Genomic DNA, 67,572 nt, shown 5'->3' on the forward strand with positions numbered 1-67,572 from the left:
CCTACAAAAATGCAAGCCCTTTCTAAAGTGAAGAACAGAGAGAGTGACTATAATGGAGGTACAATAGCGAACAGCCCCTGCAGCTGGGTATCCACATGAATAGCTGGCCCCGTGCCTCATGCCTAGAAGACAGTGCTTTGAAGCAATGCAGGGGGATGGGCATGAGTTTGACAGTACCCTGAGCTATGTAGTGATTGTTCAGATTGGAAACCCTGAAAGAGTTAGGGTGGTTCCATGGACTGGGTACAGAACCTGCCTAGCATGGTCAAGTCTCTGGGTTCAGTTCTGGAACCCTTAAAAACGGGAACAGCAGTGCTGTGCTGATAGCTCAGCAGTTGAGAACTGTTGTTACTAGCCTGGTAGGGGTGGCACACTCAGGAGGCAGAGGCAGGCAGATCTCTGTGAGTTTGAGGCCAGCCTGGTCTATACAGTGAGTTCCAGGATAGACAAGACTATACAGTGAAACCCTGTATATGGTAATTATGCTACTCTTGCAGAGGGATCCGGGTTTTCTTCTTCAGAACCACTAATAACTCTAGCTCCACGGGATTCAATGTCTTTGATCTTTGCCAACAACTGCACTCAGGTGCACACACCCAATGCACATACCCAGACACACACACACACACATAATTTTCTGTGTAGCTCTTCAGGAGGAAGAAAAATCTTACAGGTCTGGAAAGATGGCTCCAACGATAGGACCACCTGTTGCTCTTGCAGAGGACCATGGTTTATTCCCTGTTCTCACGGGCACTACACGGCTGTCAACAGTTCCAGGGGATCTGACATGAGGCACACAAGTGGTCCAAAGACATAAATGCGAACACACACACACACACACACAGAGAGAGAGAGAGAGAGAGAGAGAGAGAGAGAGAGAGAGAGAGAGAGAGAGAGAGAGAGGATAAAAACAAGTCTTTTAAAAAAAAAGGGCTTCAAAAACTAGCCTATGTAAACGACCTTGGTGTCCTCTTGTGTACTGTGTAAGGCTGTGGTCGGAGGCCATGGGTCGGAGGCCATACCCTATCTACCTGCCACCAATTTCAGTGTCATGCAGGTAAAGAGGAGGAATGCCTTCCTCTCCCTGTAGAACAAGGATGGGTCAGTTGCTTCCAATCGTTGGAATCCACTGGGTCAGGACGCTGAAATGGGTTACAAAGCCTGAGTCCTCCTCCTATCTGGAATCCACTGGGGCAGGACGCTGAAATGTGTTACAAAGCCTGAGTCCTCCTCCTATCTGGAAATCTGCACCTTTTCTCATCAACCTCTTTCAAATTGCGTGAAGTCTGATCTCAATGGATCCGCCTCCTCCGCGCCTGTCATTTCACTTTGGCGCCATCTGGCGCCCATCAAGCAAACAACGTCGCCTTAGGCTTTCCGCTCCAGTCTCTTTCCCAGATTGAATTTGTACCTTTCCCTTTAAGAAGTTTCGCCTGGGCGGAAAAACTCGAGGGCACAGAAAATACACTTGAAACTCCCTTCGGATTGGTCCAGGCCGGAGAAAGGGTGGGTCGTAGCAAAAATTCCTGTATATGATTGGGTCCTCCTCCGGCTCCGCCCGGGAAGGCACCGGAAAACTGTGATTGGTCGGAACCTTAGAGGCGGCTCCGAGCGTGGCGCGGGGTTTGCTCCCGCGCACCTGAGACTGGTGGGCGGAATGTCCCAAGCTGGTGACGGTGCCTGCGGCCCTGCGGAGCAAGAAGACTCTGCTACTGCCAGCCCGTTCAGCTTCAGCCCAGAGCCCACGCTTGAGGACATGTAAGCAGTCCTTGTCCAGCCTCGGGTGGAGAAATTGATTTTTTTTTTTTTGTATTGGGGAGGGTCCCTCCACGTGGTCCGCAGGAAGAACAACATACCCATGTCCAACCAGGCCCTCCTGGCGGACCTCTGGAGAGTCTAGCTAAACCTTATGTGTACAGTGCACACTAGAAGCCGGGGAAATTGGGTGACGCCCCCGGGCATGTTAGTACCAACCTTTAATACAACCTTGGAGAGATAACAGAGGTCTGATAGTACCTCTGCATCCCAGGAGTGATGGGTAGTTGGACAACGGAAGTTGAAGTGTAGAAAGATTTTATTTTTTTCTTGCAGAATGTTAAGGAAGGCTCCAGTGAGCAGTGTCTCAAAATTGCGTCCTGTGATTTAGTTAAATCTAGCTAGACCTAAGTGCGGAGAGAGGAGCGTTAAGGTTGAGTACCAGAAGAAGTTGCAGTGGGAAAATGGAATAATAAAGGGTGTTGCTAAATTTTACTTAAGGTTAAAATCTGTATAGGGGCACGTTCATTTCCTGACGATAAGAAAGATAGTAACTTAAGGACATCCAAGAAATTGACCGTAAGATGCCTAGGTACATGTCCCTTCTAGATGTATGCTGGGTACCGGCATCTTGTGCTCCGACCCTGAGACTTGAACCTCCATCCCTTCACTTTTTTCCAGCCGACGCCTCCATGCAGAGTTCGCTGCTGAGCGGGACTGGGAGCAGTTCCACCAGCCTCGGAACCTGCTCCTAGCCTTGGTGGGAGAAGTGGGAGAGCTGGCAGAACTCTTGTGAGTAAATGGGAGGCTTCCTGGAAGAGGCTGTTTGGGGGTGGGGAACTGTAGCTTGTTTTGTTCTCCTTACTGCTGTATTCCGTGCTGCTTCTGGGGATTCAGAGATGACAGATGAGTCCCGGCCCTGCAGGGTGCTGGGTAGTTTCCAGGGAGAGAGTGGAAAGCTGTGCAAACTGAGGCAGACCTGGGTCTAAGAAGAACCGTTGTCAGCAGGGCAGTGGTGGTGCACACGGGAGGCAGGCCGGTGATTATGCAAGTTCAAGGCCAGCCTGCTCTACAGTATTGAGTTTCAGGACAGCCAGGGCTACACAGAGAAACCCTGTCTCAAAGGAAAATAGAAGGTATGTTGGGAGTGGGGCGAATCAGTTGTCACCAGCAGTTTACCTCTGTGTAGAGCTGAAATAAGGAATTTTAAAAGGTGGCCTGCCAGACAGGGAGCTTTCTTTACAGAGGCAGTGAGGGGGCTGCTGAGATGGCTCAGGAATTAAGAGCACTCCCTGTTCTTGCAGAAGAACTGAGTTCCCAGTACCCCTGCACCAGGTTACAACCTCCCATAACTCCAGTTTCAGGGGATCTGACACTCTCTTCTGTCCTTGGGGGGCTTCTGCATATACAGTGTACACGAAAACAGGCACTTACATATGTCTGTAGAATAAATAAATATGTCTTTAAAAAGCAGTATCAAGGCAAGAAAGAGCAAGTTAAATTCTGGGAGAATCCAATTCAAACTTAGCTTTCCCCAGAAAGAGGGGGGATTTTGTATCTGTTTTCTCTGTGTGCCCCAAGTATCCAGCCCCTCATAGGCATTACATAGAAGGTGGAACTGTGGAGTATAGGGTGGGAGGCAAACCCAGGCAGATAAGGTTGGGGCTAGAAGGTAATGGAGTCCAGGCAGAAGGCCTGGTCTAACCTGAGTAGCAAAAAGATCTCTGTGCCTGCAGGGCAGATTGGATGTCTGAAAATTGGACCAGAACAGACTAGTGAGCAGGCTGGTGTGAACCTAAATCTGAGCAGCCATTGTGGAATGAAGAATTAGAGGGCATATAAGATTCATCTGAGGGTAAAGATGCTAATTCATCTTTCTTACAGATGAATTAGCATCAGTTGCCAGCTAGGTCATGGGGAACTAAAGGATGGAGCCTTGGACCAGCCTCCATTCCTGGTGGAAGGAGACTGACAACACAATTTTAAGTGACAAAGATTAAGGACAAATCAAGTCAAATGTGGTGGTGTGTGATGTAACCCCAGGGCTTGAGAGGTAGAGGGGTGGGGTTGGGTGTTCATCCTTGGCAAGTGGAGACTCTGAAACCTGAGCTGCATAAGAGCCTTGGGAGTGGAAGAGGAGAATAACACAAGGGGATGAGAAAGTAGGAGTTTCTGAGATGGTAGCCTCTGAATTGAGACCTAAGTATCAAGAACGGGAAACCTATGAGGATGAGGGGGTGATGCTCATAATAGAAGGAACAGTGGCCACAGCAGAAGAGGTGACGGTGGCTTTGGATGGGAGAGCAATGGATAGAAAGGAGTTAACAGGAAGGTAAATTCCTGCACTGACTCAGGTCTGGGGTTTGGTTTGGAGTGACGGCAGCTAGGGCTAGTGAAAAGCAGAATTGGACCTCAGAGCATCTCAGCAAGTGTTCTCTTGGTCACTCCGTGGATTAGGTAGTCTTGGAGGTCTGGCTATTATCTGTTAAAGTCTCTTTCCTACCTGGCTCTACCCAGCACCCCGGCAAGTAGATTATCTTTGGAGAGATTTTCTGGGCTGTGGTAGTGTGAAACTTTATAGACAGGCACATGAAACTGACAAGCTTGTGTCTATCCTGTTCTTTCTAGTCAGTGGAAGTCTGATGCAGGGCCTGGTCCTCAAGCATGGCTGCCGAAGGAGCGAGCAGCCCTTCAAGAGGAGCTTAGTGATGTCCTCATCTACCTGGTGGCATTAGCAGCCCGTTGTCATGTGGATTTACCTCAAGCAGTAATCTCCAAAATGGACACCAACCGCCAGCGATACCCAGTCCACCTCTCCCGAGGGTCTGCCTGCAAGTACACAGACTTGCCCCGAGGGACCATCTCTGAAAACCAGGCTGTGGGGGCTGGAGACCCCACCTCCGAGTTGAGAGACCAGGCTTCCACCTAGAAACACAGTGCTAGTCTGGTCTTATTAAATCATAGGCCTGGGCCTGAGTGTTTTCTCTCTCAATAAAATGACTAAAGGCAACAATGTCTGGACATTCCTTGAGTAGCTAGGTAGACTATCTCAAATCCTGCATAGAACTGGGGCTCTGTCCAGTGTAACTAACCATTGCTGTTCTGCCTTTTCAACTTAAAACTTGGCAGAAGCAGAGAGCAGGAAGTAAATATGAGCCACAAGTCTTTGATGAGTACAGAATACAGCTTCCTTTCCTTGATCCCTTTGTACAAGTAAAGATCACCCACCTCTCTCACCTGGCCAGTTTCTGTTCTTCCTTTCCAGCTAAATGGTGTTGAATGAATAGTTTATATGCTGTGTGAGCCCAGTATATCCCTTGAGACGCCCAAGACTACCTCCCAGAAAGTGAGTAATGCAGAGAAACCAGTGGTAGCAATGTGGTGATTGTCTGCCTCCTCCAGTGACCCTTCGTGCCTTCCTAGGTAGAAGAATTCATCTGATTAAAAATGGCTGTTTTACATTCCCGCCCACTGAATATTGTAACATTTAATTTTATTCCCTCCTTTGTCCCTGTATTTAGTCAAACCTGCAGCTCCCTAATTTGTTTCTGGAGCTCCAGCTCTTTTCCTTCACCTAAACAAATCTTAGAGCATGCCTTCTGGGGGCTGGAGTTCAGCAGTTAAGTGCACTTGCTGGTCTTTTTTTTTTTTTTTTTTTTTTCCGTTTTGAGACATGGTCTCTACACATTGTTGGCTAACCTGGAACTTGCTACTTGCTATGTAGACCAGGCCAGCCTTGGACTCAGAGATCCATCTGCCTCTACCTCCCAAGTGCCAAATTAAAGGCATGCACCATCACACTTAGCACTGAATGCTCTTGCAGAGTAGCTAACAAATGCCTTAACACTAGCTCCAAATCTTCCTGATTTGACTGGCCCCTGCATTCAAGTATGCACAATCTTGTATCCCCCTGCATTCATGTAGCAAATATTCCTTCGTGGCTTATGAGATGGCTCATCAAGTACTTGCTGTCAAGCCCAGTGACCAGTGACCCAAACTCTATCCCAGAGACCCACATGGTAGAGGGAGAAAACCTACAAGTTGCCTTCTGACCTCCACATATAAGCATGGCTCACTGCCCCCCATCCCATCTTCCAATAATTTTTAAAATTACTTTGGTGCATAGTATTGCATACCTGTAACTTCTGCATTAAAGAGGCTGAAACACAAGCACTTCAAGTTTGAGGACAGCTTGGGTTACAAACCAAAACTTTTTTATGTGTATGTTTTGCCAATATGTTTGCATTCCATGTCAGAAAGACAAGGCTTTGGGTCCCTAGAACTGGAGTTATGGATGGCTGTGTTTTTAAGATTTATTTTATATATTTGAGTACATTGTATCTGTCTTCAGACACACCAGAAGGCATCAGATCCTGTTACAGATGGTTGTGACCCACCATGTGTTTGCTGGGATTTGAACTCAGGACCTCTGGAAGAGCAGTCAATGCTCTTAACCTCTGAGTCATCTCTCCAGCCCATGGATGGCTGTTAAGCCACGTGGGTGCGTAGGATGAAACCCAGATCCTCTGTAAGTATTTTGTTCTAAATCCTGTGGTCACCAGTTTCCTTGACAAACGGTACAACTCCTGCTGTACCATTCTATAGCTGTCTGCAAAAGTGGAGATAAAATGAGGTTTGGAGCTAGCTGTGGTGGTGCGTGCTTGTAACCTCAGGATTCAGAAAAAGGATCCCCGAAAGTTCAAGCCTGGTGTATATAGGGAGTACTGGGTCCGCTTAGAGTTAATGGTCCTGAGGCAGGACACTACTGTATTTTCATAAAGAAGTACTTAAATCTATTTACATAGCCTATCTCTCTCCTTTACCATACCAACCCTCTGCAAAACACAATAATCTAGTCAAGAAATTGTTTCAGAACTGAGATTGAGGCATAGCCAGCCAGGAGTGTGTCCTCCAATCCTGGGCTATTTTATAGGTCCGTTTGATTCCATACCTAGTATTCCCCTTCCCGCCCACCTCACTTACAGGCATCCTGAGGTGAGGATATAATACTTTATTCACTCAGAAGGGCCAAGGGAATGTAGTTGGGGACCAGGCGTGGTTTTAGGGACCCCGGTAGGACATTCCCTATCGCCCAGTCCCAGAGCACCCCGACCCAGGTGCAGGCATGGAAGGAACAATTCAGGTGCAAGTCCCAAGTGCCCCTCGCTGCCCCGCCGTGGCTCAGCTGCCCTCGCACTCCGGGCAGCGCTCGGTGGGCGTGGCGGCTGTGGCACTGGCGGGTAGCTTGAAGTCTCGGCCGCAGCCCGCGCAGATGTACAGCCGGCGCCGCATGTGCGCGCGACGATGGCGGATGAAGTGTGAGCTGAGGCGGAAGCGCCGGCCGCACTCCGTGCACGGGTAGGGCCGCTCGCCCGTATGCGTGCGCGCATGCTCCGCCAGGTTGGAACGGTGGCCGAAGCGCCGGCCGCACACGGCGCAGCGGTGCGGCTTCTCGCCCGTGTGCACGCGCCGGTGCTTGGCCAGCGCCGAGCTCTGAGCGAAGCGCGTGCCGCAGTCGGCGCATGCGTACGGGCGCTCGCCCGTGTGCGTGCGTCGGTGGCGCGCCAGGCACGAACTTCCGCCGAAGGCTCGTCCGCAGTCCGGGCACGCGTAAGGCTTCTCGCCCGTGTGCACGCGCAGATGCTGCGCGTAATTGGAGCTCTGCGCAAATCGCCGCCCGCAGTGTGCGCATGCGTACGGCTTTTCTCCCGTGTGACGCCGCCGGTGCTGCCGCAGGTTCGAGGCGGCGGAGAAGCGCTTGTCGCATTCCGGGCACTGGTAGGGTCGCTCGCCCGTATGCGTGCGGCCGTGCTTGGTCAGCGCCGACTTCTGCGAGAAGCACCGGCCGCACTCCGTGCACGCAAAGGGGCGCTCGCCCGTGTGCGTGCGCGCATGTTTGGCTAGTGTGGAGCGGCGCGCGAAGGCGCGGCCGCAGTCTGGGCACGCGTGGGGGCGCGCCGGGTCGGCCGACGGCGCTGGCATCTGGCTGGCAACCTGTAGGTAAATGGAGGATAGGTCAGCCTTAAGAGGCCCCAGCGGAAACCTCGGTCTCCTGCACACTGCAAACTCTCTGAGCCTCAGTTCCTCCATCTGTGAAACATGGAACTGTGCCTGCCTCCGTCCGTGATGGTGTGCCTTACAAGACTTAATAAATACATCACAATGCCAGGCGACATTATAGTTACCTGTATTAATTCACAAAATATACTGGGCACGTTCTAGGTTATAGAGTTAGAGACACTGAGGATTTGACATTAGGTAAAAAAAAAAAGTGCCGGGTGTCTGTGATACTGGCACTGTAGAGGTGAGACAAGAATATCAAGAGATCCAGGCCAGCTTGGGCTACATACAGAGACCCTGTCTCAGAGCCCGAGTGCTGGTGATGTAGTAGTGACAAGAGAGCTTGTCTACTAATCTCAGCCCTGTGAGAACTGAGCCCCGGAGTTATCCTACCTCCGAGAATAATGGGTTACTGCTGGTATTGCTGGAATGCCGCAGGTATGCATGGGCCTGGGAAGACACTGTAGTGATGGAGTTAGTTATTAGGAGGAAGGAAACAGTAGGATCTGATCTAAGGACCTGGGAAAGAGGACTTCGGCTTTCAGTATTAATGAGATGGAGAATCACTATGAGATTTCTGAGAATTTTGATCAGGAAAGTGACGGTCACACATTTGAAAGTGCTCTTTGGGAACCCAAATGAAGAAAAGACAGATCCAGGAGCCTAGTGAGGAAGCTACTGTCCTCATCTGACAGAAGCCCAGGAAGCAAGTAGAAAGTGGAGCCAGTGAGATGTTGGTTTCTCTCTCCACTCTGTAGGTTGAGATAAGAGATGGCAACAGTCTTTGAGGTATGAAGACTCAAAATGACTGGGTTACCTCTGCCTTTCCTTCTCAGATTAAAGGTGTGGGCTACCATGCCTGGCCCCAGGTAAGAAGTAAGATATGGGGCTGGGGAGATGGCTCAGAGGTTAAGAGCACTGTCTGCTCTTCCAGAGGCCCTGAATTCAATTCCCAGCAACCACATGGTGGCTCACAACCATCTGTAATGGCATCTGGTGCCTTCTTCTGACATGCAGGCATACATGCAGGTAGACCTGTATTCATACATGATAAGTCTTTAGAAAAAGAAGAAGATATGCTTGGGTCTGGATGGAGCTCAGGAAGGAGCCAGGGCTGAAGATGAGAGATGTTCAGCTTATAAATGGTCATTATACCTAGAGATGGAAGAGCTCTCCCAGGGAACTGCAGAAGGAAACTGGAGCAGCCAATTGGAGAGCATGGGCAGAAGCCAGGACGGGCAGCTCAGCCAGGCCCGGCAGCTCGGCCAGGCCCAGGCTCTTCAAGTTTTCAAGCAAGCACTTTAAGCTGTGAGGAAAAAGCCAAATGTTGCTCTGAGACTTGAAGTTCTGAAGCTTGAAATGAGCCAGTCTGGAGTTGTAGAGACAAACTCAGGAAAAGGAGAGAGCTCTATGTAAGGAGCAGACAAAGGGAAGCATTTTGAAGTAAAGAGTGAAGAGTATTAAAGGCACATCACCCTCTTCTGATAACAGGAAAAACACCATGTCCAGAGAGAGAGCATGGCACACCTTCCTGTCCATGAGGGAAGTTCGTGAGTGAGGTGTAGTTTCCATCTTGATGGGGAGGAGGACTAAGGGAGACCGGTGGGGATGGGCTGGGGTGGGCAGTGGAGTGATCCCCTAGTAAAACTGATCAGTACTGTGAACAGGCAGTTAAGAACATTAATTCATTCTGGGTTTGGTGGTGCAGACCTTTAATCCTAGTACTCAGGAGGCAGAGACAGAAAGAAGGATCTCTGTAAATTCAAGGCCAGCCTGGTTTTCATAGAAAGTTTCAGGACAGTCAGGATTACAAAGACCTTTAAAAATAAGCACATACAAACACACACAAAACAAACAAACAGAAAACATTAATTCATGACCAAAGAATCACCTGACACACTGGACAAGACACAGGGTGCCTCTCCCTTTACAGAGGAGGAAAGGCCATAGGATAGCGACAAAGAGCAGGACCTCCCTTCCCGGGTCTGTGGTAGAGGACCTTGAAAGTCATCAGTCCTCATCATTAGAAACTGGCTCTGGGGCCAGGTAGGACGGACATTAATCTCTGCACTCAGTAGGCAGAGGCAGGTGCATCTCTTGTGTATTTAAGGACAACCTTGTCCACATAGAGTTCGAGGCCAGCCAGGGTTGCATAGTGAGATAAATAAATAAAGTGGCTTTGAACTAGAAGATATTACAATCTGGGAAATTAGCAATCAGCCAAGGAAACTGGTTCTAATAAAAACAATAGTCTTCCCTTAACTGTGGCTTGATCTCAGCAGCCAGCCATCACTGTCTGAAAATAGTAAGTGGAAAATTCCAGAAATAAACAATTTGTAAGTTTAAAACAACTTTTATTACAGCATATTATTATAGTTCTATTTTATTATTGTCAATCTCTTACTGTGCCTAATTTAGAAATTAAATTATAAGTGTATACGTAAGGGAAAACACAGTCTAGGTATGACAGCACACCTATAATCCCAGCACTCAGACTGAAGCAGGAGGATCACAGCTTGGAGAATATAGTGTCTCAACAACAGCCTAATTAAAATTATGCATGTATGTATGTGTGTATGAATACATATACATATAAATGAAGAAATAAAGACACATCTGCTGATTACCTGAGCCCAGACAGCTAATAAATGGCAGAACCAAGGCCTGAACTCACATCTATCATTCTTAGTCACGATGCAGCACTAGCTATGGGTGTGAAGTCACATGGACAGCTTGTCTCCTCTCAAAACTCTTCGTTAAATCCTCATCTTTTCCTACAGAGTATAAAACACAACATCCAAGAGCAAGCTTCTCACTACAGGACTAGCCACATCAGAATTACGGTCACTTGTGGAGAAAAATACAGTCTCAGGTTGGGAATGCAGCTTAGTTGGTAGAGGAGTCCCTGGGCCTAATCTCCAGCCCTGCACATACCAGTCATGGAGGCATGCAACTGTAATCCCAGCACTCAGGAGGCAGATGCAGAAGGCCAGACTCCACTACACAGTTGAGTTCCAGCCAGCTCCAATTGCAGCTTGTGAGGTAGAGGAAGGAGAATCAGGAATTCCAGTTCTTCAGTTATAAAGGGCCCAAGGACAGTGTGAATATCATGCCTCACTCGAGACTTACTGTGTAATAATCCCCCTTCTATAATTAGGGGTTAAAGACATTGCTCTATGGTTAAGAGTGCTGGCCACTGCAGCACAGGAACTAGATTGAGTTCCTGGAACCCACGTGGTAGTTCACAATTATCTAAAACTTCGATTTCAGGAGTCCCACTGCCCTCTTCTGGCTGGTGCGTGCGTGCGTGCGTACGTGCGTGTGTGTGTGTGTGTGTGTGTGTGTGTGTGTGTGTGTGTGTGTGACACTTGTCCACATTAAAAATAAATCTCCTTTTGGTTTTGTTGTTGTTTTCAAGAAAGGGTTTCTCTGTGTAACCCTGACTGGAATTTCCTATGTAGACGATGGCCTCAAACTCAAAGATCCACCTGCCTCTGCCTCCCAAATGCTGGGATTAAAGGCATGCACCACCTGGCAATGAAAGTTACTCTTAAGATTTTTTTTAATCTTTATCTTATGCTGGTGATATAGCTCAGTGGTACCCAATATGCACAAGACCCTAAGTTCAATCTCCAGCACTGCAGAAAACAAAAGCCCTCACTTCATCAAGTCCCCAATGATCTGCCTGCATGTTTGACATTAAACACCTGTGGTGGATAGTGACGGCAAGCCTAGCAATCTGGACGCTGAGGCAGGAGGATCACAGTTCAGTCTGTCTAAGCACCATACATAAGTAAGAAGTGTAAAGTGAAGCCGTCTAGACTGCAGGTAAGAAGAGCTGCTACACCAGAGAGAACAGGTGCACAGCAGACAAAAGTATGTGGGCTGAACCACAGTTTGGTTCGGGGTCAGGTTATCTGAAGCTGAGCATGAGGTGGGTGCCAGGCTGTTGCTAAGCTTGATGGCTTGAGTCTAATCCCTAAGACCCACCCTGGTAGAAGGAAAGAACCACTTTTTATAAAGTTGTCCACTGACTGCCATGGTAACCTCATACCATGGTACCCACTGTACCCCACACTCAAACTCACACAAATACACAGAACTGAAAATTCAGACAGATCAGTTTGACAGGCAAACAAAGACTACTCCACACTCTGAGTGTAGCATCATAGAAACCTATTTTCCTCCAGTCCTGGAAACTGAACCACACAGTAAGGCCAACTTTACCCCTGAGCTACATGCCATAGCCCCTTGTTAACAAAGAACAGCCACTGTAGACAGGCAACAATCACAGTCACTGGTACTGGATGCCACATCCCAGACGGGCACTTGCTATGTAGACCATGCTGGCCTGGGACTTGCAACCCTGCCTTGGCCTTAGAACTGGGATGGATTACAGGTATGTACCACAATGCTGGCTAGAAGGCACTTTTGAGATAATTAATGTACACATGGACAAAAGAGGCTAAGGGAAGCCTCACAGAAAACCACTGTGCTATTTTGTTGGCCTAGGACCAACTGTGCCTGCTATAACCTCCAGCTGGTTTGCCCTCCTAATCAGATCCCAGATTGACGTTTTCTTCTGTCTGTTTGAGACAGGGACTCTCTATGTAGTCTTGGATGTTCTAGAACTCGATATGTAGACCAGGCTGGCCTTGGGCTCACAGACACTGTCCTGTCTCTCTGCCTTCTGAATGCTGGCATTAAAGGTATGTATCCCCATACCAGCACACTCAGTGAGTGATCTTACTACTGAAGAAGCTGAGGCAAAGTTGGTAAACGAGAGATAGGATTTGCTCGCTACCTGATACTACAGTCTAGCCCAGCAGAGCTCTGTCGACTTTCATGATGAACCTTCTCAGTTCAGTCACTCAGTCCCCTCAGTTCCCTCAGTTTCAGCTGTTTCTGTGGAGGTGCCCACACACCCCTTTCTCTTGCTGCTGCTACTTCAAAGCAGGTCACTAACCTCAGCAGCCGATGGTGGTGGTGGTGGTTAGGGGTTTTGTTGTTATTTTTGAGATAGGGTTTCATGTGGCCTGAGCTGGCCTCAAACCCACTACATAACTGAGGACAACTTAAACAAACCATTCATGATGTGTGTGAATGTTTTGCCTACATGCCTGGTGTCGCTGAAGGCCAGAAGAGGGCACTGGATCTCTCAGAACTGGAATTACATGTGAGCCATCATGTGGGTGCTAGGAATTGAACCTGGGTCCAATGTAAGAGCAGCAAGTACTTTTAACTCCAGAGCCATCTCTCTGGTCCTGGCCCTGAACTTTATTTTTTAAGAACTTCTATTTTTTCTTTAAAGATTTATTTATTTTCTTATGTATATGACTTCAGACACAGAAGAGGGCATCGGATCCCATTACAAATGGTTGTGAGCCACCATGTGGTTGCTTAGAATTGAACTCAGGACCTCTGGAAGAGAATTCAGTGCTCTTAACCTCTCCCGCTTCCAACCCTTAGCTTCTAATCTTCCTTCCTCTACCTCCCTAGTACTGGGACCACTGATTATGTAGTGCTGAGGATCAGAACTTTCTGCGTGCTAGGCAACAACTCTGTGGACTGACATATCCCCGGGCCCCTGCCAGGGGTTCTTTTAAATAGAAAATCTAATCATTTTTATCAGTTGGCTTAAGACTTCCTATGTCACAAGACGGAACACAGTATGCCCAAATTGCTACCCTGTCCAGCTTAACAGCCTTTCACACTCTGGCCCCAATGAAACCTTCTAGAATTACCTTCTGCGAGCCGTTGCTTCTCCCCTCCCCACACAAGCCTTCAGAGTCCACACTGAATACCCTCTCCTGAACTGTTTTCCCACTGCCTAGGTGGTTGGCCTTCACTCTGTCCAATGCCTGAGATCAGCCTAAAAAAGCCTTTGATAAGAATGAGTGGGAAGCAAGTTGGGTGAGCAGACGGCAGGGCTTGTCAGGTAGCCTGAACAACAAAGTTCTGTCCCTGGAACCCACAGTGGAAGGAGAGAGGTGATTCTCAGAAGTTGTCTTCCAAAAAATAAGACAAAAGCGGGGGGTGGGGGATTGGGGGATTTAGCTCAGTGGTAGAGTGCTTGCCTAGCAAGCCCTGGGTTCAGTCCTCAGCTCTGAAGAAAAAAAAAAAGACAAAAAAAGTTGTCTTTTAACCTCCACCTGAGTGCCTTATCTCTCTCTCTCTCTCTCTCTCTCTCTCTCTCTCTCTCTCTCTCTCACACACACACACACACACACACACACACACAACCATAATATCATAATGGCTGGAGCTGCACACACCTTTAATCCCACCAGGACTATACTGTATTGAAAAACAAACAAGGACAAAACCATCTTCCTTGTACCCCTCAGTGCTGTGCAGGACATGGGAAGATCGGTTAGGACTTGCAGGCCACCAGCCTAGCTCGTGGTTCAGCGAGAGACCCAGCAAGGAAATTAGGTGGACAGTAGGGGAGCAGGTGCCTGCTGTCCCAGTCCAGCTGCGGCACACGCTGTGCACACATTCACATATACCAGTCACCCACACGTACAAAGAAAAACTGCAACTATTTACACACTACTATTTACACTGCAAGATAGATCTAACTCACATATTCACTCAATCCTTACATCTCCAGGAGGCAAGTGCTGCTACGCACTCCTTTTACAAGTGAGGAAACTGAGGCACGGAGAAGGTAAAAAGCCAAGTAGCTTTGCTCAAGTCTGAAATCCCACTCAATTAATTGGAAAGCCAAGGTCAAAGGATTACCTGTCTAAACTATAGAATAGGTTCTAGACCCACCTGGGCAATTTGGTTGAGACTCTGTCTCAACAGAAAAGGGCTATATTACAGAGACATGGAAAACCTTGGTTCAATCCTTAGTACTGCAAGAAAAATCAACAAGGCTAGTAGGGAGGTGAAGGGAATGGAAGTTCATCTTAAGCTCTAGCACTCTAAGTCCTTAATGTTCAAACCAAAGTCAGGCTGGTGAAGATAATAAGCCAAAAAGGCTGGAAAGAAAAGGCTTCATAGTTAAGAGTGGAAGAGGCCTAGCGGGCAGGTCTCCTTTCCCAACAACTCCTCATGACCGCTAGGGGGAATTAGTATTTATCCCTTGGGGGGTGGGCCCTAAAACCCAAGCCAGAGAGCCCTCCAGCTGAACTTGTCTACTGAGACAGGGGCAGCCCAGGGTCCTGGCAGCTCTGGGAAGTAAAATAGCTGGTGATAGTTAAGGTCTCAAATGGCAGGCTCTAACTCATTCTGCTGTTCTGAAAACCTCCAGAAGAAAACCCAGATTCCCAGCATGGTCTGCCAGCCAACCATGAGGGAACTACTGTCCCATAGCTCCCCACTGACAGAGCCATTCTTTCTGTCTGGGGCAGTCACTTAGACTCAGTTCCTCACCTATAAAATGGAGCCAATACTACAACAAACCGGATTGGAGGTGCTTAGAATAGCATCGGGCGCACCATAAACTATGCAAGAAAGAGCTGTTGTTACTGCTGCCTGACCTCATTTCCCTGACCTCTGGCCTTTGCTACTCTTATGTCTAGACTCAGGATACAGGATTGTGAGTTTACAGACATCAAGCTGCATGGAGACTGAAACCACTCAGCACTGTGCCTCAAGTAAAACTCAGTATGGCGTCTGGCTCTCACAGTGGGCCAAACGTCTATCCAATCAGGTCGGGGGGCAGCGGACACAAGGATGGGCCAATTCTGAGTTTCTAGATCTGAGATCCAGGAGAAGACGGGGCAGGATTTCTGACTTCTGAGGGACGTTGAACCTGGCACAGGTTCGAGGGTGGGGATGAGATCAGGGTGTAACACGTACCTCCTTGTTGTCCACAGGGATCTTGAGTTTCACCACCTCATACTTCTCCTCACCCTCCTCCTCCTCACCCTTCACCAGCAGCACCATCTCCTCCTGCATCTCTTCCTCCTCCTCCTCCTCTGCCTGCTGTTCGCCAGGCATCTTGGTGTCCTGAGGCGGGGCGCTGGATCAGAGGCTCAGGACCCGCCCCCCACCCCCACCCCCACCGTGGCCCCGGCCCAGACAAGGCGGTGCAGCCGAGGCTTCCCCCGCCCTGCCCAGGCTCAGAGTCTAGTCCTCTCCCATCCACCCTAACCCAGCCCCGCGCTCCGGCACTGCCCAGGGCCCAGCTCGGAAGACACCCGTTCACCCCGCTCATCCCGACATTCAGGGCCCTGAACAGTTCGAATCTCCAGCTCCCGCGAGTTGCCACCCTCCTCGCGCTGAGTCACTCCCCGGAGCCTGGGTCGGCGACCCGAGCGCTAAGGGAAGGGCTGAAGGCCTGCTGGCCCTGGGGTGGAGTGCGCACTCACCAGCCCGAGGTTCGGTGCTCGTGCGGCCCCGGGCCTGGGCGAGGGGCAGTTGGGTGCTCTGCGAAGGCCGCGGCTCCGGAGGCGGGGGCGGGGCGGGGCCCCAGGGGCGGCCATTCATTGGCCAGAACGCATGGCCCCGCCCCTAGGGGAGAGGCCAGAGGCCTGGGCTTCGGTCCCTGAGCGCCCCGGGAGGGGGAGCCTGGACTCTTAGGTGTCGGCTGCCCGGAAACTCCTAAGGAACAGAAGATTCCTAGCCCGGCCTTCAAGGCCCTGCAACCGAGTTCCAACCACCCTCAGCCGGGCTCCGCCGGTGCTGGGTCTCGACGCCCCACCGAGATTGCTGTGCCTGCGTAGGCCACGTGCGCTACCGCCGGTCTGGGCCTCTCGCTGACTCCCGGCCTGGAGAGCGGGCCCTGCTGCCTCCTCTCTTCTTTCCCCTCCTTTTTCCTTCTTCGTTCTTTCTCGCGTCGCCTTCCGGTCCACTGGCCTGCCACAGCTTGCTGTTTGCCCGCATACGGCCCAGATCCACCACCGCCCAATCTGTTTACCGCGTGTTGTTTCTGACTTGAGTCAGAGGCTCACTATATGTAAACCTGGTTAATTTAGAACCAGTGGCGAGCCTAGTTCTAGTTCTGCACCCCAATCCGAAGGTATAGGCAGGAGTTGACACGCCTGGCTTGGGTACCTGTTCTTGTAAGTTTACTGTTTTACACACTTGGTCGCACTTGCTCAGCACAAAAGATCACGGCCTCATTTTGCACATGTACTTCAGGATAGTTCAGAGAGGACTGATTTGCCTAACTTAATACAGTAAGCATTTCTGACTACTGGTAGTGTGGGTGGAAATAGCCCAAGGTCAAATCCACTCTACAATACTACTGTACTATCTTGCCCATCTCTCTGGATAATTTTAACTGGGCATGGTGCCACTCAGCATTGGGGAGACAGAAGCAAGTGGATTTCTGTAGATTGAAGGCCAGGCAGGCCTGCATAGTGAGATTCTATATTTTTTTAAATAAAAATAATAATAAAGGAGCTGAAGAGATGGCTCAGCAGTTAAGATCACCGACTGCTCTTCCAGGGGTCATGAGTTCAATTTCCAGCAACCACATGGTGACTCACAATCATTTGTAATGGGATCTGATAACCCTCTCCAGATGTGTCAGAAGACAGCATCAGTGTACACACATACATGAAATAAATAAAAAATAAATAAATAAATAAAGAAAGAAAGAAAGAAATTTTTTAAAAAGGGCAGGAAGATAAAAGCAGAGAGGAAAGTTTGTATTCATTAGACACATTTCTGGGTGGCAGAGATGGCTCAGCGGTTAAGAACACTGACTGCTCTTCCATAGGTCCTGAGTTCTGAAGACAGCTATGGTGTACTTATATATAATAAATAAGTACATTTTTAAAAAGACACATTTTCTGATACTACTGATAGCATCTAATGACTCCCATGGGTATCAGCTCCAGACAGCTCTCTGGAGGATCCTGAGTTCAAAGCCAGCTGGGCAACAAGATAGAAGCCTCCATTTCAAAAGGAAAGAGTTGAGGACTAAGCAGACTGGGTAGGGAAGCCGGGCATGTGGTAGTGGAAGAGGCTTGGAAGCTGTCTTCTGATGGCCAGAATGCTCCTATCCGGGTAAATACTTTTTTAAAAAAAGATTATTGTTTAAAAGGATAATGTCTGTGCATGCATGCTTGCAGATGCCCAAATAGGCCAAAAGAAGGTGTCTGATCTCCTGAGATGGACCCTAGAGCAGTTGTGAGGGACACACATGGGTGCTGGGAACCTACCCCGGAAGAGCAGCCAGCTCTCCAGCTTCTTAAAGGTTTTTTTTTTTTTTTTAATGTGTCTTGTCTCTGTGTACACCTGAGTGCATGTCTGTGTGCTGCATTCCTGCAGGAGCTGGAGTAACAGCCAGGTGCTGGGAACCAAACCAAGTCTTCTGCAAGAGCAGTAAATGCTCTGAGCCACTGAGCCCTCTCTCTCTCTCTCTCTCACTCTAGTTAATATTCTTAAAGTGGTAGGTTTTGGTTGTCTAAGAAACCATAGTCCTACAGCCCTTTGCCATCCATGTGCACCAAGGAAGGTCGGCCTTCTCAAAGACTTCGTCATTACTGTGATTTTGATTCCTCCCCTCCCTGTTTGTGGGCTTCTCAAGAGTATGTAGAAATAACCTAAAGGGTCTGATTTGTTGAGGCTTGCCCCTCCCCAGCATAGCTGCAGCCATTTTGTCCCACGCCTGCCAGCTATTTCATGGTGTTGCTGTAATAGACCTGCCAGTCACTGACAACAGAAAAATGAAGGTCATGCTGATCACATATCCTCTTATGTTCAGTATGAGGTTGTTAATTTTAAGAAATTTTACAAAGCTTTATGTAGGACCCATAAAATTAAAAGTCAGTATGAACTGCTATGTCTAAAATGGCTTGAGTCAGAGCTGACCACTGGGCAGCCCTTCCTGCACCTGAATATTGTGGGGTTTTTTTTGCAGTTTTAGCCTTTATAAGCTGACAAAGAAAAATCAGCTTTAGGGTGTGAGTTCAATAAACCATTCCCATCTGACTGTGTCTGTGTGGTTTGTGGGCATCAGCTCCTGAAAGGACTGGGAACAGAAATTTGAAGTTGGGTCTGGTGGCTCATCTCTGGAACCCGAGCTGCTCTGTGTTGTGGATTGCCTGGGAGCTGTTTGTATTTTGATGCCAATTCTGCATCCTCAAGAAAGGCTGCCTGGTCACATACTCGGGCGACTTCATCAAAACCTTCTCCACATTTTAACTGAGAAAATAAAGGCAAGAGGAGAGCTGTTGATTGGACAGAGGAAGAAAGGTGGAGCTGAGGTGGGGGGCAGGGGTTGATGGAGGAAGAGAAGGAAGATGGAGCTGAAGCACGTGGCCTGGAGAAACCGTGGTTCTAAGGGATCTCATAGCTGGGGAACAGAGTAGTGTAGTGATAGATCTGCCCAATCTAGGCATGCTGCTTGTGTTCATATTAACTGAGTTGTGTTTTCATTGCACAGATTTATTAGGGATGGAGAGGTTACCGCAACAACTCTGGCGGGACTTCTGGATCCCAGCATGATCCATGAGGGAAAGGAGAATGGGAGGCATCTTATAACCATGAATATGCCTTCCACCTCAGAATCTTCCTTAAAACTTAAAAATCTACAAGATGGGACACAGTAGGCTGTTTATCTCTGTTTGGATCAGTTTTCTTCAAACGTTTGAATGTGAGTTTTAACTGTCTCAGCTGAATTCTCGGTGAAGGAAAGGAACTCTGTTAAACGCCTAAGGCTAACAGCCGTTGAAGAGCCAGCTACCTCCAGCCTAGGCCTGAACGCCACTGTAAAGATAAAACTAGGCTCATTCCCGTTTACGATTAAACTGTTTCTCAAGGATTGGCTGTACCTCACCTGTAACCTTGACTACAAATAGCTCTGTACTGCCTGTTCCAGGAATGGCAACCATGCCTTTGTTTCAAAAAATTGTTTATCACCATCTTTGCAACCCTATCTTTGTTTCAAAAGGTTGTTGTGACTACTTGGAGTTATTACTACTAGCCTGCCTCTATTTTAGGCTTAAAAGCCATTTTATAGTAAAGACAAACTAGGTCCATTCCTGCTTTTGATTAAACCTGTTTTTCAAGGACTCAGCTGTGCTTCACCCACAACTTTAGCTACAAATGGCTATGCACTGCCTGTTCCAGGAATGGCAATCATGCCTTCGTTTCAAAAAGTTGCTCATAACTACCTTTCTCTTCTAATCTTTGGGATTAGCAGAGGTTCCCATCTTTTAAAAATTATTTTAAAATTTTATGTGTATGTTTGTTATCTACGTGCACCATGTACATACACATCTGGTGCAACAGAATTCAGAAGAGGGTACCAGATTCCGACTGGAGCTAGGGCTGGTGTGTAAGCCACAATATGGGTGCTGGGGACAGAGGCAGGTCCTCTTCAGTACGGAGCCGTGCATCCAACCTGGAGTCACTCATCCTGCCCAGGGGCTGTGCTTTATAGAGTATGAAGCAGTAAGTTTTCAATGGAGCAGTCAAGTGGCATAGTCTAACAAAATTCCAAAGTTCACTGGGGTCAGCTTAGAGAAAGGAGACAAAACAGGGAGAACCTTCCTAAAGTCCCTCAAAGGGCCAATGAGATGCCTTTGCACTAAAATACACAAGTCTCTAAGGACCCTGGGACAGGCTGTAATGTTCCAGGCTTTCAGGTGTGCATCCAACTTCACAAGGGCCTGACTTCTGAGGAAGCCAGTCAGATGGCAAAGATCTTGGGAGAGCTCCTGTGATATTCCTCAATAATAGCTGAGTTACCAGGTCTGGCAGGAACTTGCCAAGATGAATGGAGCTAATGATTTCTGCCATTGGCCATTTAGGTCCTTTCCCTGCCCATTGGCTCTTAGAACAAGACAGGGACCTGCTTCCTGCTCCCGAGGAAAGCTCTACTGCTGGGAAAATAGCACAATTTTTAAAGGTCTGGGGTCTTCAAGCATCCCTTGTTGAATTAGCATCCAGACTTTCTGAACCCATACCAGGCAGGTTGGCAACACTTTCCCAGGCTCACTGATCACCAGCCTCCTGCTTCCCACTCACTGGTCCTCCCTCCTTGGTACCTCACATTATTTCCAAGGGTGCATGCTGTAGCTAGGTTCTTGTGGGCAACCACACCTTGGCCTAGGGCATCAATTGACAGACCTGAAGACTACCCAGCCTCCTAAATTTTGGGACTATAGGTATGACCCCTGATACTTCCAATGAGAGCAGCTTAGTTGTCTAAGACCATCTTTCTTATTTTATGGACTTAAAAAGCATGGAACCCATTCAAATATCACATGGCTGAGGGCTTTGCCTGTGGCAGAGCCTCTATACCCTCTTCAGCCTTGCTGGGCTTTGTATTTACCCATGAACACCCACACACACACATATATATAAAACCACACACAGAAACCTCAGACAAGGGACGATTTATTAATAAGGAGAAAGACAGACACTTAGCTGTGGAGACGTGAAGTTTCTCTGGCCTGCACTGCCTTTGCTCAGCAGGCTGGTCTCTGCAGATGTCCGCGATGATCTAGGCTTTGCATCCAGACTGGAAGCTCTGAGTGTTCCTGCTGGCTCTTCTATTTCACCAGTGTGTGAGTGGGAAGGACCCTCAAAAGCATACAGATGTACACTCTTTCCCAAAGTGCCCTTCTTGGATAAAACCATATCCTGTGACCCACAGGTAGAAGTGAAAACTGCCTTCTTTCTCCACAGCAATACTTCACCCTCTGGGGAGGGCATCAAGATGCCCCTGCCTTATCTTGACACCTAAGATTCCAACAATCTGTTCTCCCAGACTAGGGTAGAAAGGATCAAGGTCTTTTTTTGTTGTTGTTTATTTGTTTCACTGAGGAGTTCAGGCTGACCTCGAACTATCTATCTATGTAGATCAGTCTGGCCATTAATTCAAGAGATCTGCCTGCCTTTGTCTCCTGAGTGCTGGAATTAAAGATTGGACTAAACTTCCAGCTGAGGGGTGTGTTAACAGGAGGCAGTAGGATTTTAGAATTAAGTCAACCTATCAGTTTACAGCCATTAAAGGCCAAATCTGTGCTAGGCCTGTTCTAGAAGCTGTGAAACAGCTCATACTGGCCAGGTCCCAACACCTGACCAAGAATTTCCTGAGCATGAAGGTTATGTAGTCTCTAATCTGTTTCTAGCTATTCTCTTTCTCCCTCCCACCGTTTCCCAGGCTCTTCTCTGCCTTCAGCAGCAGATACCCTCCCTCTGGTACCCTCCCTAGCCTCCCATCACTCCGTTTCAGCTGGGGACTCCTCCTGAAGGGACCTTGGCAGACCATCCCCTACCCCAGAGGGCCTTAAGGCCAGATGGCCACGCTGGTGCTTTATGCGAGCAGAGCTGTCACCGAAGCCCTTGCCACACTCCGCACATTTGTATGGCTTCTCCCCAGTATGTGTACGCCTGTGTTTGACTAAATCTGAGCTCCGGGGGAACTCTTTCCCACAGAAGCCACACACATGAAGCTGGCTGGGTCCGGAGGACTGGCCTCGCACTCGGGACTGAGGGACTATGGGTACAGAACCAGGTGGATTGTGGGGTCGCAGGAGAGAAGATGGTGGGGGTGGTCTAGTGCGCTCGCCCTGGTGGGTGCGGAGGTGCTTGACTCGGGCAGAACTGTCAGCAAAACCCTTGCCACACTCAGGACAGAGGTAGGGTTTCTCCCCTGTGTGAACACGATGGTGCTTCACCAGATCAGAGCTTCGGCGGAAACCTTTGCCGCACTCAGGACACTTGTGGGGCTTGTCACCTGCCAGTGGTGGGGGTGGCTCCCCAGCCTGTGGGCCCCCAGGCTCTGCTTCCAAGCCAGGTAGGCCAAAAGGCCCATCACCGGAATGTGAAGGACTTCGAGGCGTCAGTGAGGGGCTAGTGCCAAGAGGAGGTGGAGGTGGGCTAGGGATGAGTGGCGCCACTGGGTAGGCTGAGAAGCTGAAGTCCTGGGGCTCCTCCACATGCGTGAGGAGGTGGCGGATAAGAGTGGAGCTGAGGCTAAAGCTACGGTTACATTCCGGGCAGGCATGAGGCCTCTGGCCACTGTGGGTACGGAGGTGCTTCACCCGAGCAGAGCTGTCCGCAAAGCCCTTGCCACACTCAGGGCACAGGTAGGGCTTCTCGCCTGTGTGTACCCGCAGATGCTTCACCAGGTCAGAGCCCCGTGCAAACTCCTTTCCACATACATCACAACCGAAGGGTTTGGGTCCTAAGTGACTGCGTTGGTGGCTCAGCAGACTGCAACTTAGCACAAACCTCTTGCCACAGTCAGTGCAGATATATGGCTTGTCCTGGGCCTTAGGTCTCTGTGGAGCTGCCTGAGATGGCTGCCGTCGGGGAACCACTGGCCGGGGGAGCTGATCCCCTCTGTGTGTCCGCTGGTGCTTTATTCGGGCAGAACTGTCCCCAAAGCCCTTGCCGCAGATGCCACACTTGTAGGGCTTTTCCCCTGTGTGTGTCCGCTGGTGTTTCACCAGGTCAGAGCTCTGCCGGAAGCTCTTGCCACATTCACCACAGATAGTGGGCCGTTCACCAGCAGGAATCCGAGATCGAGGCATCTTGGGAGGGCCTGGGGCTGGTGGCCGTACTCTATAGGGCTTCTCACCAGTGTGCGTTCGCTGATGTTTGATTCGGGCAGAACTGTCCCCAAAGCCCTTGCCACAGACACCACACTTGTAGGGCTTCTCCCCTGTGTGAGTCCTCTGGTGTTTCACCAAATCGGACATCTGCCTGAAGCTCTTGCCACACTCACCACACACTGCAGCTCGGTCATTACTGCCCTGTCCCCATCGGGGTTCTCCAAGGAGCCGGGGAACCGAATCTCTAGGCTGGCGCTTTCCAAGCCCCTCTCTGCGGACCCATAGGTCATCCCAGCTCTGAATGCCTTCAGGTTTGAGAGAAGCGCTTCCCACTTCATGACCTGGGGCTAACTGCTCCTCTTCCTTTAACTCTGGGCCATCCCTCTCCTGTGGTGTGTGTTCAAACTCATCCACTGGAGAAGCCTCCATAGTTTCAGTTCCTAGAACTAGAGAAAGAAAAAAAGATTATAAACCTCACCCTTGGTTCAACCTCATCTTTCCTTTTCTTGCTCCTGGAGGGGAACCGGGGTGGCCTCTACCTCCAATGGCATCCTCTGGTAACTTCCCCAGGAGGACTTCTTTAATGATTCAGAAAACCTCCTGAATTTTCTCCCTCTCTACTAAACTTAGGGAACACTAATATAAGCACTACTGTGCTCCAGCCGCAATCCTCAGCGGAGACAGGTTTTGATAACTTACCCAGGCTGGCCTTGAACTTTCAGTCCTGCCGGGCATGGTGGCACATGCTTTTAATCACAACACTGGGGAGGCAGAGGCAAGAGGCTCTGACTCCAAGGTCAGCTACATAGTAACAACTTGTCTCAAAACAAAATTTTCTCAGCCTGCCAAGACCTGGAATAATAGGTGTGCACCATCATCCTGGCTTACTAAGTTTTTAATCAATAATCACAAAGCTAAACAATACGGAGCCTTCAAAATTCCTATTAGTAATCTTAGTTTCTTTGTTTAGCACTCATGGAAACAAAGATAATTAAAGCAAATTTCTTTCTTTTCTTTCTTTCTTTCTTTTTTCAAAAACAGGGGTTTTCTGTGTAAAGAGGCTGTCCTCTGCCTCCTCCGGAGTCCTAAGATTGAAGGCATGTGCCACCACCACATGAAAGTTAGAAAATGGCCAAGTTTCTAATTCCTGTCTATCCAAGCCTGTGTTATATCACAGTACCTCTATTTAGAAAGCCTTGTATGTGGTCTTTGAATTGAATTTCTGTGTTGTTTCCCCCCCTCCAGTTTTTTGAGACTGTCTCACTATACTACCCAGACGGGCTCTGAATTCTCCACCCTCCACCCCACTGGCTCTATTCTGTCCCGGTAACTCCAACGAACTTGAAAGTACTCACTTCCCTACAGACACACAGACATGGGATATAGGAGAACAGACAAAGTAGCAATGATTCTAACTGTGGGTTCCGAGCAACCCAGTTGTCACAAGAGGCAAGAGATAAGAAGTCAAGGACCGGCATTACTCTGCAGCAAAAACAAAACTATAGAAAAGAACGCGGATATTTGGGAAAGGATACTGAGACTAGTCTGAGCACGCAAGGTCTGTACTTAACACTAGGTTCACGAAAGCTTTTAATTAATAAAAATAGGAAAGCTAAGAAAGGTTTTTAAGAAGGGAGCCAGTATTCGAGCTGGATTTACACCAGACTGGCTGCAAAACTCATGCTGAGGAGGAAAGAGCACCAGAGGTTACCACAATTGAGCCTGGAGGCCCGCAGTAGGGCTGAGTGAAGGGGGAGGGGAGAGCGTTAGGGAGGATGCCCCTCACGGCCTGGCACTCAGTGGGTGCTCAAACGCGTTGGCTTCTTCCCCTCGGATTTGGCTCCCCGGCCCCATCGCCCACGTCCGACTTTCCGGGGTCCCCAAGCATCCATTACCTGTCAGCGCGGCGCCGCCCGCCGCCCTCACCTGTGCCGACGGCTCTCAGTCACTCCAAGTCCGCGGCGTCGCGAAGCCCGGCGCCCCAGGGTAGTGTCGCGCGCTGCACGGTCCGCCCACGGCCGGGACGCGGCCCCGGTGACTCCGAGGACACCCGCCGCCCTGTTCCCCGCGGTACAACAGGGGACCCAGCAGTCGGTGGCTCGGGAACGGGCTCCACGCCACGCCGGGAGGGGGCTCGGCCCACGTCCCGGGCGCCGCGGGGCGGGACGGGAAGCGGAAGCTCGGGCCGCGGCGAGCCGCTCTAGGACCCGGAGGAGCCGGGGGCTCGGCGGCGGCGAGGACCCGCTCTAGCCGTGCCCTGCGGCGTTAGCGGCCAGTCTCCTCGGCTGGTCAACCGGCGCGGCGGAGTTCGACTGCTCGCGCGAGACAACGGGGAAAGAGCCTAGGGATGGAATGGGAGAGACCGAGGCAGACAAAAGGAAGCGGAGAGCCGGAGGGCGGGGCGGGGCGCGGAGGCCGGGGAAACAAAGCCCAGCTCCGAGTGGGGGCTGGGCTGGGGGCTCGCAGGTCGAGCTGGAGCCGGCCAAGCTCTAGCCCGAGAGCCACGAGTCAGGGCACTGTCGGCCAGAGACGAGGCGCAGGGACAGGACCAAGAGACTGAGTACCTGAGACAAAGAGATGTAGAAATAGATAAGAAACGTCAAGCCACCCAAGCGGAGTCTGGGGCCCTAAGAGGCGGAGAGGCTGGAGAGAAACAGGCGGGAGAAAGAACAAAGGACGACAGGCGGAGACAAAGGTAGAGAAACAAAGAAAGGCTGCCAGCTTTGCAAAGGCCAAGCCCATGGAGGGAATGAAGAATAAAACCCTGCCTCCATCTTGGTGGGGTCATATTCCAAGGGACCCAGGCCCTAGAAGCATAATCTAGGGATTTTATGTTGTAGGCAGGTTTTCCTTTAGAGAGGTGGGTAGCCAGAGTCTTCGGTCCACTAAAGAGAGTGCTAACGGGGTTTTTATTAATTATGTATTAACGTCTCACATTAAAGCAGAAGTTATAAACATGCATCGTCTGTCTCTTGAGTGCTGTCAGTTTTTTTAAAAAAAACATATACAAATCATTAGACATAGAGAATCAGGGTAGTGATATGCCTCAGTGGGAAAAGGTGATTGTCACTAGGCTTCATAACCTGAGTTCTATCCAAGGAACCCATGTGATGGAAGGAGAGTGCACGTTGTCCTCTGACCTCCCTGGTGCAGTGCGCCCCTGCCCTGTTGCTCCAAATTTTAAAAACTCTAACTAAAAAAGTAAAGGTTGCTGGGTCCTGTTAATCCCAGAGCTGCCCAAATTAATTAAAGCAAAGTTTTTTGATTCGTGCACACGGGATTCCTCCCCCTAAAATGGATTCAGGACCAGGGAAGATAAGGTTTTTATAGCTCAGGGGTGGGGATGGAGGCTTTGGTGAGCAAATAGGTGGGGTTACTGAAGCAGAACATAACAGGTGGTTGCAGTAAGCTTTGAAACAAATGCAGGCTTGCAAGATGGTCATAACTTTTTGGAACAAAGAGATGGTTGCTATTTTCTGGAACAGGCAGTATAGTACCATGCGTGGTTGAGGACACATGTGGGACTTGTGTTAGGAACTGCCCACGTTCCAGAACCAGATGTGCCCTCAGCCTGTCTCCAGCAGTCCAGCACCAGCAGCCACACCATCACCAGCTGCCAAACCCTGATAAAGCCCATGCCATCAATGGTTCGTTCTCTCCCATTCCTGCTCAGAATCGGCCCTTCGTGCTCCTCCAATCAATCTCTTGCATTTATTGCATTACTACAGGTTGATCGTGTGATGTGTTCTCTGCGCATTCCTTGGCCCCATCCACCAGGTAAACTTGACACAAAACACCCTAACATTGGTACCCTGGTACCTGATTCCCCTTTCAGGGAAGCCACTCTGGGACCCTACCCACCAGTTCTTGCAACCTTCTGGCCCACTGATGTTTGGCCTTCTGTCACCAGTGATTGGTAAATGATCTCTCTTGGTTGGCATAAATGCTCTGGTATTTTTGGAGGCAGAAGTATCTACCCTTTGGGTTAGGCTTTATTTCTGAACTGTTTTCTGCCTTTTGGGTTCCCTCAAAAGCCCTGGTACCAGTCTCAGAATTTTAACCCTTGCCCCATTCAGTGAGGCGATGAGCCACTGTACAACTGTGTCTTCCAGTTCAGTCTTCCCTGCATCCTGAGGACACTTTGAACTTCAAGCCTAGGACCTTCCCCTCTTCCTCACCTAACCTTCTTCTGGGTTGCATGCCTGTGGCACCGTTTTGGGATGCCTCTTGCAGAACATCCGACTCCTCTTTACCTGGCACCTGACCTGAAGGACTCCAAATGTACTGGCTTTTGCAATCAAATTTGGCCTTAATATTCCTTAGTCAATCCAAATGTAGCCAGCTAGTGGAATCCTAGATCTCAGTATTATTCGGGGTCTATCCAAACACTGAGAGCAAGAGCAGTCCAGGGAAGTAGAAAAGAGGTTCATTCCCTTTTTCTCTGTTCTCTGCTTGACCAAGCCAGCTCAGTCAACAGGAGTGAGAATTAAAAAGAAAAAGAGTTAGCATTAAAGAAATGACTCCAAGCCTGGAGAGATGGCTCCATGGTTAAGAGCACTGACTACTCTTCCAGAGGTCCTGAGTTCAAATCCCAGCAACCACATGGTGGCTCACAACCATCTGTAATGAGATCCCATGCCCTCTTCCAGTGTGTCTGAAGACAGCTACAATGTACTCATATATAATAAAAGTAAATAAATCTTAAAAAAGACCCCAGCTGGGGTGGGTTTATTATTTTCCAATCTGCTTTTATACTACTTTAATTACATGCAGAATAATAAGATCAGTTGTGAGTCAAGGTACAAGCGAGGCAGTAAACAAAATCCTGTAAACAGCCTTCTAGGAACTAATCCGGAGGAGCAAGACAAAAGGACTGCCAGAGGTGCCTCACCTGTGCCAGCTCAGAGCTTCCAATTAACTCAAATGTAAATGTTCTTAATCTGAGCCTATCTCCCGGCCCAAAGTCAGATTCCTGCTTTAAACTTACTTCTTTTGTCCTGGCATGTCAAATTCCCTCCAAGTGTCTAGAAGCAAGTGGCCCCAAAAGGCTCTCCACATCTGCTCCAAACGCAGTTTGTTTTTGTCTAGTCCCCCCCTACACACTGTGTAAATGCTCAGTCTGTAAATTACGTTGATGGGTCTGTAGATCTTCAGCTGCTTCTCCCTTCTACCCGCTGCGCTCTCCTCTTGGGCACCTTTCTCTGGCTCTCACAACCTGCTGTGACTCTAGCCAGCTACACCCACCAGGACATCTCCCTTTTCCCTTCCGCTCAGAACTATCAGCTTTGTCTTTGTTTGTTTTTTATGCCTTCCTGGGCCTATTCTTTTCGAATTTCCTTGCCTTCCCTATGAGAGCTGCCTGCTAAGTCTTGCAGCTTCTCCACACCCCTCTGGCTTCTGTGATATTGGAATCCTCCTCTGCTGGAATTCCTGCTTGTTTCTCCCTTATCCTTAACTGATCTCTTCTGATCTCTACCATAAGTGTCTCTCTGGACACGCGTGCTATGTCCTTGGGGCGCTCACCACTGGGCAACAACTTTCTTTTGGCTCTGGCCTGCTGCATCCCTCTGGATCTTTCTACTGAAGCTCCCTTTCCCCCTGCACTCTAGGCTGTCTCTCCTTCCAGCCTGTAGTTGGCAGCTTCAGCTCTGTGATTCCTCTTGGAGCTTATAAGAACACCACACCCGCATCACCACTCGGGGAAGCCAGATCTCACCGTAACAAACAAAAGGATTTCAGGCAGAATGACTTTCAGACTTCGTCCTTAACACTGCTAGACCACAGGTCTTTAGGCAGTTAGCTTGGTTCCGAGGACAGGCTGTTGGCCTTGGACTGAGCTCTGATACTGGAATCCAGAGTCTCTAAACACATGTCTTGGGACTCTTTAACCATGGCAAAAACCTAAGCCAATCCCATTGAATCCCCAAGCTATAATGACAGATTTGGAGTTGGGTGTGATCAAAGTTTGGAAATTTTCAAAATGTTATCCTAGACTGTGGAGCTGGTTCCCTAGGTAAAGTGCCTGCAGCTTAAACATTCATTAAAACCCGATTAGCTCCCCAGCCAGTTAAAGCCAGTAGTGGTAGAACATCTACAACCCAAGTGTTGGTAGAGACAGCCAGATGTTGGGGGCTCATGGGCCAGCCAGCCTAATTAAAACAGCATTCTCCTGGTTTAGCGAGACCCTGTCTCAAAAAGTAAGGTAAGAATGATTGAGGAAGGGGTTGGAGAGATGGCTCAGCATTCATCCAAAGAACCTGGGGTTCAATTCCCAGCATCCACTTGGCAGCTCACAACTGTAACTCCAGTTCTAGAGTACAGCCTCACACAGACGTACATGCAGGCAAAATACTAACACAGGGTTAAGAAACAAATGATTGAGGAAGACAAGCATGGTTCTTTGTGGCTTCCTCATGTACCTGCACAGGTGAGTGCATACAATCAACACATACATAGGAAAATCTCCTTCAGGCCAAAGCATTTGGTAGGAGGTGCAGATAATACAGCGAAAAGGAACACTTTCACCTTAAAAAGGCATCACTGTGGGCAACAAGATGAGTCATCAGGTAAAGATCAGCCACCAAGTTAGACAACCTGAATTTGATCCCTGGGACTCCCGCATGGTGGCAGCAGGGAGCTGACTCTGACAAGTTGTCCCCCATCTTCCATACTTTCACTGTGGGTTGCATACACTCCCATGATCAATCAATCAATCGATCGATCAATAAAGCTGGGCAGTAGTGGTTCATGCCTTTAATCTCAGCACACAGGAGGCAGAAGCAGGTGAATCTTTTAGATCGAGGCCAACCTGGTTTACAAGAGGGAGTTCCAGGCCAGCCAGCTCTACAAAGAGAAACCCTGTCTTGAACAAAACCAAATAAGTAAATAAATATTTTAAAAGCAACAATGCAGTGATGTGAGTTCCCTCCTTGAATCGTGAAAAGCAGAGGCAGGGAGAGCTCTGTGAGTTCTAGGCCAGCCTGGTCTATAGAGAATGCACTCTGGGCCAGCCAGGCATACATGGTGGGACACAGTCTCAAAAAGCAAAACAAAAGCTAAGCAGTGGAGCACACCTTTAATCCCAGCATTTGGGAGTCAGAGACAGGTAGACCTCTAAGTTCGAGTTTAGCCTGGTCTACACAGAGAAGCGCTATCTCACATTCTCCCCAGAACTTGTCATGTTTTCTGATGATAACCATTCTGACTACTGGGGTGAGATGAAATACGTTACTTTAATTTATTGGTGTGTGTGTGTGTGTGTGTGTGTGTGTGTGTCAAGATGGAAAGGACATGCCAAGGCATGGTGGGGACTCAGAGGATATTATGGAGTTGTCTTTCTCCGCTCCTATTTCTGTGGATCCCAGAAGCTGAACTCCGGCGGCACAGCAAGTACCTTTACCCTCTATACTCGCCAGCATCCTCAAAGCAGCTTTCATTTGCATTTCCCTGGTGGCTAGGATGCTGAACACTTTTAAGAGTATTTATTGGCTATTTGTATTTCTTCTTTTGAGAACAACTGCTTACTGCACTTTTCTGTGTGTTGAATGGCAGTTTGGTTTTGGTGCTTAATTTTTAGAGTTCTCTGTCGTGCCAGCTCTCGAATAATGACACGGAGATCTTTTATTAATTATGAAGACTTGACCTTGGTTTAGGCTGTTCCTAACTAGCTCTTATAATCCAGTAACCTACTAGATTACTCTTAAGATCTGCCGCGTGGCTGGTTACCTCTCCTCTAGGACCACAGTTTGCTTTTCCCTCTGTGTCTTACAGGCAGATCTCCCTCCTTAGACTCTCAAGAGTTCCTAAGGCTACCCGGAAGTCCCGCCCATTCTGCCCTGCTTTCGTATAGGCCATTCAGCTCCTGATTAAACCAATCAGAAGGCGATGGAGAAAGTGTTCACAAAACACTGAGACTGGTGATGCTTCCTAATACTACAAAGAAAATTTTTACACAGCTTATAAAGAGATCACCCCAACATCCTCCCTCCCTCTGTCTCCCTCCCTTTTTTAGTCCCTCCTCTGTCCCTCAGTCCCTCCGTCGTCCCCCCATGCACACTGAGTAGATGTGCACTGAGTACGTGCACATGCATGCCTTCCTCTGTATTCTTTTGGGACATGCTCTCTGATTGAACCTAGAACTTGCTGTTTGTCAGCTAGCAAACCTCCTGCCTCTGTCCGCCTGCTTCCCATCATTGGAGTTATATGTGTGTGTGCTTTCCACCCACTATTGGGATGCAGGCTTTTACCTACTGAGCCATTTTGGCCGTCCAAAAATCACATGAGTGCCACAGATCTGAACTCAGGTCCTATGTTTGCACAGCAAATGTTTTAACCACGGAGCCATCGCTCTGAACTTACTCCCAGGCTTTTTGTTTGTTTGTTTTGAATACTATTTGATGTATATAAGTACACTGTAGCTGTCTTCAGACACACCAGAGGAGGGCGTCAGATCCCATTACAGATGGTTGTGAGCCACCGTGTGGTTACTGGGAATTGAACTCAGGACCTCTGGAAGAGCAGTCAGTACTCCTAACCGCTGAGCTATCTCTCCAGCCCCTGTTCCGAATTTTTATGATTCTTCCTTTCTTCTTTTTCTTCTTCCTTTTCTCTTTCTTCTCCTCCTCCCTTTTCTCCTCTTTCTTTCTTCTTTTCTCTTTCTTTCATTCTCCCTTTTTTGAGACAGGGGTTCTCTATATAGCTCTGGCTGTCCTAGAACTCTCACTGTAGAACAAGCTGGCCTCAAATTCAGAGATCTGCCTGCTTCTGGCTCCAGAGTGCTGGGATCATAAGTGTGAGCCAGCAGCATCTGGCATGGAATGAAACATCACCATTTCCTATTGTTTGTCTTGTTTTATTTTCACTATATAGCTGTCCCGGAGCTCCTGTACACCAGTCTGACCACAAACTCCCAGAGATCTGCCTGGGTCCTCTCGGAAAGCATCTGCTGTTCTTAACCTTTGACCCACCTCCCCAGTCTCATGGGTTTTTTGTTTGTTTGTTTGTTTTTGAGACAGTGTTGCAATGTAGCTTCAGCTAGTCTGGTATTCAGTATGTATCCCAGGCTGGCTTCAAATTTTGGACAATCCCCCTGCCTCAGCCTGCGAGGTTACAGGTGCAAGACACTGCAACCAGCTGCATTTACTTTTTGAAACTATTGAGTCCCTCACTGGGGAAAGGAGACCTATTTATATAAAGGATAGACAGGATTTGGAAGTCAGCTGGATGTATTCATGGAGGATGAGAGTAAGAAGAGTTTAGATCACTTTCTTTACTTCTCTCATTCTGTATATTTTCATTTCATTTCATTTAAAGACAGTTCTCAACATGTAGCTCAGATTGGTCTGAAACTTGAAATCTCTGGCCTCAGCATCCCAAGTGTTAGGATTACATACAAGTACAGAAATCCATAGCCTGTTCTTTTTATTTTCTGTCTCTCCCTTCATCCATTCCTCCCTTCCCTCTCAGAGCCAGGAATAGAATCCAGAGTGTCACGATTCACACTCCAACTCCCCACAAGTCTGCTCTGTCTGATAAGAAATAAAGGGGAGGGAATAGTGGTGTTGTGTGAAAGATATAATTACCTCTTCCTTTTACTTGTATCTAAACATGGTTTCTCTGCTGACCCTGTCATCATGGGTGCTGTGAGTAGTGCTCATGGCTGTCTCTCTCTTCAATGGCTGTGATGCTAACTTAATTCACGCTTTGTTGTCTGGGTTGTCAGAGGTTCATGCAGGATAGCAGGTCCCCGCTTTAGCTGACACCCCACTGTACTGCTAGGCTTGTGAGAGAGAGAGAGCGACTTCTGTAAACTAGTATCATCCATGCCCAGGCACTGTTCTGAGTACTTTATGTGTGCACTCATAAAGCTGCCAACTTCATTAAGTGTGGTCTTGGTTTGTTTTGTTTTTTCTAAGACAGGGTTTCTCTGTGTAGCCCTAGATGCCCTAAACCTCATTCTATAAGCCAGGTTGACCTTGAACTTGGAAATCACTTGCCTTTGCCTCCCGAGTGCTGGGATTGAAGACACGTGACACCGCCACCCAGTTTTTATTATGTCTTTGTGAGGGGCAATTATTTTTTTTTAAAGATTTATTTATTTTATGTATATGAGTACACTGTAGAATAGGGCATCAGATCCGATTACAGATGGTTGTGAGCCACCATGTGGTTGCTGGGATTTGAACTCAGGACCTCTGGAAGAGCAGTCAGTGCTCTTAACCGCTGAGCCATCACTCCAGCACCCAGTGAGGGGCAATTATTAATGAGGCCACTAAAAGGATACAGAAATGGAGTCAGTGAGGTGTTACAGAAAGATGCCCAAGGTCACACAACCTTGAATGACCATATGTCTCTCTAATCATAGGGAAGTGGTATCCTTAGTTTCAGATTTGCCTGCATCATACTGGCTTGTAGGCAAATCTGTTGGAGTATTTTCTTGATTAATGATGGATGTGGAAGGATTTTGCTCCTGGACAGGTGGTCCTGAGGAATTGCCTTACTGATCTATTGCAGCGAAGAGGTACCTTGACCAAGGTAACTTATAAAGGAAAGAACTTAGCTCCGTGAGTTCTAAGGGGGTTGCCTGTGACCATTATGATGGTGTGTAGTATGTGTGGTGTGTTACCAGGCAGACAGGCAGGCACTGGAGCAATAGCTTAGAGCTTACATCTGATCTACAAGCAGCAAATTGGCCCTGTGAGACCTTTTTTTTTAAGTTGGAAAATAACTTTATTTGCTCTAAGGCATGGGCCCCCTTAGAACTTCTGAAACTGCTTCTTGGTGCCAGCAGCCTTGGTGACCTTGAGCACATTGAATCGATGTGTCTTGCTCAGGGGCCTGCACTCTCCAACAGTGACAATGTCGCCAATGGGGACATCCCTGACACAGGGGGACAGGTGCACAGACATGTTCTTGTGACACTTCTCAAAGCGGTTGTATTTCCGGATGTAATGGAGATAGTTCCAGAGGATGACAATGGCCCCTTGCATCTTCATCTTCGTCATGACACCAGACAGGATGCGCCCTCTGATGGAGACATTACCTGTGAAGGGACATTTCTTGTCTATGTAGGTGCCCTTGATGGCCTCCTTGGGCATCTTGAAGTCTAGACTGATGTTTTTGTAGTACCGAGGAAGTTTTTCCTTGCCACACTTCTTGTTTTGAAAGATTGTAGGCTGCTTTTAGTATGCACACTCCGTCTGAATGTCCACCATCTTCCCCACAGCCTGAGAAAAGGCTGTGAGAGCTTTTGAAATTTCAAAATGCACTCTTATCAATACAAGTCCTCCCACAAGGCCACACCTACTTCAGGAAGGCCACATCTTTTAATTCTTCCTTCATAGTTGACCAACTGGGAACCAAGCATACACATCTATGAGTTTCTTGGGGGTCATTCGTATTCAAACAATCACAGGTGTATAAGATAGCAAACTGTGTCTATAGTCCCTGCACTCAGGAAGCAGAGGCAGGTAGATGTGTTCAAACAGGTGTTCAAGACCAGCTTGGCCTACATAGTGAGTTTCAGGATAGCTAGGGCTCCATAGAGAGACCCTGTCTTAATTCAAAATAAAAATAAAAATGAAAACACACAAACAAAAAGAAAACAAACAAACAAGCAAACAAATGGTGCAAGCCAGGAACAGCGCCCCTCCATGGTCTCTGCCTCAGATCCTGCTTTCTAGCCCTGCCCTGTTTGGGTTCCTGACTTGACTTCCCTCAAAGGTGGACTGTGGTTGAGACATACAAGCCAAAGTAAACCTTTGCTCCTCAAGTGGCTTTTGATCATGGTTTTTTATCACAGCAATGGGAAGTAAACTAAGACACAGCCCAGGACCTGTGGGTTGAATATGGCAAGAGTTTTCAATCCCATTTGACAGGTAAGGAGAGAAAAAGCTCCTTCCTCCTGTGTGTGTGTGTGTGTGTGTGTGTGTGTGTGTGTGTGTGTGTACCCGCGCTCATGCATGTGCTCACAATCAGGCATGTATTCCTGGGAATTGAACCAGGGTCCTCACTAATACCAAGCAAGAAACCCCATCATCAGCCGGGTGGTAGCGCACACCTGCCCACCACTCAGGAGTCAAGCCAGGCTAATGGTTTCTAGACCAGCCCGTGCCCCATAGCAGGAGTGAGCAGGGTGGTGACTCTTGTGCTGCACCTGCTGTCCCAAGGTGATTTTTCCAAAGTTTCTTAAGGAGAATAGTGCAAGATACGTGGCTGAAGCAGGAATTAGACACGCACAGGACAGCTGAGGATATAACTCCTTCATAAGTAGCTCTAATGCCCAGGGTCCATAAGACCCTGGATTCCACCCTAGAAACACTCCCCGACACCCTCTAAGACCATATGTGTCTGTGGATGCATGCACATGGATGTGCAGATGTGCGTGCAGAGGCCAGACGTGGTGTGTCTTTCTCTCTTGCTCTCCACATTAATGCCTTGAGACAGGGTCTGACACTGAACTGGTTCCTTGCCCCTGGCTGGCTAACAGACTCGGAACACCCACTTGTCACCACTGCAGTGTTGCAAGATGCCACCCCCATAAGACTGAAGCACTGGGCCTTTGCCTCACTGTGGCCATATCAGGACACATTCACTCAGGACTCCATTTATTCTTTATGCATTCATTCAAGGCTTTCTCCACTCCCCCACGGAATTGGGGCACATCTGATCTAAGAATTTGAGAGGGAGAGGGTCACAGCAAGTTTCAGGCCAGGCTGGGCTACATACTGATACCCTATCTCAAATAAGACAACAACTGCAACAAAATATCAAAATAAAACAAACCCACCAGGGATGGAGAGATGGCTCAAGGGTTAAGAGCACTGACTGCTCTTCCAGAGGTCCTGAGTTCAAATTCCAGCAACCACATGGTGGTTCACAACCAACTGTAATGAGATTTGATGACCTCTTCTGCTGTGTCTGAGGACAGCAACAGTGTACTCATATACAATAAATGAGTAAATGAATCTTAAAAAACAAAAACAAAAGCCACCAACATGCAAAGCTACAACAAATGAAAAGAAAAACACTTTGAACATGTTATTGAGGCTCCCATTGATAAGATAGGGAATGGAGGGAGGGAGCTGCGTGGTATACAGTCTTTAGTCACTGTTCTATTGCTATGATGAGACACCATGACCAAGGCAACTCTTATAAAAGATCAGAGGCTCAGTCCATTATCATCCTGGCAGGAAACATGGTGGCAGGCAAGCATGGTACTGGAGAAGTAGCTGAGAGCTACATCCTGATCCAGAGAGAATGATGCTCAACCTAGTGTGGGCTTTTTAAACCTCATCGCCCACCCCCAGTAACACACTTCCTACAATAAGGCCACACCTTCTAATCCTTCTCAAATAGTGCCGCTCTCTGATGACTAAGCATTCAACTATATGAGCCTATGGGGACCATTCTTAGTCAAACCACCACACCTTTATAACAGGAAATCACAGACCGGGTGGCATAAACAACAAACATTTATACTCTCACAGTTCTTCAGGTTGGAATTCCAAGGTCAAGGTGCAAGCATGGCCAGTATCTAATGAGGCTCGCTCCTCGAATTGCAGATAGCCACTTTCCTGCTGTAGCCTTACTGTACATGGGTGGGAGGAGTATTTTTTTCTCTAAGGACATTAGTCCTGGGGCTGGACAGATGGCTCAGTGGTTAAGAGCACTGACTGCTCTTCCAGAGGTCCTGAGTTCAATTCCCAGCAACTACAACTGTAATGGAGTCTAATTCTCTTTTCTGGATGTGTTGAAGACACATCACTCATATACATAAAAATAAATAAATAAATAAATAAATAAATAAATAAATAAATAAAAATATTCAGCCACAGATGCTTGAAGACTGAGTGAGACAGGTCATCAGGCAAAGAGGAACAAACCTTGCCCACTGTGCCAAAGTGTAGATTGCATTCTGATGTCACGGCGGGGTGAGGGGGACGCTACAGGGAGCTCTTCAACAGTTTGAGCTGGGACTTCCTGGGTCTGGATCTTTTAAGTCTTTCTGATAGTTGTGACCAGATGCCAGGGGTAGTGGTACATACCTGTAATCCCAGCACTGGGCAGCCAGAGGCAAGGCAAGGTGAATCAAGAGAGGGCTGAAGGCCATCCTGGACTACAAAGTGAGTTTGAAGCCAGCCTAGGCTACATGAGATCCTGTCTCAAAACTGAAACAACTGCAGTGGAGTTACACAGCCCAGGCCTGTAACCCCAGCTTTCAGGAGGCCAAAGTGGTAGGTTCGCAAATCCAAGGCCTGTCTGGATAGACAGCAAGACCGATCCTGTCTCAAAATATCCAAAATCCATTGGGAGCTGGGAGTGCAGTGGAGTTGAGCATGCAGTTCCCATGACTTGAGCTCAATCCAAGCATTGTCACCTTCAAAAAGAACCCATTGCCTGAGCTGGGAACTGTTAGTCACGTCTACCTCCAGTCCTATCACGGTTTTCCCCACTCACGCCCCAGGAGCTTTTTTACTTCTTTCAAATCATCTTGCTAAAACCCTTATCAGACTTGCTAAGGAGAACATCTTGCTTCCTTTCTTTTTGTCCATGCCCCCCTTCTCACCATGATGGGGGCCGCACTGGGGCTTGGCATGTGGAGAATGAAGAGACTGAAGCTTTATATAAGGTCATTAGAAGAGATGCTTCGGGGCTGTACAGTGGCTTATCAGTTAAGCCTGGGCTACTCTTACAGAGGCCCTGAGTTCAGTTCCCACTGTCTACGTCAGGCAGTGCACAGCTACCCGTGACTCCGGGTCCAGGGGATCCAATGCCATGCTCCGTCTTCTACTCGTGTGCACAAATCCCTGCTTCCCAAATAATTAAAAATAAAACCTTTGAACTGGAAGTAAAGGGATGCTCATGGGTTTCTCGCCTCTCTTTGAGCAGCTCAGCTTCCTGCACTGCACCCTCGCTTCACCTCCCCTTTTGACACATTCAACTTCCTGCCCCACCAGAGGAAGTGGGGAGCAATACCAGGTGCAGCGACAACCAGCAGAGCTATGGTGAGTTCTCTGAGTTCTTGGGCCCAGGAATCTAGGCATCTGGGGTCAGCCCCTCTTCCCGAGGGTCCCCGATTCAAAGTTAACCCACAGTAAGTGGATTTGCTAGGTTTTGGGCTCTGGTGGTACTGGGTCACTCCCTGCCATGTCCAGGAACTTCATACTGCCTCCCTTTACCCCCACAGGACAAGGAATATGTGGGCTTTGCTGCCCTACCCAACCAGCTGCATCGCAAGTCTGTCAAGAAGGGGTTTGACTTCACACTCATGGTGGCAGGTCTGTGGGTTCTGGAGACTCATAGAGGTGGATGTACTCGGGAGATCAAGGCTACCCTCCCATTTGACCATTAGGCCTGTTCTGTGCACAGGAGAGTCAGGCCTGGGGAAATCCACCCTCATCAACAGCTTGTTCCTCACCAACCTCTATGAGGATCGGCAGGTGCCAGATGCCAGTGGTAAATCTATCCCTTGCCTCCACCCCTGCAGGCTTCCCACCCCTACTGCTGTCCTGGTCGTCCTTCTATGGTGTCCCTGGCCTCTTCCTGTGTCATCAGGCTGCATTCTTTTTCTTTCTCTCTGGGGACTTTGATGGCCACTGGTTTTCTCTGAGACTGTTTCCTTCCCTGAAATGCACATGGGGGTATCTGCAGCACCAGGAATGGAGTCCTGCCTCAGAGCCCTGTGCAGCCAACTTCTCTGTCTCCATAGCTCGAATCACACAAACTCTGACCATTGAGCGCCGGGGTGTGGAGATTGAGGAGGGAGGTATCAAGGTGAAGTTGACCTTGGTGGACACACCTGGCTTCGGGGACTCTGTGGACTGTTCAGACTGGTGAGGAGGGGAGGGACAGGAGCTAAGCCTCTCTTCCATTATGGAAGAACAGGGGTCAGTTGTAGGCTGGCTTGTCATAGTCCCTTGACCCAAAAGGAGGCACCTGTTTCTGGTAACAATCTGGCCCAAAGTATTCAGTATTCTCTTGTTTTGAGACAAAGTTTCTCTGTGTTGCTCAGGGACCTCAAATTCACTGTGTAGCCCAAACTGGCCTGAAACTCAAAGTCCTCCTTCTGGAATTACAGGTTTATGCATGCCTGGCTTATTCAGTGCTTTGGTTGTTGTGGCTTTTCTTTTTCTTTTTTTTTTTGAGATGATGTCATATTAGCCCAAGCTGGTCTGGGAACTCACTATGTAGGCCATGCTGGCCTCAAATGTGGCAATCCTCCTGCCTCAGCTTCCTGAGTGCTGAGATTACAGGTGTGCAGCCACCATATTTCTTGATGCCTCATGTTCTATTGCCAACTCTCCCCGATGGCTTTGGTTAGAAGCAAAGAAATGACTTCCCACTGCACAGCCCTGGTTAGCTTTATTCTGTCCCCAGACCTGAGATCTCAGACTATCTTCTTTCTACCCTCCAGCTGGCTGCCTGTGGTTCGCTTCATCGAGGAGCAGTTTGAGCAATACCTCCGGGATGAGAGTGGCTTGAACAGGAAGAATATCCAGGATTCTAGAGTTCACTGCTGCCTCTACTTCATTTCACCCTTTGGCAGAGGGTCTGGAGAGCATCCTGGGGGTGGGATGGTTGGGGAGGCTGGAGAAAGGTCAGTACTTGAAGCTGAGTCCTGACCAATCAATTCCTGATATAGGCTCCGGCCCCTAGATGTGGCTTTTCTCCGGGCAGTGCATGAGAAAGTCAATATCATCCCAGTCATTGGCAAAGCAGATGCCCTGATGCCTAGGGAAACTCAGGTCCTCAAGCAGAAGGTATGGCTGGGGCCTCTAAGTGACAACAAATGCCATGGCTGAACTTCATCTGTCTTGACTTTATTTTTAATCTTGGGGTGACCTTTGAAGAGCAGGAGTCATTAGGCTAGCTAGGGATGGGGTGAGGAAAGTTGTGTATGAACCTGCCACAAGCAGCCAGGTCCCTAAGGGCTCAGAAGGGAATGATCATACAGCCCTGGAACTGGATGTTTGACTACGAAGAAAGGGGGGGGTACCACAACTCCTGGCATTTCTTTGGTCCCTCGATAGTGATTGATGACTACCAGTCTCACTGTCTTCAAAGTGCTTCCTCGCTGTCCCACTTCCTAGGATTTTGGTATTTGTCTCAGTTTCTCACCATCATGCCTGAGATTTGGTTCTGGTCCTCTTGTGTCGATATGTCTCACCATCTGTCCTTCACAGCATTCTTTCTTTATGATTACCTCACTATACCCCACTGTCTCTGGCCATGTAAGGTCGGTTGGTCAGACCTCAGTTTCTCCCTCTGTCCTCTCTGAGATCCGAGACCAGTTGAAGGAGGAGGAGATCAACATCTATCAGTTCCCAGAGTGTGACTCTGATGAGGATGAAGAATTCAAGAAGCAGAATGAAGAAATGAAGGTTTGACAGGTGGAGGTGGGAAGGGAAAGGAAGCAGGAAGTGGAGGTGAAAGCTGAGAAAGAGGGTTATGTCCAGGAGGAGCCAACGTGACTGCTGACTCCGTTCCGTTCCGTAGGAAAACATCCCTTTCGCAGTCGTTGGTTCTTGTGAAGTGGTGAGGGCTGGAACCCGACCAGTGAGGGGACGCCACTACTCCTGGGGTACAGTGGAGGGTAAGGCCAGGCACGCTTTGAGAGCAGCAGGGAGCTCAATCTGCATCTATATGTGAAGCCTGAGGTGGGATCTAGTCTTGGGAGTTTCTAGAAGCCACAGGAAGGGTCCTTGGGCTGCAAACATGGGTCCCTCACTAGTATAGCTTAGTACTCCCAGAGAGCAAAACTTAAGGGTGGAGTTAAACGGAAAGCTACCTGGTTCGCCCTCTAGTGGAGAACCCACATCACTGCGATTTCCTGAACCTAAGGCGGATGTTGGTGCAGACCCACCTTCAGGATTTGAAAGAGGTGACCCACGATCTGCTCTACGAGGGCTACCGGGCTCGCTGCCTACAAAGTCTGGCTCGACCGGGGGCCCGGGATCGAGCCAGCCGCAGGTGAGAGCAGGGCTATTTTGGTGCTTCCATGGCGCCGCCGTTTGGGCAAGCCTTCCTGACTGGTCCTGCTACCCCTCGTGTAACTTCCCAAATCCATCTAAGTCTCTCCCACTCTATCCCTAACCTCAGGGACGAGTTCCGTCTCCTACACTCAGAATTCGCCCCAAGGCTAGACTCACAATGTCAGACCTCACCCTGTTTTCTGCACGCACACAACCTTTCCTTCTACCCTTTTAGCAAGCTTTCCCGCCAGAGTGCCACAGAGATCCCGCTGCCTATGTTGCCTCTGGCCGACACTGAGAAATTGATTCGAGAGAAGGACGAAGAGGTGAGCAACCCCTTCTCTTTCCCTCTAATCAGCGCCCTAGAACGTCTTCTAGACACCAATCCGGTCTTGCCGGGTCCAACTGCCTGCAATCTTGCTCCGCACAGTTGCGCCGCATGCAAGAAATGCTGGAGAAGATGCAAGCCCAGATGCAGCAGAGCCAGGCTCAGGGCGAGCAATCAGACGCGCTGTGAGATGCTCACCGCCATCTGTCCCACCCCGGCTCTATACTACCCAACGCCCAATCCGGAGACCCAGAGGGTAGGCCGGCCCTTGCACTTAAACCAGGGCCCTCCAATCCGGAAATTCAAGGCCCATCCGACTCCGCCTTCCGCGCGGTTCTGATAGGACCGCCCTCCAAACGCTTAACTGCGGGATCCACTTGGGTTTTCCTGTTCCTCCAAGTTGTCTATCTAATAAAAACTGCTCCCCGCCTCCCCCTCTAGCTGCCTGAGTCTTCTTCCCAGCAGGAATGGAACTGCCCGCTGGGGGCCTCCTGACCACTGGGCATTCCACAGTTAACCACTCCTGTCTTGCTGGGCGGTGCTTCAGCCTCCCACCTGAATTCGCGCGTGAACAAACTGAAATTGCCACCAATAAGAAACAAAGACCAGTTGAGTTTTATTGGGAGGTCAGGGTGAGAGTTGGGGCGGCTACAAGCCTATCTAGGTCTTCTGAGACCTTGGGTCCCCTATTCCTGGTCCTTAGCGTCACCATGTGTAATGACATAGCAGATGTTCTTGTAGTCCACGTTGCCGCCCACATCTGGGGGGAAAGCTGCCCACATGTTCTTGATCTGTAGGAAGACAGGATTAGGTCTAGGACCGGTCTTCAGACTCCCACAGCTTCCCTCCCCTCCACTTCCTTCCACTCCGAACCCTTTTCCTTCCCGGGCTCTCCCCAGCTCACCTCCTCCTGGGAAAATCGGTCACACTGCGTGGTAAGCAACTCCTCCAAGCTGAGAAGGTGACATTCGGGGAGGTGAGATTGGGTACGTGAGTCCTGTCTCCTCTCATTTCATTCCTGTTCCCACCAACCTTCCCTGAAAAGTGTCTGGCGCATCTCCCAAATGCTGTGGCCTCCTGTCTCGAATTTCTTCCCTTCGTTATTATGAATATCAATCCCGTCACCCAGGCCTTACTGCTTACACACATTCTATCAACCTGTCACCCTTATGCAGGAGACTACAGTACAACCACTAGAGGGAGCCACTCACAACTGCTTTTTGATGGTGCCCTTCCCCTCTGGGTCCAGGACCTTGAAGGCTCCAGTGATCACGTCCTCAGGGTCCGCACCTGCAGGGTCAGAGGACACATGAGTCTAGCAAGACCCTGAAGTTCTAGAAGGAGCAATTAGGGCCTTGGACTGAGAACCTTTTTTACTCACCCTTAAGCTTTTCCCCAAACATGGTGAGGAAGACAGTGAAGTTGATGGGCCCACTAGCTTCCTTCATCATGGCGTCGAGTTCCTCATTCTTCACGTTGAGACGGCCTGAATGGGGTGAGCATCAGGGGTTGCAGTTGGGTGCTGGGGACCAGAGCTGTGCTTCCCATAAACTTAAATCAGCTAGTTCATTTCTCATCTGGGTAGATTAAGGCCTGAAGCCACTGGATTTCCCTCTGACTCCATAGCTTTCAGCATTTATAGATGGGAGTAGGGCACTCACCCATGGCCGCAAAGGTATCCCGAAGATCCTCCTTGTCAATAATGCCATCTCTGTTCTGATCAATTACAGTGAAAGCCTGTGGAGCGGTAAGGGTGGGGACAGATGAAGCCAGGAATTGGCCCAAGGCTGATCAGATTCTGGCCCTGAGCCAGCTGTCCCCCCTCCACCCTTCCAGGGAGGGAAGGAATTCTAAACCCTCCTCCTCCCTCAACAGGTGCACTTTCTGGGGAGGAGAGTTAGGGAGGAGGGGTGAAGAGGAGTCTGGGAAGGAGAGGGGAGGAGTAGAGGTGGGGAGAAGGTCGGGTGGGGCTTTCCTTAGCCTCCCTCTCTCACCTCCTTGAATTCCTGGATCTGAGTCTGATCAAACATGGAGAAGACATTGGAACTCCCTTCTGCTGCTGCCCTTCTCTTGGCCTTCTTGGGTGCCTATGAGGGTAAAAGTTGAGTGGGAGAGGCTACAGGCTGGGTTCCTGTGCCTCTCCTGGGAGCAACAAACCAGACTTGTTTCTGTTAAAGACCGGCTCTCATCTAGCCCTCAGACTTGATACTTAACTGAGGATGACCTTGACCTGATGATCTTGCCTCCATCTCTAACCTTGATGGCTGTGCGAGTTACTAGGGTTAGCATCTTGTACAGCCACATCCTATTTTATTTGGTTGCTTGTGCATGCTAAGCAAGCACTACCAACCAGTCAAGTTTACATCCCCAACCCTAAACCACTTTAGATAAGGTCTCATGATTTAGCCCTGGGACCTATTATGTAGACCCAGGCTTTCCTGGAACTCAGAGATCCAGCTATCCAGCTGCTTCTTCCTCCTGAGATTAAAGATATTCATCACCACACCTAGCTTCTCCCTTTTTTTTTTTTTTTTTTTTTTTTTTTTTTTGAGACAGGGTCTGGCTACTTTGCTCTGGCTGGCCTTGAACTCTTGGACTACAGTGACCCTACCTCCTCAGACTTGAAAGCAATTGAAATTACAGGCATACCCGCCATGCCTGGTCTGATTCTGAGTTCTGTGAGTTCCTTTTTCTAAAATAACTTTTTTTTCCTTGGCACCTCTTGGCTAAGGGGCCTCGTTTTGACTGCATCTCTTAATTCCCAACTATAGCTATATTCCAGATCACTTCATCCTGACAAGTGCCCTTCTCAGGCCCCGCCGCCTGCCAGCTTGGCGTCCATACTTGCTAGCTTAGTCTACTCATTGACCCTATCTAGACTTCTGATTTCCACATCTAGAATGTGGGCATGATCATCTGAGGACTTTAGGGACGTACAGGGAGGGATGGAGCAGACTGTGAGCAGGTCTACCCCCCACCCTCATACATCATGGTTGGATATCTGAGCACATTGTCCTTGACTGAATCCTTCAGCTCATCACTCTGTCCTCTGGCCCCATTCTTGACGCTAAGAGAGAGGGTTCATATTTTGCCTGTTGGAAGGTTGGGGCTATCCTGAGCTAATGGGTCAGGCCTGGAGGTGGGGATCTTCACTTACCATATCTTAGATCTCCTGGGGGCAAGGCAGTAGCTCCAGATGGAAAAAGGCAGAGAATCTGCGTGGAGCAGTTCTTCTGGGGTTATATAGTCTTGCCCCAGCAGCCCTTAACATACCGTGGTAACCTTAGCCCTGTGGATACCCACCCCAGATACTAAAATAGCCCAGCTCAGGGGCCTCTCCTTTCTTGGAGGCCTGTAGCAGCTGGAGCCCAGGAAGGGAGGGGGGAAGAGGCCTTGGGATGCAAGTCTCATTAGGTCCTAGACAGGAAGGGATGGTCTTTCTCCCAAAAGGGGACTGTAGAGCCCCAGAATTCAGAGGGGATCAGGGAAGCCCACAGTTCTGAAAGAGATGAACCCGACTTTTGAGCCCCTCAGTAGGGTGGGCGAAGTTCTAAACTCAGTAAGCATTTATTGCCAACAGAGAGTATGCTTGGTTTTGTGAGTTTACTTTAGCAAGCAGCAGGCAAGTAATTAAGCAGGCAGGCAAGCAAGTGACAACAGCAAAATGCAGCAGAAAGTTAAGGAAGTGAGCAGACGTGCAGACAGAAAAAGGCCAGGACAGTGAAAGCTGGCTGTTAGGCTTGCCAGAATTGTGATGGGGCTGGGTGTTAAGGTTGGTGACCAAATACTGTGGGGTTTGCAACAACAAGCGGAGACACTGGTGAACTTGGAAAGGGTTGAAGCAAGAGAGGTTTAGTTAGGCTTCTTGCTGGACCTCGGAGGAGAAGACACAAAGACCCCAGTCATCCTTTCCCAGGTAGCATAACCAGTGGCTTCTTTCTCAGAAAAAGCTAGCTTGGCTGACTTTGTGACTTTCATAATGTTCTGGGGCCTCAGTGGACTACATTGCTCCGTGCAGTGGAAATCTAGGGAAATAGCAGTAGGAGGAAAACCCCAGGTTGGCAATGATACACCTCTTCTCCTGCTCCCTTTAGGACCTGATGTCCTGAGGAATGTGTCCCCTCCCTTCCTGTCCCCAGTCCATGCCAATGCCACTAAGACATTTTCTTTTCTGGGCACTGGGGCCCAGCCACCTGTTGTCTCTAAGAAGAGAGAAGGAGCCACCCTAAACTTAGCAGCTGCCCTTGGCCTTCTGCACGGCCCCTCCCGGCTTTGGTTGGCAGCTGCTTTGCCTTATATGGATACCATGGGGGGGCTACGTCATGGAGGAGCCCACTCATTAGTGGATTCTGGGAGGTGAGAAAGACTCCAAAAAGGGAATGGGATTTGGGGAGTTCTCAGTAAACTTGAATCAAATGGAAGATGGAGAAGCTATAAAAAAAGATCTGATAGGTCCTTCCAGGGTCTGGGTCTGAGCTGGGAGCAGGAAAGTAAGCTGACAAGACCGAGGAGCTTCAAAACTCAAAAGACAGCAAGGAATAGGGAAATTGAGAGCTAGGTCTCACTAGGATTTTGAGAGTGGCAGATGCTTTATGGATTTGGGAGTCCACTCATCCTGGGACTCAAGAGAATAGAGGACAGAGAAAGCAGTGTTTAGAAGTTGTAAGGTTCCTGGTTCAGTAGTGGCACAGGTCTTTAGTCTCAAAACTTAGGAGGCGGAGGCAGGCAGATCTCTGAGTTAGAGCCAGCATGGTCTACAAAGTGAGTTCCAAAACAGCCATGCAAGGCCACACAAAGGTACTGTCTCGAAAAAGAAGAAGAAGAAAAAATTCTTAAGAAGAAGAAGAGGAAGAAGTTAGAAGAAGGTCATAAAGTCAGGTCTTGTGGTTTTGGTCTTAGGGCTACCTTGAGGGCTCATGAAGTTGGAGTCTTAAGTCAGTAGTAGCTAATGAGTATATGAGAGGTTATAACAATAGGACTTGGTTGTTCTTGAATCCCCTGAAGAACAGGACCACAGATATGAGGACTCATGGATTTGGGTTCTAAGATGGGACCTCCACCCACACGCCCCAAGAGTGAAGTAGCACTCTTGCATAAGGTTTCAGAAATTTCAGCGTTTGGGGGAGAAGCTCAGTTTATATATGAGAACTTAGAGAAACCTGTTCTGAGTTCCTGCTGGAATAGGGAATTCAGAGAGATAAGTCTTTTAGAGGATTGACCATAGTTTAACTAGAGACATCGAGGTAGAGAGAACGGATGAGGGCACTGGGTTTGTGGTGCAGCTCAGGAGCTGAATGAACGGGGCATTTTGGAAATCCAAGAAGGCCAGCACGGCACTCTTATTGGCTAGGAGCCGCACCGATGCTCCAGGCCTTCTCAGTGATGTCCCCAGCTGTCACCTCTTCTCGCGCTTGTCTCTAGTTGTCACTGACTATTCTTGCTCTGGCACCGCCTGCTGGCAGAATCCCTGCCCCTCGAAACTGAGAATATTATCTATCTTCCTACCCTTATGCAAAGTGGAGGAAGACAGTCATTGGCTAACAAGTTAATCACAAGTTAAGCCCGCCTCTCCCTAGCTGTCATTCCTTCCTGACCATCTCAGGAAGTCTAAGAATTGTTCGGCTCTTTCTATTGACTGCTGATGCTGTCATCACAGGAATAGACATGACCGTCGGTCAATTTGACTGCCTAACCCCTTTTTCATTGGTTCCCTTTTCACCATTTCTATTGGCTAAATAGTTCCTAGTCCCTGCCTCTTACTGCCCAGCACCAGCCTCATTCCCTGCCCTTCTGCGATCACTCACTCTTCAGTTGTGTTTATTGGCTTGGAGGCTCAGATTCCCTCTTTTCTATTGCTTGTTTTCTTCGTCCTGCCTCCGCCTTTTTCATTTCCTCTTTCTAGAATACCCACCTTCTTCCCGCCTCTAACCCCACCCAGCCTTCCATCGATTGGCTGGAACTCAATTTTCTCTCGCCTATTATCTGTCCTGGTTCTATGAAGGGGGCGGGAGGTTAAAAAGAAGAAAAAAAAAAAAATGGGGGGCGCCGGTGGGCCTTCCCTCGCGCAGGCGTAGTCCGCCGAGACATTGGCGGCGCCTCGGCTTCTGCGCAGGCGCGACGTCGGCAGCCGGCCCCTCGCAGGGAGGGGGCGGTGCGAGCGCGCGAGTAGGGTGAGAGGCCGGGAGACCCCTGCGCGAGCGCCGTCGACCCTTGCCCCGCCTGCGCGCGCCGCCCGCCGCCCGGTCCCGCCCCGCCCCCGGCGCGCGCCGAGCCGCGCCCTTCGCCCTCTCTGCAGCCCGGGCGGGCTGCTCCGGGCGGCCTGAGGGGCGGCGCCTTCTTCGGCCTCCCCGGCGGGGGGGATGTGAGGGGCGGCCCGCAGCTATGGAGACGGGCCCGGCGCCCCTGGTGGCCCCGCCGCGCCGACACGGCGCCCCTGCTGCCCCCGCTGCCTCCGCTGCCCCTTCGCCCCCGCCCCGAGGTTCCCGGGCCGGGCCGGTCCTAGTGGTAGCACCAGGACCGCCAGTGACTACAGCCACTTCGGCCCCGGTCGACCTGGTGGTCCCTGGGGAGGCTCGGCCCGCCTGGGTCCCAGGATCGTCACAGACCTCGGCCTCGACACCCACGACAGCTACGGGCAGCACGGTGGTGGTGCTAACCCTGGAGGCCTCACCCGAAGCCGCGAAGACGCAAGAGTTCCCCGCACAAGCGGCAGAGTCAGGAGCCGAGACGTCAGTGGCCTTGGCTTTGGGGACAGACACTCCAAAGACAGAAGAGGCTCAAGCCTCGCCTGTCCCAGGACCAGGGACCCCCACTCGGACCCCTTCCAGAACGGCGCCTGGAGCCCTGACTGCCAAACCTCCGCTTGCCCCCAAGCCGGGAACCACAGTGGCTTCAGGAGTGACTGCACGGGGTGGAGCAGGACAGGTGACAGGTGAACATGGAGCTGCTACATCAGCATCAGCAGGGCCAGTGCCTGAGGACCCTTCAGGGCCTGTCACAGGCCCTCCCGGGACGTGTGAGGCTCCGGCTCCGGTGGCTGTGGTGACAGTGACCCCAGCTCCGGAGCCTGTTGAAAACTCTCAAGACCTGGGCTCCACGTCCAGTCTAGGACCTGGCATCTCTGGGCCTCGAGGGCAGGCCCCGGACACCCTGAGCTACTTGGACTCCGTGAGCCTCATGTCCGGGACCTTGGAGTCCTTGCCGGATGATGTGAGCTCTGTGGGTTCAGACTCTGAGATAAATGGGCTGGCTCTGCGCAAGACGGACAAGTATGGTTTCCTTGGGGGCAGCCAGTACTCAGGCAGCCTGTGAGTACACAGTGGGCACCCCGTGGGGGCTGCCGGTAGACGCGGTGGGGGAAGGGGAGGTGATGCACCTGGCCTAGCAGGAACTGCAGTGCCCAGAGCATCCTGGGGTTTCTGTGACTTAAGAGTTGAGAATCAGGGATCGAGGCAGTCATCTAGGTTTCAGGGTTTAAGCGTAGACCTTGCGTAGGCCCGTGTCCTTGAGCTAGTGGTGTCCCTGTTTCTGTGCCTCAGTTTCCTCTGTGAAGAGAGGGGTTGAATGAGATACCTGCTAAGCAGCTAAGATACCAGCTGCTTGGTATGAAACTCTTAACTAAAAAGGCCAGACATTCTGGAAAGTTGGCTGGGCCAGGGTTCTGGTAGAAATCTTAGGTCTCTGAGGGCAAGAGGTATGTATGCAGGCACCTTCAGAATAGCTGTTGGTAATAGGCAGAATGGGGTTGGTGGTAGTGGTGAGGAAGTCTGGTTGATGGGGGAGAGGCCCTGAAGGCAGGGCTTTTGTGAGAGAGCAGTTTTATATTTTCATTGAAGGGAAAGGGTGGGGGTGGCCTCTTCCCCATTTCCTCATCTCCCCTGCCCTAGTCGAGCTTTCCTAGTTCCTTCCAGGGAGGGGCCTGAGTCACTCCTAAGGTGGGGGTGTGTGTGATTGGCCTGACTTCTTCCTTCCCTCTCTCTGGATCCTGACCATTGCTCTGTGCTCCCATAACCTGCTTGCTAGTCTGTAACCTGGTTAGCTGAGCCCGTAGCATCGCCTGAGGACACTGCAGCCAGACTCTGTACTGAGCACTAACTGAAGCACAGCTCAGGAGGCACACTCATCTGGAGGGAAAGCCTAAACAGTTTCAGTGTAATGGCTTGGGTTTAACCTAGAGAGAGATCAGAGGATTCTGCTGAAGAAGATCTGACTCAGGTAGATGGGATGGGAGAGTAGTAGAGGCAGGGCTTGTAAACTAACAGAACTCAGAAAACTTGTTGGGCACCAACATTCAGTCTGAACTCTAACTGAAGTTTGACCCTGGTCCTTTCTCCTGCACTTTGCCTCATAAGAAACAAAACTAGAGTTGTCTCCCTCATCCACCATGGATCTGTATGACTAGGGTACATTCCAACATACTAGTCTGTCCAGAGGAACTTGGTTCAAATTCGGTTTTAGAATGTCAGTCCTGTGTCAGGCACTGTGTTGGGTGCTATTTTTCTGCTTTATAACTTTGACACTTCAGAATCTATCTTCCATGCCAGGGTAATTACCTCTGAGGCAAGGCTGATTGTAACATATTAGCATAAACACTTTTTTCCCCCTCCGGGTAAAGTCCAAGCTTTTTCGCCAGCAGCGTGGCTCCCCATAGCCCAGCTATGCTAGCCTCTCTGGTCTTGGCCCCAGTCTGTCAGAAAGTGTAAATTAGTAGTGGGTTATTCAGCCCTGTCCACCTGCTAGGAATGCTCTTCCTCTCTTGCCTCTAGTTTCTCTGTTTCTCTTCATTCCTATTTTTTAAAAAAAAGATTTATTTATTTATTATCTATAAGTACACTGTAGCTGTCTTCAGACACACCAGAAGAGAGCATCAGATCCCATTACAGATGGTTGTGAGCCACCATGTGGTTGCTGGGATTTGAACTCAGGACCTCTGGAAGAGCTGTCAGTGCTCTTAACCACTGAGCCCTCTCTCCAGCCCCTCTTCAATCCTTTTGGTGCACTTCTGATGTCTTTTTTTTCCCAGGAAGCCTTCCCTGATACCTGCTGTCCTTGTAATAGTGACTCTCTGTGAATCTTTTGCCTTCACATTTCTCATGTCCTAGTGGACGTTCCTCCCCTTTGTGTTTTAAGACTTAACATATATTTATATTTTATGTATATGGGTGTTTTGCCTGCACTCATGTCTTTGCACTATGTGCATAGAGTGCCCAGGGAGGCAAGAAGATAGCTTCAGATCCTCTGGTCCTGGAATTACAGACCGTTGTCAGCTGCCGCGTGGGTGCTGGGAACTGAGCTCTGGTTCTCTACAGGAGCAGCCAGTGCTTTGACAACCGAGCCCTTCTCCTGCCCTTCCTTTTGTAAGCTGTAATGTTCCATGGGACAGGAAAAGTACCTTAACCTTTCCAGCCCTGAGACTGTGGAACTGACATCTGTTGTGCTCCTGTTTAACAGCCTTTTGATGTATTTTTCTTACTAGTCCTTATAACTGTAGGTAGTGACATCCCATTTGTGAGGAAGAGACTCAAGTTACTCACATGTCAACACTTTGTAGCTTCTAAAGGACAGAACTGGGCTTTGAGCTTAGTCTGTGGAATTTTTAAGCCTTTCTTCCATTTCCTGCTCCTGTAACTGGCTCCTGTAAGTAACCAACCATTTCCAGACAGATGGAGCACCTTAAGCATGGAGCTGACAGAATAGCTCAGGGCAGAAAAACTCATTTGCTTGGGAATCTGGGGAGGTTGCAAAGAGGAGGAGGAGAGAAAGTCACAGATGGTCCAAGAAACCTCATGTGTCTTAGGATAAAATGACACATCTAAGATCATTCCTATGAGCTCCTGCTACAGGCTGTTTACAGGGTCTTTCAGATATATTGTTACTCTCTCTGCCTTACAGATGAGGAAATTGAGGCTTAGAAAAATTAAGTGACTTGTTCAAGGTCACATAATGAATAAAAATAAATGGTAAGACTAGGACTTAGATCCAGATTAAATACAAAATGTGGCTCATAGTTTATTATTTTTTTTACAGTGCTGAGACTGAATTCAGAGCCCTTCACATGCAAGAGAAGCACAGTACAACTGAACTACATCCTCAGCCACAATGTGTTTTTTCAGTGTGACCAAAATTGGATGTGTCAGTAGTGGGATTTAAATGATCTGGGTAGAGATTCAGTAGGGAAGGAAGCCTTTAAAGTGTGATGGACTAGGCTTTGGATGGTCAAGTGTTCAAACATTTTGATCTCACACAATTTTTAGTTCTCAGTTGAGCCTGAGGGAACTGGTTGGCTCAGTTTCCCCAGCAACCTGGGGCTCCACACTACTGCCACTGACTTCTTTCATACATACTTCGATTCTGCAGAGAGAGCTCTATTCCTGTGGATGTGGCTCGGCAGCGGGAGCTCAAGTGGCTGGAGATGTTCAGTAACTGGGATAAGTGGCTGTCACGGCGTTTCCAGAAGGTTTGAGGGCTGTATAGTGGGCTGGGCAATGAGCAAGGGTGGGGAGTGGAAGCTAATGATATCTGCCCTCCTAGCACATTGAGGATCTGTGGTACTTGGGCATTGGGAGGAGGAGCTTTAAATTGTAACCAGACCAGGTCCAACATTGTCACATCTGGCATGTGGGAGGAATGTCTCTGGGAGCCTGATGGCTGGTGGGGAAAGTTTAGAGAATGTTCCAAGCCTGAAGCTGTCACCCCAGATGTTACTGTGCCTTAGGTAAAACTGCGCTGCCGGAAAGGAATCCCCTCCTCTCTCAGAGCCAAGGCCTGGCAGTACCTGTCTAATAGCAAGGAACTCCTGGAGCAGAACCCGGGCAAGTTTGAGGTTTGTGCGACTCTAGGGTGTGGGGATATGTGGCACTGTCTCTGCAGGAGAAATCAATTCTCCCAGATCCTGAGGTAATCCCTGCTGTCCCATTGCAGGAGCTGGAACGGGCTCCTGGGGACCCCAAGTGGCTGGATGTGATTGAGAAGGACCTGCACCGCCAGTTCCCTTTCCATGAGATGTTTGCTGCTCGAGGAGGGCATGGGTAAGAGCCTGACTGTGGGTCAGTTGGCAAACATCTGTTGAAGGTTTCAGGTAGATATAAGGCCAGGTCTAAGCAATTCATGCCTGCTAGAGTTCTTAGCAGAGTAATCATTAATCAGTTAGAGAAGTGTCTGCTGAGGGAGATTCTAATTTGGGTCTTTGTATAGGCACATCAAGGACTAATTGAGGCTGTATTTGTATTGGGTTTTATAAGCTAGTTGGGGGCTGAAGAGATGGCTCAGTGGTTAAGAGCACCATCTGCTCTTCCAAAGGACCCAGGTTCGATTCCCAGCACCCACATGGCAGCTTACAACTGTCTAACTTCAGTGCCAAGGGTCCTGACAATCTCACACCAATGCACATAAAATAAAGTTAAATAGATAATAATAATTATAATTATAATAAATAATAATAACAAAGCTAGTTGGGACTGGGGCAAGGTAGGTTTTTTTCTTCCTGGGAGGTTGTGTAAGTAGTGTCTGGACAGTAGGCTTTTTTTTTTTTTTTTTTTTTTTTTAATTTCTCTCTCTTTTTTTAAATATTTATTTATTATATATAAGTACATTGTTGCTGTCTCCAGACACACCAGAAGAGGGCATTGGATCTCATTATAGATGGCTGTGAGCCACCATATAGTTGCTGGGATTTGAACTCGGGACTTTTGAAAGAGCAGTCAATGCTCTTAACCACTGAGCCATCTCTCCAGCCCCTGGACAGTAGGATTTATAGAGCTAAATCTGGAAAGAAGTTCAGGCCAGAGCCAAGGCACTTGGCTTTTTATTCTGTAGGTTAGGCTTCTTTCAGATGAAATATGTGCACCACTCCTAGTATGTAAGGTGATCTTAGGTAAATGTGTGGCCTTGTGTTGTATTGGAGCTTATACCTGGGGCCACTAGCATGTCAGGCAAGTATTCTACCACTCAGCTTTATGAATATATATTTTATGTAATGTAACAAAACAATATGTATATTTTTTTTCCTTTGAGATAGGGTCTGACTAGGTATACCACACTGGCTTCAAATTCAGATCTATCTCTGCCTCCCAAATGCTAGGATTAAAGGCTATGCCTCCACAGCCGTTGCCAGCTAATTTATTTATTTATTATTTTCATGAGTGACCTTGAACTTGCGGGTAGCCCAGAGTGTCTTGAATTCAGTATTCTGCTGCAGCTTCTCAAGTGTTAGAATTGTAGATATGTACTATGCCTACCTTAAATAAACATTTTTATCAATATGCTTCTCTTTCAACAGTTATTGAGTGCCTACTTCTCCTAGGTACTATTCTAGTCACAGGTGATAGCAATGAACCAAAGCCCAAGAGCTGTCTTCCTGTGGGAATGGACAATCCTTGATGGAGGGTAGTAGTCAGCACTGGTGAGGTTATAAATAGGAAAGGAGAATGGAGAGCGTGTGCGGACAGGACCCAAGAGCACAGAGTACAAGAGACTTGCTACTTACTAATAAAGACCAGAGAACTGGAGGAAATGTAGGTTTGGTTTATGTCGAAAGTTTTAGAGTCAGACATGGTAGCTCATGCCTCTAGTCTCAGGTACTTAGGAGGACTTTGGTAGGGGCCATGGATCAGACCAGCCCTTAGGAAGCTGTGACAGAAGGATTGCCATGAGTTTAAGGCCAGTCTGATATACATCTTGAGTTCCAGAACAATTTGGCTAGAGTAATATGTATGTATGTATGTATGTATGTATGTCTGGATTTCAGGGAAGAAGAGGGTTTGTTTGTTTGTTTGTTTTGTTTGTTTGAGATAGGGTTTCTTTGTGTAGCTCTGGCTGTTCTGGAACTCACTCTGTAGACCAGGCTGGCCTCAGACTTGGAGATCCACCTGCCTCTGTTAGGATTAAGTGTGTGTCTCTACTGCCTGGTTCAGGAAAGAAGTTTAAAGGGGGGGGAAGGGTATACCATTTGACATGTAAATATATAAAATATCCAATTAAAATGGGGGGAAAGGTTTAAATTGTAGAGAAATTGGAAGTTGCTTATAGGAGAATTAGGCTCATTCACTGGACAAGATATCACCAAGCACCAAGTACAGGTACAAAAGGAAGATGTGACCTGGTGTGGTAGCACACATCTTTCAATCCCAGCACTGGGGAGGTGGATCCTTGTAACTTTTAGGCTAATCTGTTGTAACAACAAAGTGAGTCTTAGGCTAGTTGGGCATCATAGTGAGACCTGTTTCAAAAATAAAAATAAAAAAAAAAACCAAAAACCCAAGGATGATCGGTAAGATAGACAAGCCAGGCTTGTGCCCTGAAGTACTGATGTTTTAGGATTGAGAAAATAAAACAGTCTCTAGAGGACACTAGGACTAGAAGCTACAGAGGTAGACGGGAAAGTCTGACTTCAAAAGCAAAGTGAAAAAGAGCCTCAAGGATCAGCTTCAGGAAATAGTACTAAGGGATGAGTGAATCAAGTCTGAGAATTAGCTCGGGCGTACCACTAGGTAAGTTGTTAGGGACTTGTTTTTGAGACAGCCTTACAGTATAACTCGGCTAGCCTTGGAGCTCTAGAAATCTTCCTGCCTTGGCCTATCTAGCCCTGGGGTCACTAGTGACTTAATAAGAGCAGTTTTGTGGGGGATCTAGGAATTCCTGCCAAGAGTGTAGGAGGAATGGCATGGAAGACAGTAAGTGTGTGTTCTAGAGCAACTTTGTTCTGTGGAAGGGAGAGTAGTATTAAGGGGACACTGTTAAACAGAGTGAGGGTCAGTGGGGTGGCTCAGTTGATAAAAGTACTTGATTGACAAGCTTGACAATGTCAGTAAGAAAGAAAGAAAGAAACAGCAAGTCTGGAAGTGTAGCTCAATGGTAGAGGCTTGTCTGACATGTACAAGGTCCTGGGGTCAACCTTGCACTGCAGAAGAAATAAAAATTTTAAATGCAGATCGTTGGTATGCTGATAGGAATGATTTAGTAGACGAGAAAAACTTCTGAAACAGAAAAGGTGGCAGACTTATAACAGAAAGGAAGGCTGGGATCCGATCCTAGGCAGAAGGGTGGATATGGTAGAAGCTACATATTTGCATACCTGGTGCCCAAGGATGTCAGAAGAGGTACGAGGACACCTGGAACTGGAGTCACAGATGCCGGCTCCAGTACTTCATTAATGTTAGTTTGGTGTGGATTACTTTTATCATGTATTAGGTAAAATAATCAGTGTCATCAGATGTGTTACCTCATTAGGACTTTTGCAAAGTAAATAGCAAAGTAAGTAATCAGGGAAGGTACTGTAGCTCTTTCAGTAGAGTGCTTGTCCATAATGCAGGAAGCTCTGAGTTTGATCTCCAGCACCACAGAAAGCCAAGTGTGATGGTGCGTGCCTTCGATCCTCTTACTGGAGAATTGGAGGCAGGAGGATCAGAATCAGGGTCACTTTTGAGTATGGAGGTTGGAATCCAACAAACTCTGCATGAAACCTCATCTCAGGACTTCTTAAATAACAGTGAAGTAATTGCAGATAGAAGTGATCACATCTGAGTGACTGGATTCAGGGTGGTGCTAGTATAAGCAGTATTAACAGTGGTGACTGCAGGCAGGAGATTGGCAGGCCGAGAGATAAAGGTCAGAGATGGAAGTAGCTGTGGATGGGGAAAGAGATTGGAGAATCAAGTTCAGGATATAGTTGCCTCAGTCTAGGTGGCTACCCTCTGGGAATGCAGAAAGCTGTTTTTGAGTAGATGGAAATTTGAGATATGATGGAACTAAACAAGAAAAAAGAGCAGGACTAGGGCACAGATCTGGCTCGATGTAGAGGTAAGAGAAAGATGTGAGGTACAGCTGGACTCCTGGTCTTCACTTCACCAGGACCAGTAGACATGCTGAAATTCAGTGAAACAGAAGTAGTTAGTTCAAGGTTGCCTGCTCTAGAGGATGAAAACACTTAGTTCCAGAGGAGGGACAGTGCTTTGGAGTGGACAGGTTCCTGAAGTAAATGACCATGATTGCTTTGTGGTTGGTTGCAGGTGAAAATGAGTAGGAAGTCTCAGGTATATGCAGCTAAGGGTGAAAGGCCAGGACATAGAATGCTTCGAATGCTGAGCCTCTAGTAGTCAGGGCTAGGAAGGTAGATGGCTGTGTGGTAGGTAGTGAAGCCCTTAGGATTAGCCTGGAACTTGATGTAAGGAGTGCTGGTCCAGGGTTAAGGGCCGGTTTGATGATTGCCATCTTCTGTACTCCTCGTAGGCAACAGGACCTGTATCGAATCCTGAAGGCCTACACCATCTACAGGCCTGACGAGGGCTACTGTCAGGCCCAGGCCCCGGTGGCTGCCGTGTTGCTCATGCACATGCCTGCTGAGGTCAGCATAAGTGGACCTGTTTGGGGTGGGGGTAAGAAGATGGAGACATACCATTGTGAAGGGAGAGCTGTGTACTTCCTACTTCTCAGGCCCCATCCCTGTCTCTTGTTCTTGCTCTTCTTAGCAAGCGTTTTGGTGCCTGGTACAGATCTGCGACAAGTACCTCCCAGGTTACTACAGTGCAGGGCTGGTGAGTCTCTGGAAGCCGGGTGCACTGGGGCTGTGACTTTCCCCAAGGCTGCGATAGGTCCTTATCCTGCCTCATTGTCTTTCTGTCCCTCTATCACTGAGGTTAAGACAGCCTCTTAGGTTTGATTATACCCTGAGGGGACCATAGCAAACCAGACCCACTTCTTATGGCTCTTCCCACCACCTCTAGGAGGCCATTCAGTTGGATGGAGAAATCTTTTTTGCACTCCTGCGCCGGGCTTCTCCATTGGCACATCGTCACCTTCGGCGGCAGCGCATTGACCCTGTGCTCTACATGACAGAGTGGTTCATGTGCATCTTTGCCCGCACCCTCCCCTGGGCTTCAGTGCTGCGTGTCTGGGACATGTTTTTCTGTGAAGGTATTTCAGTGGCTGGCTAGGCTGAGGGGGGAGGCTAGGATTTGTCACTTTACTGGAATCCCATAGACAAAAGTACTGTTGGGCCTAGGCTTCATAATAAACAGTCCGTAGGACGGAAAAACAGGACCCATCTTGGTTCAGCCGCCAATCTAAAGTCTGCTTGTCCTCCAAGAAATCTACAACCCATAGCAACTCTCTTCACCTGTAAGGCTGGTAGTAAACAGCAACGGGCTGTCTTGCCTTCATAAGATAGGTTGAAATCCTGGACCTGGTCTTTTTCTGCATTCTTTCCTGACCCTGTAGGCGTTAAGATCATTTTCCGAGTGGCTCTGGTCTTACTACGACACACTCTGGGTTCTGTGGAAAAGCTGCGCTCTTGTCAAGGCATGTATGAAACCATGGAGCAGCTTCGAAACCTGCCTCAGCAGTGTATGCAGGAGGACTTCCTGGTGCATGAGGTAGGCCGTGAGCCTCAGCACACCCTGACCTGATTCAGCCCATTCCCACACAGGTCTATACTCTGGCTCCCATGTCTCTGTCTAGGTAACCAACCTCCCAGTGACAGAAGCATTGATTGAGCGGGAGAATGCAGCCCAGTTGAAGAAGTGGCGAGAAACTAGGGGAGAGCTGCAGTATCGGCCTTCACGGCGACTACATGGCTCCCGAGCTATTCATGAGGAACGCAGGCGGCAACAGCCACCCCTGGGCCCTTCCTCTAGCCTCCTCAGCCTCCCTAGTCTCAAGAGCAGAGGCTCGAGGGCAGTTGGAGGGGCTCCTTCCCCACCACCTCCTGTTCGCAGAGCTAGTGCTGGGCCTGTCCCTGGGGCTGTCATCATTGCTGAGGGACTGCATCCATCCCTTCCTTCACCCACTGGCAACAGCACCCCACTAGGCACCAGCAAGGAGACCAAGCGGCAGGAGAAGGAGCGGCAGAAACAGGAGAAAGAACGAGAGAAGGAGCGGCAAAGACAGGAGAAGGAGCGGGAAAAGCAAGAGAAGGAACGACAGAAGTGGGAAAAGGAGCAAGAGAAGGAACAGCAGAAGCAAGAAAAGGAACGGCAGAAGCTGGAGAAGAAGGGCCAAGGCCGGAAACTTTCCTTGCGTCGAAAGGCAGATGGGCCCCCACCACCCCATGATGGTGGGGACAGGTCAGCAGCTGAGGCCCGGCAGGATGCTTACTTTTGACCTCTTGCTGGGTCCGGATGCCATGGCCCTCCTGCTTTCCCCTCCGCCAAGAGCAGCACTGGCACTCCCAGCTCCCTTGGCAGGCTCTTCCTTTTTCTAAGGAAAGTGGCTTGATTCCCCGACTCCTTGCCAGCTGCTGATCCCTACATGGCCAGGACAGCCACAGTGCATGGGACAGCTACATTTCTTAGGGTAACAGTGACCAAGTCTGGAGACGCTTTTGTCCAGTTAGGCTCAGCTTGAGTCTCTGTCACGCCTATGAAGTCCTTCTGGGGTGCTGTCTTAATTTGCCTTTTGTCACCAGTGACTCTAGGCAATGGCAGTTAGCAGTTGCAGATTCTTACACTCCGGTGGCTTCCCTTAGATGGTGGAGCTAGGTTCCTTTTCCTGTCTTGGGGCCCTGCCTGTAGCCCCACTGTCTTTCTGGGAGCCAAGGCTGTTTTCTCTCCTGGATATCCTTGTGTTGTAATTATGTACAGAAGGTCAGGTTGGCCTGGGGTGGGTGCTCTGTCCTTTCCCCCTTTCCACAGCACCTCTACACTCCAGTTTATTTAAGAGGATATGCTAGGAAGCGTCCTCCCACGTCCTGCTCTTTCCTAACTCACTTGCTTTGTATGCTCAGGCCTCTGCTGTAGAGTTAGAAAGCCTATCTTTCATCTTGTTCCTTTCCAGCCGTCAAGCCCCTTTCTGAATAAGGGTCTTCCCTTGAGTCCAGAGGGTGGAACCCAATGTTTACATTCTCTTCTGTCTTGGTCCCACCCCAGTGACGGTTTGTGGCGCTTTGAGGAACCGGAAAAAGAACCTGCTGTTATATCTGGATCTGTCTCCTGCCTTGTTATTTGAAGAGGGCTGTAGAGTGAGGGGGAAAGAACCAAGAAGAAAGTCTGACTCTGCATAGGTTCAGTCTGCTGATCTGGGCAGGAACATCTAGACCAGTGGTTCTCAACCTTCTTAATGCTGTGACCCTTTAATACAGTTCTTCATGTTGTGACTCCAACCATAAAATTATTTTCATCATTACCTAACAGTTTACTACTGCTGTGAGTCATAATGTATGTTTCTTTGTTTTTTAACAATCTTAGGCAACCCCTGTGAATAGTATTTGTCCCCCAAAAGGAGTCACAGTAAATCCTTGCTCCATCTGTCATCAACATAGTGGTCCAGCTCCTCTTCAGCTTTGCCTGGGATCTGCTGCCTCCACTGTCATTGGCCTCCTGGGATCCTCTGCAGAGCTTGCAGGACTAGGATCTCCCTGGAAGCTGAAGGAGGGGGCTGAGAGTGCCTGCAAAACCACCATCTTTAGATTGGGCTGGGTTCCTGGTACTGGCTTCTAGGGTGGACTAGCTAGCTGCCTTTGGTTCATCCCAGCAGGTGCACACAACCAAATTGCCCAGCTCTTGTTTTCTATGGCTAGCTTTTTGCCATACTCCCTCTACCGTGGATCAGGATAAAGTGGTGGGCTTCTGTGGCCATAAAGCAGAGCTCCACTTGACAGTTCTTAATTAGGATGAGGATCAAGGTGTGGTCTCCAGGTAGAAGAGAAGATTCCTTCCAGATAAACCAGTAGTGCTGAAAGCTGTTGTTTTTTTTTCAGGGTCTTGTCTGTAGCAAGATGCTCTCCTGGTGTAGGACTTCTGTACCCACAGAAGACGTTAAGGTCACACAGTCAATGACGTTTCATAGTGATTCAGAGTGGGAGAAAACCCCGGAGGAGAAAGGTGTAGTCCTGACCAACCTCTTCCAGCTCTAATGGCCATCTAGCCCGAGGGTGGGGGTGGAGGTGTTCAGGTTTGAGTTCTTCCCCAGAGCTCCAGATCTAAACCTCATTGTTGAGGAAGCTCTCACCTGGTCCCACCTTTGCAGGAGCTTAATTCCAACACCTTGGCAGTTTGCTAAGGGGTGGGTAGGCTTCATCTTGTAACTGAGTCAAGAGCTTTTCAGGGCCTGAGAGCAGGGCACTATGGGCTTATGCCTAGTTACTGGACACCCGTGCCAGTGCCACCGCCTGTGATGGCTGTTCCACTACAGAAACTAGGAATTAAGTGAGGAATAGATATGGTGCAAAAAACTTCCTGGGCTCTAAAAGGACTTGGTTTGGAAAGTGCCCGAGTGCTTACAATCAGAAGCAGGCCTCAGGGAGAAAAGCAAGATTAAAAAGAAAAAAGTATCATGTTGTATCCCAGACTGGTGCCAATCTTGTAACAATCAATCCTGTTTCAATTTCCCGAGTGTTGGGATTTGCGTTAAGCTCAGAAACCTGAGTTTCTACTGAATGGCATTAGGCGTACAGAACCCTATCCATAAATGCAAAGTGAAACCCGAGGCCCCTGTACAGTCTGTACGTCTCCAACCAGGCCTTGGAAACCTCTTTTAGAAAAAAGAAGGCCACATCTCCGTATCCACCACTGCAGAATAATAAAACATTTCCCGCCATCTTCAAGTCCCGCGAGGCAAATACGGAGTTCACGCGAGTCTTTGCAGGTCTTACGTTACTTCCTGCGGAGAGTTGGCCTTGGCTAAAGGTATACATCCGCCCGTTCTGCCAGTCTTTTGGATAGAAGTGAAGCCACTTCCGGGCCCTATGGTCATCTTCATAGTCTTTTTCCGGGTGATAGAGGCGGGTGCCCCGGATGTAATACCGGCGGACGCATCTTTTCTTTTCTTCCCCGTCTGACCCTGGGTTCCTAGGTGAGCGTCGGCGGGTAAGATTGTTTGAATCCCTGCGGGTTAGCTTTGCCTCTAGATTGTGCGCGGAGCTGGGCATGGCCGAGCAACGTCGCTATGTGGAATTCGGGGTTTGAGACTATTAAGGCGCCAACTCTTGGGCCCTATCGGCCTCTGGGGGGCACTCGGGTAGGAGAGGTGGTTGAGCTCCGGACTGGTAGGGGAGTGATGACGTAGGGGGAACCTGGCTTCCCCCGCCCCCCTGACGGGAGTACCCACAGGGTCAACGCGGGGGCGGAGATCCTTCACATATCCTCCCTCCAGGACCTCTGAATTGCCAAACCAATTCCGGACGTCGTGCCTGCTAGTTCTTTCAGATGCTTTAGTGATTCGTCCTTCCAGATTTACCAGGAAAAATGTTTGTGGAGCCTGTACACTCTCGCGGTCCTCTCTCCTTACCTAATTTCCTCACTTCATATAGTTTTCCGAGGTCCTGCTGGAGGAAATCTACCGTCAGTCATGCCAAAGAGGAAAGTGACTTTTCAGGGTGTTGGAGATGAGGATGATGAAGATGAAATCAGTGTTCCCAAAAAGAAGGTGAGATGGCCATATTCTTAAGGTCTGTGGAGGACTGAGAGGAAAGAAGAGGGAGAAGTCTGATGGGAGAAAAGCTGGGAAGCCAAGGAAGGGGTAGTTATTCCCGGTCACTGGGTTTGGAAGGATACCAGTTGTGTACAGATCTGGGATATTTGGGGAACTAGGCAGTAGTTTCTTATTTGTTCCGCCCTACTCACAGCTGGTGGACCCTGTGGCTGGAGCAGGTGGTCCTGGGAGCCGCTTCAAAGGCAAGCACTCTTTAGACAGTGATGAAGAGGATGATGATGAGGGGTCCAGCAAATATGATATCCTGGCCTCAGAGGATGTAGAAGGTGAGCTTTTTCCAAAGCATTAACGGTTGGAGTGACAAGTCTTAAGTATGGAGGTGGGAGGTGTACCTTTTCTGCATGACTAGCATGGGGCCCCCCATGTCTTTGGTACAGGTCAGGAAGCAGCTACTCTCCCTAGTGAGGGGGGTGTGAGGATCACACCCTTCAACCTTCAGGAGGAGATGGAGGAAGGCCACTTTGATGCTGATGGCAACTACTTCCTGAACCAGGATGCACAGATCCGAGACAGCTGGCTGGACAACATTGACTGGGTGTGGCACAGGAACTGCCCCGGCTGAGGCCTGGGAATGCTGGTGCTGGGCCTGGGCCCTGGTGCAAGTTTGTAAGAAATGATAATTCTCTTTCCCTTATAGGTGAGGATCAAGGAAAGGCCACCTGATAAGCAGCAGGTTTCAGACTCAGAGGAGGAAGACAGCCTGGGTCAGACTCCAATGAGTGCCCAAGCCCTCCTGGAGGGACTTTTGGAGTTGTTATTGCCAAGAGAGACAGTGGCTGGGGCACTTAGGCGGCTGGGGGCCAGAGGAGGAGGCAAAGGGAACAGCAAGGGGACTGGAAGGCCCAATTCCCCCCAGCGTCTAGACCGGCTCTCTGGGTTGGCTGATCAAATGGTGGCCCGAGGCAACCTTGGTGTATACCAGGAAACAAGGGAGCGGTTGGCTATGCGACTGAAGGGTTTGGGAAGTCGGACCCAGGGATCCCATGACCCTACACCTCCACCCTCTCTGGACATGTTTGCTGAGGAAGTAGCAGAGGGGGAACTGGAAACCCCAACCCCTACCCATAGAGAAGGTAAGTTCAGAGGGCACAGGAGGTGCAGTGTGGGCAGGAGACTGGGTGTTTGATGCCCAAATATCTTGATTGCTTTAGAAGCAGAGTCGGCAGGAGCTGGTCTGATGGATGTGATGTGGGAGTATAAATGGGAGAATACAGGGGACGCTGAGCTATATGGACCCTTCACCAGTGCCCAGATGCAGGTGAGCCTTTCCTCCACACCTGCCCAGGTGCAGGTAAGCCTTTCCTCCACACCTGCCCAGATGCAGGTGAGCCTTTCCTCTACACCTGCCCAGATGCAGGTGAGCCCCTGCCTACCCTGCCTTCCCATCCCAGCTTCTGTCTTGTCCTCTGTTCTTACAGACCTGGGTGAGTGAAGGTTACTTCCCGGATGGTGTTTACTGCCGGAAGCTGGACCCTCCAGGTGGTCAGTTCTACAATTCCAAGCGCATTGATTTTGATCTCTACACGTGAGCCCAATAAGGACCCAGTGTGGCAGCCCCTTCTTTCTTGGACTAGGCATTGGAGGCCCCAGCTGCCCTGGGCAGTGAGGATATTGGAGGCTACTCCAAAGCCAGTGTGTGTTTCCCAATAAAAGCCTTGAGTGTGCATCAGGGCTTTGACTATGCTAATGGCAAGAGCCAGGGCTTCTCCATAGCTTCCTTTGGCTTCACCTGGTCGGTCCTTAAGTGTTTCCTCCCAAGAGCCTTCCTCTTATGCTTCTCTCTGGTGTCTTGGACCACCTCAGTTTTGTTTCCCACCCTTGGAGGCAGAGGGAGGGCCCATCAGGTTCCTGTAACTTTCCTTCTTAGACTTCTTGCTGTGTAAAGTTCCCTCTATCACTCTGTTCTCCAGTCTCCCTTGCAAGTCCCTGTTCTGCTGATCTTTGGCTTTTAGGACCTCAAATTCTCTGTCCCGGCAGCTCCTTTGTATTTGGACATTTGGAAGACTTTGAAATTCTAGTAGGAGATCCTCTTAAACATGGGTTCTCCTCTTCTCCTAGTCTGGTTTCTCTACTGCTCACCCTCCTGCAGTAGTTTCCATAGCTCTTAGGTTAAGTATGGACCTGGTGGTACCTGAAGGTTACTTGGACCACCCTGTGACACAGAGGGCAAAGAGTAGTGACATCCTGGAGATGACAGTGAATTAGCTGGTCATGGAGCTCACTCCCCTGACCTTTCTTGGCATAAAGCTTTCTCTTGCTTGGCCTTTCAGGCATTGTCTGTATTTCCTGGGCTCCCACGTCTTGGGCATGGGGCTAGCGCCTTGAGGAAACAACTCTGGTCTGTTCCCCTTCCAGGAATCTGGGGAATCTGGAGTGTGGGAGGCAGACAGGGACCCAGCAGATTTCACCCCAGCAGTGCTGCTCTGTGCTCACCTTGTTTGCCTACAAGAGACACCCCAAGAACTACAGGCTAGTGGGATCCAGGCTAAGAACTTGGAAAGTGGGCTCAGCTCAGGCTTGGTTGTGGGTAATTATTGCAGAGACCTCCAACTTGTCTGACAGACCCATTACTGCCAGCATAGATTAGTTTCTGTGACTTCAAGAAGAACATTAGTGGTAAGACATCTGACTTAGTGTGTCATTAAGACAGAACCCACCAGGTATTTATAAGGTATTGGAGGTTAAAGAGGAACCGGCTCTCCCAGAGACTTAACAGTGGAAACCTGCTGTCTTGGGATGAGTAAAATCCAGTCATATGGCCCGAGTGACTGTTCACAAGTGTTTGAGATAAACACCAAGATGTCCTCCAGGTTCCTGACTTGGCTGATCTAAAGCTGATTTCTTCCTTCATTGCTTTCTGAGTGCACTTTCCTGGTAATACCCAGGAGGGGCAGAGTATCCCTAAAGATACCTACGTCCTGAGCCCCAGACTGTGAGAGTATTGCTTATGCTTCATGTGGCAAAGGGAAAGGGGGATTGCGCAGAAGTAATGTTATGGCTTGGTTTGGTTTTGGTGTGTTTTTTTAAAATTTTTTGAGATGGGGTCTCACTATGTAGCCCTGTCTGACCTGAAACTCACAAGAGATCTGCCTCTCAAGTGTTGAGACTAAAGGCATGCGCCATGATGCTGAGCAAAATTGAGAAATTTTGAGACTGGGAGATTACCTTTGATTATTGGGACCATTGTAATCATGGGGTCTTTATGCTGGAAAAGGAACTGACTCCCAACAAGAGAGCAAAGGAGTCTGAAAGCTGGAAGAGAGGAGTATTTGTCAGGGTTCAGGTGGCCAGGAGAGACAGAAGGAAAGGCAGAAGATAGGTTCTTCCCAGGCAAGTGCAGCCCCACAGTGATAGCCCGGTGAAGCCCACTTTGGACTTGTACCCTCTAGAATTGTAAGATAATAAATTTGTGTCAAGCTGTTTAAGTTGTGGTAATTTAATAAAGCACGTGTAGAAAGTGAATATACACCCACCTACTCTGGAGAGCACAACCACTTTAGAACCAACACTTTTAGGGCTTTGCCAGAGTTCATTGTACTCTCCATCCAAGCACTAACCTGGCCCAGCCCTGCTTATGTTTCCAGATTGGGTATCGTCTGGGTGGTACAGTCATGGACCTTCTCAGCACAAAGCCAGTAATTGTTTGGATGGGGGGGTTTTGTTGTTTTCAGACAGGTTCTCTCTTAGACCCTGCCTGTCCTGGAATTGATTATGTAGACCAGGCTGGTCTTGAACTTAGAGAGGTTCATCTGTCTCTGCCTCCCAAGTGCTGGGCAAACTGCCTTCCTCTTCACTCCCCCTCCAATAATAAAAGTACAATGTAATTTTTTAAAAGGGGGGCCTGAGAAGTGCCTGAGCAGTTAAAAGGGCCAGGCTTGATTCTCAGCACTTATACGCGGGCTCACAGTCATCTGTAACTCCAGAGGAATCCCACACTTCTAGCTCCAGACACTGGGTATCCAGGTGGTTCAGACAACACAAAGGCATAGCGCCCATACACGCTTAAAAATTGTTTTTAATTAAAAGAAATGACTTTCACTTCAGCTGACAAGTCCTTACTCTCCAGCCCTGGGGACTCCCGCTGATCTCCTGTGTCTGGGTGTTTTGGATAAATGGAAACCATACACTGTGATCTCTTCTGTCTGGCTTTTTACACCTGTTTTTAGGGTTAACTGTGGCTTAGCATGCCACTATCTTTTTTATTTAAAGGTAGGGTCTTTGTGTAGCCCAGGCTGGCCTAAATAGAATTTACTGTGTAGCCCAGGCTGGCCTAGATAGAATTTACTGTGTAGACCAGGCTGGCCTTGGATTTAGAGATCTGCCTACTTCTGCCTCCAGAGTTGAGGCATCAGAAGCATGCACAGCAGAAGCATGCACCACCATTCTTTGTTGTTGCTTAAGGGTTCATTTCCACTCCCCAGCACTTCATACCCAGCCTTACCTCCTACTCAGCCAAAGTTGAGTGTCTGCCCCCATTTAGTCTACTCTGTGTTGTCCAACTGCTGCTTTTGGGAGTGCAGTGGAGCCAGGGGTTTGCATCTGCTGACAGTCACTCTAGCACTGAGGAATGTCCCAGCCCAGGTCTTGGTTTTGCTTTGTGTGTTTGTGGTAGGGGGAGGGTTTGGGAAAATTCTATTCAAGGCCCTGGTTCAAGCAACTCCACCAGTGAGCTACATCCCTAACCTTTAAAAGTGGGGAAAATGACATTGATTTGAGTGTGCACTCACATGTCACTCACATTGGTCAGTTATCTCCTGTCATGTGGATCCTGGGGATTGATCTCAGGTGGTCAGGCTTGGCAGCAAGTACCCCTGCCAGCTGAACCATAACCCTGCCCCTTTCGTCAACATCTACTTGGTGATTTCTATATTTCAGATTGCTCTATCTGACCATGAACGAGTCCTCCTTTCCCATCTCTTTGACTGCTAAGGTTATGAGGTATGCCGCCGTGCCCAGCTGCTATTTGGGAAGGTCTTCTGTTGTCTGACTCCAGCCCTGCTCCTTTTTTTTATTTTTACTTTTTACTTCACCATGTACCAGCCATCCCTCTTGTCCCTGCTGTGGGCCTGTAGTGAGGCTGAACATCATGGCGCAGAACTGGAAGAAAGCAGCTCTCTTGGGAGTCCTGTCCTCCCAGCTGTCAGGAGAAGGCCAATCAATAGAGATTTAACTGGGCTTCCTTTGTTCCGGCTCCCTGCTTGTTAGCTTGGTGGTTGATTCTTCCACTGATTCTACCAGCCCCAGCACCTACACAACACTTCCTCGTATGTTCTCTACTAGTCAGCTAGCCTTAGAGGGAGAGTGCTGAAGGCAAAGGAGTGGCCAGCTCTTCCCGGTCCTGTTGACAGGGGCAGCCCTCAAGACTAGAGAGTGGGGGCGCCACAGCCCAGTAGCTCAGCCTGTAATCCGGGTAGGAGCTTCAGAAGTTCAAGGACATCATCAACTGAAGTTTTTTGGGGCTGTTTGGATAATGGAATACAGGTGTCTGAACCCAGTTTCAGTGCACAGAAGGGTGTCCTAGTTAATGTTTTTCTTGCTGTGATAAGATGACCGAAGCCAGGCGGTG

At 49.1% G+C, this 67,572-nt stretch overlaps 7 protein-coding genes and 1 pseudogene across 10 annotated transcripts; 4 read left to right on the forward strand and 4 right to left on the reverse strand.

Annotated features, from left to right (window-relative positions):
• Nucleotides 1-1,611: 1,611 nt before the first annotated feature.
• On the forward strand, nt 1,612-4,758 carry DCTPP1 (dCTP pyrophosphatase 1). The gene is made up of 3 exons (XM_080911687.1): nt 1,612-1,758; nt 2,437-2,547; nt 4,384-4,758. The coding sequence occupies exons 1-3, from the start codon at nt 1,658-1,660 to the stop codon at nt 4,682-4,684; spliced, it is 513 nt and encodes a 170-aa protein (XP_080767813.1). The 5' UTR covers nt 1,612-1,657; the 3' UTR covers nt 4,685-4,758.
• A 2,028-nt stretch (nt 4,759-6,786) lies between these two features.
• ZNF771 (zinc finger protein 771) lies at nt 6,787-16,224 on the reverse strand. Its single transcript, XM_080911548.1, has 3 exons — nt 16,137-16,224; nt 15,625-15,774; nt 6,787-7,749 (listed from the first exon to the last, which is right to left on the reverse strand). Exons 2-3 carry the CDS (start codon nt 15,763-15,765, stop codon nt 6,937-6,939), a joined length of 954 nt encoding a protein of 317 aa, XP_080767674.1. The 5' UTR covers nt 15,766-15,774; nt 16,137-16,224; the 3' UTR covers nt 6,787-6,936.
• Nucleotides 16,225-21,171: 4,947 nt separating this feature from the next.
• On the reverse strand, nt 21,172-25,408 carry ZNF48 (zinc finger protein 48). Of its 2 annotated transcripts, none has more exons than XM_080912220.1 (2): nt 25,212-25,408; nt 21,172-23,731 (listed from the first exon to the last, which is right to left on the reverse strand). In XM_080912220.1, exon 2 carries the CDS (start codon nt 23,712-23,714, stop codon nt 21,948-21,950), a length of 1,767 nt encoding a protein of 588 aa, XP_080768346.1. In that variant the 5' UTR covers nt 23,715-23,731; nt 25,212-25,408; the 3' UTR covers nt 21,172-21,947. The 2 variants fall into 2 exon arrangements, with proteins under 2 accessions (XP_080768346.1, XP_080768347.1); XM_080912221.1 differs by having other exon boundaries at nt 25,181-25,408.
• Nucleotides 25,409-34,039: 8,631 nt separating this feature from the next.
• On the reverse strand, nt 34,040-34,498 carry LOC308417116 (small ribosomal subunit protein uS17-like; annotated as a pseudogene). Its single transcript has one exon. The product of its transcript is annotated as a small ribosomal subunit protein uS17-like (transcript).
• A 2,310-nt stretch (nt 34,499-36,808) lies between these two features.
• On the forward strand, nt 36,809-41,950 carry SEPTIN1 (septin 1; the record flags this gene model as incomplete). The annotated part of the gene is made up of 12 exons (XM_080912999.1): nt 36,809-36,815; nt 38,175-38,290; nt 38,473-38,563; nt 38,655-38,741; nt 38,995-39,118; nt 39,700-39,834; nt 39,928-40,045; nt 40,565-40,666; nt 40,782-40,878; nt 41,090-41,255; nt 41,493-41,583; nt 41,688-41,950. 12 exons carry the CDS (start codon nt 36,809-36,811, stop codon nt 41,772-41,774), a joined length of 1,221 nt encoding a protein of 406 aa, XP_080769125.1. The 3' UTR covers nt 41,775-41,950.
• A 227-nt stretch (nt 41,951-42,177) lies between these two features.
• Nucleotides 42,178-44,875, reverse strand: MYL11 (myosin light chain 11). The gene is made up of 7 exons (XM_080911730.1): nt 44,743-44,875; nt 43,580-43,672; nt 43,247-43,322; nt 42,967-43,071; nt 42,797-42,875; nt 42,490-42,538; nt 42,178-42,376 (listed from the first exon to the last, which is right to left on the reverse strand). The coding sequence occupies exons 1-7, from the start codon at nt 44,743-44,745 to the stop codon at nt 42,272-42,274; spliced, it is 510 nt and encodes a 169-aa protein (XP_080767856.1). The 5' UTR covers nt 44,746-44,875; the 3' UTR covers nt 42,178-42,271.
• Nucleotides 44,876-47,724: 2,849 nt separating this feature from the next.
• Nucleotides 47,725-59,498, forward strand: TBC1D10B (TBC1 domain family member 10B). Its single transcript, XM_080911298.1, has 9 exons — nt 47,725-48,892; nt 51,942-52,041; nt 52,300-52,407; nt 52,506-52,612; nt 56,811-56,925; nt 57,050-57,115; nt 57,305-57,494; nt 57,798-57,952; nt 58,038-59,498. The coding sequence occupies exons 1-9, from the start codon at nt 47,967-47,969 to the stop codon at nt 58,677-58,679; spliced, it is 2,409 nt and encodes an 802-aa protein (XP_080767424.1). The 5' UTR covers nt 47,725-47,966; the 3' UTR covers nt 58,680-59,498.
• Nucleotides 59,499-61,317: 1,819 nt separating this feature from the next.
• CD2BP2 (CD2 cytoplasmic tail binding protein 2) lies at nt 61,318-65,418 on the forward strand. 2 transcript variants are annotated; one of them, XM_080911504.1, is made up of 7 exons: nt 61,318-61,367; nt 61,825-61,940; nt 62,140-62,272; nt 62,384-62,541; nt 62,644-63,079; nt 63,158-63,264; nt 63,425-65,418. In XM_080911504.1, exons 2-7 carry the CDS (start codon nt 61,863-61,865, stop codon nt 63,533-63,535), a joined length of 1,023 nt encoding a protein of 340 aa, XP_080767630.1. In that variant the 5' UTR covers nt 61,318-61,367; nt 61,825-61,862; the 3' UTR covers nt 63,536-65,418. The 2 variants fall into 2 exon arrangements, with proteins under 2 accessions (XP_080767630.1, XP_080767629.1); XM_080911503.1 differs by having other exon boundaries at nt 61,338-61,381.
• The last annotated feature ends 2,154 nt before the right edge of the window (nt 65,419-67,572 follow it).

The sequence above is a fragment of the Micromys minutus genome, assembly GCF_963924665.1.
Source record: "Micromys minutus genome assembly, chromosome: 2".
Classification (NCBI taxonomy): domain Eukaryota; kingdom Metazoa; phylum Chordata; class Mammalia; order Rodentia; family Muridae; genus Micromys; species Micromys minutus.

Bases quoted from the DNA above. Each gene is read 5' to 3' on its own strand.
- DCTPP1 (XM_080911687.1), top strand. From the start codon at position 1,658: ATGTCCCAAGCTGGTGACGGTGCCTGCGGCCCTGCGGAGCAAGAAGAC. The intron at 1,759-2,436 runs GTAAGCAGTCCT...ACTTTTTTCCAG, and splicing joins GAGCCCACGCTTGAGGACAT to CCGACGCCTCCATGCAGAGT. The intron at 2,548-4,383 runs GTGAGTAAATGG...TGTTCTTTCTAG, and splicing joins GGAGAGCTGGCAGAACTCTT to TCAGTGGAAGTCTGATGCAG.
- ZNF771 (XM_080911548.1), bottom strand. From the start codon at position 15,765: ATGCCTGGCGAACAGCAGGCAGAGGAGGAGGAGGAGGAAGAGATGCAG. The intron at 7,750-15,624 runs GTACGTGTTACA...ATTTACCTACAG, and splicing joins TCCCTGTGGACAACAAGGAG to GTTGCCAGCCAGATGCCAGC.
- ZNF48 (XM_080912220.1), bottom strand. From the start codon at position 23,714: ATGGAGGCTTCTCCAGTGGATGAGTTTGAACACACACCACAGGAGAGG.
- MYL11 (XM_080911730.1), bottom strand. The intron at 42,539-42,796 runs GTGAGTGGCTCC...TCACCTTCTCAG, and splicing joins GGCACCATCAAAAAGCAGTT to CTTGGAGGAGTTGCTTACCA. The intron at 42,377-42,489 runs GTGAGCTGGGGA...GTCTTCCTACAG, and splicing joins ACCGATTTTCCCAGGAGGAG to ATCAAGAACATGTGGGCAGC.
- TBC1D10B (XM_080911298.1), top strand. From the start codon at position 47,967: ATGGAGACGGGCCCGGCGCCCCTGGTGGCCCCGCCGCGCCGACACGGC. The intron at 52,042-52,299 runs GTTTGAGGGCTG...ACTGTGCCTTAG, and splicing joins TGTCACGGCGTTTCCAGAAG to GTAAAACTGCGCTGCCGGAA. The intron at 57,953-58,037 runs GTAGGCCGTGAG...GTCTCTGTCTAG, and splicing joins AGGACTTCCTGGTGCATGAG to GTAACCAACCTCCCAGTGAC.
- CD2BP2 (XM_080911504.1), top strand. From the start codon at position 61,863: ATGCCAAAGAGGAAAGTGACTTTTCAGGGTGTTGGAGATGAGGATGAT. The intron at 62,542-62,643 runs GTGTGGCACAGG...TTTCCCTTATAG, and splicing joins GGCTGGACAACATTGACTGG to GTGAGGATCAAGGAAAGGCC. The intron at 63,265-63,424 runs GTGAGCCTTTCC...CTGTTCTTACAG, and splicing joins TCACCAGTGCCCAGATGCAG to ACCTGGGTGAGTGAAGGTTA.